The sequence below is a fragment of the Melanotaenia boesemani genome, chromosome 2, assembly GCF_017639745.1.
Source record: "Melanotaenia boesemani isolate fMelBoe1 chromosome 2, fMelBoe1.pri, whole genome shotgun sequence".
NCBI classification, from domain to species: domain Eukaryota; kingdom Metazoa; phylum Chordata; class Actinopteri; order Atheriniformes; family Melanotaeniidae; genus Melanotaenia; species Melanotaenia boesemani.
Genome location: NC_055683.1, coordinates 8,466,485 through 8,527,432, shown reverse-complemented (window position 1 = coordinate 8,527,432; position 60,948 = coordinate 8,466,485). Strand labels below are relative to the sequence as shown.

The 60,948-nt window shown below is 42.5% G+C and overlaps 1 protein-coding gene and 1 long non-coding RNA gene across 2 annotated transcripts; both read right to left on the bottom strand.

The window, feature by feature from the left end:
- Nucleotides 1–989: 989 nt before the first annotated feature.
- LOC121653838 (NACHT, LRR and PYD domains-containing protein 4E-like) lies at nucleotides 990–29,960 on the bottom strand (the record flags this gene model as incomplete). Its single annotated transcript, XM_042007521.1, has 13 exons — nucleotides 29,783–29,960; nucleotides 28,864–28,941; nucleotides 21,832–21,924; nucleotides 21,620–21,748; nucleotides 21,283–21,408; nucleotides 19,538–19,672; nucleotides 17,284–17,362; nucleotides 16,919–17,123; nucleotides 14,981–16,772; nucleotides 8,765–8,938; nucleotides 3,213–3,374; nucleotides 1,636–1,685; nucleotides 990–1,504 (listed from the first exon to the last, which is right to left on the bottom strand). Coding segments are annotated over exons 3-13 (3,417 nt in total), but the record flags the coding sequence as incomplete, so codon positions are not given.
- On the bottom strand, nucleotides 10,174–11,445 carry LOC121655695. The gene is made up of 2 exons (XR_006013272.1): nucleotides 10,522–11,445; nucleotides 10,174–10,435 (listed from the first exon to the last, which is right to left on the bottom strand). It is a non-coding gene; the product is annotated as an uncharacterized LOC121655695 (long non-coding RNA).
- Nucleotides 29,961–60,948: the final 30,988 nt, after the last annotated feature.

The window sequence follows — 60,948 nt, the reverse complement described above, 5'->3', positions numbered from 1 at the left end:
CTGCTCCATGACTCCAAAACAGCAGGAATGGACACGGATTGTTCTGGAAAACTAAAATAATCTGGATACTCGGTTCCCAAAGCATAAAAAGTCTCTTTAAAAGGAAGCTGATGGAACACACCATGACTCTATCCAGCTTCTCCTGAGGATGTTGCTGCAGCAGATTCTAGATCTGGACTCTGGAAAACATTTTTTTCTGTCCACTTTCTGCTGTAGAGACTTGGACTGAACCTGAGAGTCCAACCCTGAGTCTCAGACAGGAGTCCAGCCCCAGTCCAAAAGGTCTGTAGGGACCACATCTGACTGGAGGCCAGTTTTATTCATCTCCTATTAATTGGAAATTAGCCGCTGTACATCACACAATAATATTCATCCTGAAATTTAATTATTTATTAAATGAAACAAAAAATTAAACACGATGGAAAAACATTAAAACTTCTAAAATAAAATTAAATGTTTTATTAAATTCTTTAAACTCTTCATCTGCAGTAGAAAATCAAAAATGTGGAGGAAAAAAATCAACATCTGTGGGGAAAAATGAAGCAAAACATGAAATTTGTGATGTGAAAATGAATCTTTAATTCAACATGTGAAAATGTCAGAAAGTCCAAATAAAGACAGAATGAAGCAAACAAACTAAGAGTGAAACACTGGGAGGATTTTCATTTCCAGCATCATGAAGTGGAACTAACTGCAGCTGACATGAAGTCAACACAACATCCTGATATTCAGTGTGAAGCTTTGACTGGTAACAACATGTGGATCCTGGAAGAAGCACAGCTTCCATCTTTAAAGGACTGGAAGAGGAAGAAGTTTCCAAGGAATCATTTAGAAGAGTTTCACACACAAACTGATTGAATCCATGAATCTGAAAAGATGTTTCTGAGTGAAAGAGACAGACATGTACAGACTGAACTATCTGTTCACCAGTCAGAGTTTCTCTGCTACCATCACACTCTTTACACTCAACACACACACACCCAGGAACCAGACCAGGACCAGAACCCAAATCCAGCATAGAGAGGATGAGTGAATGTGGTGATGAAGGTGTGGAGGTGGATCAGTGAGTCAGAGGAGACTCTGTAGAAGGACAGAGAGCCAGCAGGACAGTCCACATACACTGCTACTCTGTTAGAGACAGAGGAGGAGGAGGAGGAGGAGGAGATGGGTGTTTTTCTGTAATTGTGCCAGACAGAGTAACCTTTATCATTAGAGCAACTCAGACTCCAGGACTGATCATTTAATCCAAACCTACGTTCTCCGCTGTTTCCGCTCCTTCTGATTTCTCTGTAACTCACTGATATATAAACCTCTCCTCTCCACTCGACCTCCCAGTAGCAGCGACCAGTCAGAACATTTTCACACAGAAGCTGAGGCCAGTCAAATCTGTCTGGATGATCAGGATATGACTGAAGCTCCTCTACATATGTCACCTTCCTGTTGTTGTCAGACAGTTTGAGGTTTCTGCTCACTGTGTCCATGTTGATGGTGAGTGGACAGGAATCTGATGGAGAGAACAAACACAATCCAGCTGCAGTTATTGATCTATTGACACTTTGATGCTGACTGATGAATGAGTGATGGGACAGTGTGAAGATGGTTGAATGTGATGAATCCAATGAAAAACACACTTACACTTCCTCACACCTCCTGGTCTCAACCATGGTTCTCCAGCAGGCTCCACCCTGAAAGGAGGAGGGGGTCAGAGCATGCTAACATGGACATTACATGGCTCTCATACACACTTTGTTCTACACTAAGAAAGGAACAGTCCAACATCTGGACACGTCCACCTGATTGGAGCATCTCCAGACTAGAAGGAGCAGAATCAGGAAGCTGATTGGTCCACACCCACACCAAGAAAACTGTTTTGTGGAAGTCCCAGTTTCTTCTTTCAACCATCTTCTCCTTTTCATCTCTTCACAGATGAAGAACTCTGCAGAAACTCCTGATCTAACCAAGAGCTGCATCTTCTCTCTGTCCTGAAGTCTTATTGATCAGCTTCTGACAATAATCTCCTCTGCAGAGCAGATTGGCTCAGATTCTTTGTTGTGACTCAGCTGGGAAATGTTAAAGTGACTTCTTTTCCTGCACATGAAGCTAAATGACTGTCAGAGACTCTGTTTGAGGCCATGATGTGTGTGTTTGGAGCTGTGACGGCTTGTTTCCTACAGACCACTAACAGCTGCTTCATCATCACACTGAGGATTTGTTCCCTCACATTATTCCTGCAGATCCTGCTGCTGTGTGGACACAAACACATTTCTTTCTAAAGCAGGAACAAATCAGAGGGATCAGCAGCATCAACTCACCACACTTCTTCCACATCTGATCCAGTCTGCTGATTCATTTCCAGTTTGAAGTGCAGCCACATCACCAGCTTCTACTGACTCCAACATCTACACTGTTATTGAAGCTGATTGATCATCTGATGGATGATTGAATTAGTAATTACTGAATCAGCAGCATGGGATCATCAAAGCTCTAAAGTCCTGAGTGAAGAGGAGAGGTTAGACTGCCTCTGGTGGTCAGACATGGAGCTGCAGCTGCTGAAATACAGGATGTGACAGGATTCAGGAAAGTCTGTCTCATCTTTCCTCAACATCAGCTGTGAACATACTGAGTCCTTTCACGTTAACCAGGAAACCTGATGTAACATCATCATCTTCATCACAACACACACACACACTGCCATCTCCATCACCTCCTCCAGCACCTGATCCAGCCGTTATCACATGACTGAAGCAGCATTATCAGTGGTTATCAGTCCATTCCTACGGGACAGTAGGGCTCTGCAGCATGACGCTGCATTTTCTGGTAAAACAACCTACATTTAAGTCATGTGACTGCTGAGTGAATATTGAGTGTAAAGTGACAAAGTCTGGACAGAAATCCAGTGACTCTCTCAGTCATTTTCATTCATGTCCTCATTATGAGTCCAGATCATCAAACACTAAGCCAGACTTCAGGAGCATGAAGAAGTAAAGAACTTGTGTTTTCCTGTCTAACTCCTCTTTTCAGATCAGATCAGGGGGAGGGGCTCCACTGACTGTCTCCATCATTGTGATCAGCTGTGTGCAGCTAATTGAAGGAAACTGATAAAAACTGCAACGACACTCATGTGTGACATTGACTGAGTGAAGGACAGAGAAAATGTCTGCAGATCTTCCTCCTCTATCAGACATTGTGTGGCTGCAGCAGCCTCTCCATACCTGAGTCTGTGTGGATCCTTCAGTGCAGCCATCAGCAGCTTCACTCCTGAGTCTCCTGGATGGTTGTATCTCAGGTCCAGCTCTCTCAGATGGGAGGGGTTGGAGGTCAGAGCTGAGGCCAGAGAAGCACAGCCTTCCTCTGTGATCAGACATCCTGACAGGCTGCAGAAAACAACACGTATGACAGAAACTCTGAGAGAACTGCTGTGAAACTAAAGCGGAACGTCATCCGATGTTCAGAGAAACTGGACCTGTCTCACATTATTGGCTTTGTGTCCTTATTTGTTCCCTGTTTATGACTTCATGACTCAGTTTGTGACAAATGTCAAATTTCTACAGAGATCCACCAATCATGTTTTCAAGGGAGTTTGTATCTATTTAAAGGCATCAACCCTGCTTCATTCAGCCTGTTGGAGTTAGAGAGAGGCTATTCTGCTGACTCTACTTATTCTGATTAAAACAAAATATAAACTTAAAACGATGTTTTTATTGTTGATGAGAACAAAGTTGACCTGTGAGCTTGACGGTCCTGCTCAGTATCTTAGCTGTTCCTCAATCTCTTCTGGATGGAGATGTCGGATGTTTCTCCAGGTATCTGTTGGAGTCACTGCTCCAGTGTGGGGAGCACAGCCCTCAGTGCTCCGATAACCAATGGTACTACTGTTGCCTTCACCTTCCAGGTTTCCTCCAGCTCTTTCTCAAGTCCTCGGTATTTCTCTAGTTCCTTACGTTCCTTTCTCTTGATATTTCCATCACTGAGGATAGCTACATCCACCACTTCAGCTTTCCTTTGCTTCTTATCCATCATTACAATGTCCGGTTGGTTGGCCACCACCATTTAGTTGGTCTGAAGCTATAATTCCCACATGATCTTAGTCCCGTCATTCTCCACCACCCTGGGAGGAGTTTCCCATTGTGACCTAGGGATCTCCAGTCCATATTCTGCAGATGTTTCTGTACACTATGCCAGCTACTTGGTTTGCCTGCCCATATCTTGCACCCTGCTGAAAGCTGCTGGATTTTTTCAGGAGCCTCTTTGCACAGCCTACACCTGGGATCCTGTCTGGTGTGGTAGATCAGGGATCCTGCCTGGTTTGTTAGACCTGGGATCCTGCCTAGTACACATTTACCATCCTCACCCATGCTTACACTAAAAAATTGGAAAAGCTTTTGAATTTGTGTCTACTGTAGTGGATATTGTGCATTGAAGTGTTCTTCTTCTTCTTCTACTTAATGGCGGGTCGCAACCAACGTGTCAAGTGCATACCGCCACCTACTGTATCGGAGTGTGCATTCCTAGGGTGACTAGTTCTTCAGGTTACAGGCTAATGTGGTATAGATACATATTAAAAAAAAAAAAAAAAAAAAAAAAAAAAACCTACAATCTATGCACTAACCCTGTGCTCTTAATAAATCCCATTAATGCCTTATTGCAGTCTTTGGCGTTGTCGCCCTTTCCCAAGATTCCCTGCAAATCCCAGCCCCTGCCTAGCATGTACAATTTGTCTTTCAGTATATTCCTCTGTGGTACAAATCGTCTACAGTCCGCATTGAAGTGTTAACTGTTAATGTAAATGTCATGGTTGCTGCTCTGCTGGGCCTCCAGTCCCTCATCATGCTCATCTGCTCCACCTGTGGCAATCCTGATTGCTCACTCTCTTCACCTGCTCCCCTCTCTACTTAAGCTCACTCCAGTCCTTGCTTAACTGCCAGACGGTCAGCATTGTTTTCCCTTGTTGATGTCCAGCATTTACTCTTGTTTCCAGATTCCTGTGTTTGACCCAGTTACGGCCCTTGGACTTCTTTTGCCTCATTCCCTGTCAGACTGCTCCTGCCTTGTGCTCTCCTGGATTTCGACCTGTTTTGGAATGACCCCGGATATTCGCCTGCCCCAGCTAAGTTGTCTGCCTCTTACCCCCGTTTATGACTCTTGGTTTCTTAATTCTCTGCTCATTTGGATTGTGGATCCTCCTGATTGTCTCTGGAGTCCTCTCAGGATATTGTACCCTGTATTACCTCAGGAAGTCGCCACCACTTCCTACTGGACCAAACCCTGCTCATCTCCTCCATTACCCGGTCTCAATAAATTACATTTTTGGAATCTATCACTGCGTGTGTGGCTGAATTTCTGGGTCCTCAGGGAGACATCATTACAGTAAATTAAATAAGGAAATGTTCATGATTTAGCTCTATTAAATCAAAGTACTTTGAATAGAAATTATTTATTTGTCAATGGCAATGTATGAAAATGAGCATGATCAACGTAAACAACTTAAGCTTAAAAGCACCCCGATGATGACGACAAATCATGGACCCAGGTTTCCCTTGCCCGGATGCGGGTCACTGTGACCCGCCTCTGGAGCCAGGCCTGGAGGTGGGGCAAGGAGGCAAGTGCTTGTTGGCTGGGACTTTGCTCATGGGGCTCTGTCTGGCTCAGTCCAAAAGGGGGACATGGGCCCCCTCTCCCGTGGGCTCACCACCTGCAGGAGGGGCCATAGGGGTCGGGTGCAGTGTGAGCTGGGCGGCTGCCGGAGGGGGGACCCTGGCGGTCTTATCCTTGGCTGCAGAAGCTAGCTCTGGGGACGTGGAATGTCACCTCTCTGGCGGGGAAGGAGCCTGAGCAGTTTCGGCTAGATATAGTTGGACTCACTTCTTTCACATGGTTTGGGTTCTGGAACCACTATCCTTGAAAGGGGCTGGACCCTCTTCCATTGTGGAGTTGCTCCCAGTGAGAGGCACCGAGCAGGTGTGGGCATGCTCATTGCCCCCTGACTTAGTGCTTGTGCGTTGGCGTTTTCCATGGTGGACGAAAGGGTAGTCTCCCTTTGCCTTCACGGGTCCTGACTGTTGTTTGTGCCTATGCACCAAGCAGCAGTTCAGACACCCACCTTTTTGGAGTCCTTGGAGGGGGTGTTGGAAAGCACTCTTTCTGGGGACTCTCTTGTTCTGCTGGGGGACTTCAATGCTCATGCGGGCAATGACAGGGAGACCTGGAGGGACGTGATTGGGAAGAATGGCCCACCTTGGGTGAAGAGAAGGGCATAGCTGTCAACTGATCACCACCTGGTGGTGAGTTGGCCCAGATGGTGGGGGAGGATGCCGGATCTGCTGGGAACATCTGGCAGAGTCCCCTGTCAGAAAGAGTTTCAACTCCTATCTCTGGCAGAGCTTCAACCATGTCCCTGGTGAGGCGGGGGACATAGAGTCTGAGTGGGTTGTGTTCTGTGTCTCTATTGTTCAGGCAGCCAGCCGCAGCTGTAGCTGCAAGGTCGCCAGTGCTTGTTGTGGAGGTATCCCCTGAACTCGTTGCTGGACACCAGCAGTGAGGGATGCCGTCAATCTGAAGGAGTCCTATCAGGCCTTTTTGGCCTGTGGAACTCCAGAGGCAGCTGATGGGTATCGGCAGGCTAAGCGGAATTCACCTTCGGAGTTCACTAAGGAAAAACCTCGGGCATGGGAGGAGTTTGGCGAGGCCATGGAGAAAGACTTCCGGACGTCTTTGAGGAGATTCTGATCCACCATCCGGCAGCGCAGGAAGCAGTGCTCCATCAACACTGTGTACAGTGGGGGGGCTGCTGACCTCGACTCGGGATGATGTGAGGCGGTGGAAGGAAAAATTCGAAGACCTGCTCAATTCCCTGGAGTTGGCTCTCCTATTTCTGGGGCTGAGGTCGCTGAGGTGGTTAAAAAGCTCCTCGGTGGCAGAGCCCCGGGGGTGGATGTGGTCCGCCCAGAATTCCTTAAGGCTCTTGATGTTCTAGGGCTGTCTGCAGCATCACATGGAAATCGGGGACAGTTTCCCTGGACTGGCAGATTGCGTTGGTGGTCCCCCTCTTCAAACAGGGGGACTGGAGGGTGTGTTCCAACTACAGGAGGATCACACTCCTCAGCCTCCCTGGTAAGGTCTTTTCAAGGGTGCTGGAGAGGATTGTCCATCAGGGTCTTGGAGGGGTCATCCTGAACCAGTCTACATGTGCTTTGTGGACTTCGAGAAGGCGTTTGACTGTGTCCCCAGGGGACTCCTGTGGGAGGGTACTCCAGGAGTATGGAGTGCCGGACCCCCTTGTATGAGCTGTCCAGTCCATGTACGACCGGTGCTTGGTCTGCATTGCCTGCAGTAAATCAGAATCCTTTCCGTTGAGGGTTGGAGTCTGCCAAGGCTGCCCTTTGTCACCAATTCTGTTCATAACTTTTTTTTTTTTTTACCAATGTGTTTATTAAATTTTTACATCTTATAATGAACAGTCTACAAGTGATCAGTATTATATTAATAAGACATTATCATCCCCTGTCCCCCACCCCCACCATATGAACAAAATAGAACAAAACAAAATATCGCTCTCTTAATTACTCAAAAATTATACAAAGAACATCAGAATAAAAATACAAAGGAATATATCAATTACAATATCAATATTACAGTTACCTTAAAATCAAGTATGCATTGCTGTACATTACACATCCCAGTTATAAAAGACTATTAAGAAGAGTAAAGAATCTCTACACCTCCTGTAGGAAATGACCAATATTAGATTTTTTAATGTAATTAGTAAAAGGTTTCCAAATTTCTTCATAGACATCTAATTTGTTTTTCAGAAAATATGTTATTCTTTCCAAGGCCATGCACTGTGCCATTGAATTAATACGGACTCCAATATTAGGTGGATCAGACTTTTTCCAGTTAAGAGCTATCATTCTTTTGGCTTGTAATATTGCGAAATCTATGAATTTGCGCTGCTGGTATTTTAATTTAAGATTATTTGGATATAGATGTAACAGAATCATTCTTGCATCTAAGGGGATATTCAAAGATAAAATTACCTTTATAATATTGATCACTTCTACCCAAAAATCTCTAATATTGTTACCCTCCCAGACACAATGCATAAACATCCCCTGAGCCTCTCTGCATTTAAAGCATGTATCAGGGATGTTTTTGTTAAATCTATTTAATTTGACAGGAGTTAGATATGTTTGCATCAACCAGTTGTATTGAAGTAGCTTTAAGCTAACATTACCTGAATGTTTCTGGGAGTTAACACAGATTTGTTTCCATTCATCTTCTGAAATATCCCCTGTTATGTCCATCTTCCATGATTCAAGTTTGGGGGTTGTTCGAGCTCTCCCTGGATGAGCTGGTAAATATGGCCGGGGAGAGGGCAGTCTCAAACTTAGGCAGCTGCCCCCGCGACCTGACACTGGATAAGCAGCAGAAGATGGATGGATAGATGGATGGATGGAACTTATTATTATAACTTATTATTAAATAGAAAAATAACAGGATTAGAACTGAAGTGGGTTCATCCAGGAACTTCTTTACACGAGTGCATCTGAAAAGTTCTGTTTGTAAAGCATCCCGAACTTATTACAGAATCTGAACCAGGATTTTATTTGTTCTGAGAGGTTCAAAATGTTGGACCAGTTACTGGTTCTGATAAGTTCATGTGGTGTAAGAGGCTTAAATCAGAAAGAATCATACAAACACATTCCACGTGTTTTCTGTTAGTCATTAATAAAATTCATTTTAAACTCTCAGTTTGATGAATCCTGACCTGAGATTTTTCAATTTGCAGTCTGGACTCTTCAGTCCACCACACAGCTTCTTCACTCCTGAGTCTTGCAGGTCGTTGTTACTCAGGTCCAGTTCTGTCAGACTAGAGGACTGGGAGCTGAGGACTGAGGACAGAGGTCCACAGCTTCTCTCTGAGAGACCACACGAACTCAGCCTGGAGAGAAAGTTACAGAGAAAAACACAAATAATATATGAGACAAAATAATCAGCCCTCATGGTGGATGCAGTCTAAAGTACCACCTGTAGAGAAAATCAGGTTTCTTACTGTTCTGCCCCCAGGCTGATTAAATTTATTTAAATGCCATATATCTTATGTAAATGTTGTATTTTTGTTTATTTTTAGATGCAACTGGGTCTGTAATCAGAGGAGATAAATCGGAGTTGAGGAGAAAAGGAGACAGACTGGAAGCCGGTGCGGCGGACGGATGGGAGAAGCTTTTTGCAGTGAACTGGAGTTGGAGTAGTGGCACTGTGGGAGGTGGGTGCTATTCTCAGCTTATAGTGCTGCCAGCAGTGAAGACAGCTGAGTAGGGGAGCTGCATCTTGCTGGCTAGGAAGGGAGGCTGAGTGCCTCCTTTAGGCAGCTGTAGGGACTGGGGATTAGTGAGTGCCTTGCCAGTAGGGATGGTGAAACCGAGGCCTCATGAATCATCGCGCTAACTTTGACCTAAATGCATGAAAATGGCTCATTGTTCTGAATCATTTGATCGGGTCAAAGAGCTCCATCTGCTGGCCGAGGAAGTCTGATGCATCAAAGAGAAAGCATGGACATGGCTTCCACACTGCACGTCTTTCATCCCTGTCTTATCTATCAATAATTGTTCAACAAAGGATACATTTTCTACCATGAGTGAATATTCATTTTCTGTTATTCATATAAATGATAAAGAGGGCTTATTAGGTAAGATTAGTCAAGGTAACAGAATTGTGGTTCAATTTAAAGTATAGCCTACCAATTTGTAATGACAGTAGTAGTCTACTCACAGCAGAAACATATGAGGAAAGGGGTGCTTATGCAACAAGGATAGTTTTGTTTACTGTTTTATGTGTCTTGTTATTTATAATAGATATTCCACATGCATCTTATGCGTCTTTTTTTTTTTTTTTGCACAGCTGATGATTCATTGTTGAATGTGGCAAACAGTTTATGTAGCACACTGCACATTTATGTACCTAGATTATTATTTTTTTATCTTTAATCTTTATCTTCTATTTTGATTGTTTTAAAGTTTATTTTTTTTATCTTATAATCTTTTATGGCATTCAGTGTGGACGGCAAAGTAAGAATTTCATTGTCCAGTGAAACTTGTTTCTTTACTGGGTAAATGACAAGAAACACATTGAATCTTGAAATGTATTATGAAAAAAAATGCTTTGGCAACTTTGTGATGTCTGTGTGTCATAGATTTTTATTTCAAAAAGTATTTTCTCAATGTTAGGCATAAGTCTGCTCCTCTTCTGGCACACAACCTCTCCAGCTATGTAGAGGTTGCACCTAAAAGAAACACAAGAATACAATTGTAATTAACCAAGTTTAAAATGATTAAAAATTCTCTGCTGATGGGGATTAGAAACCAGCTTGGCTGTCTAAGGTCCCACAGGTTGTGAACTTCCTCTGCAGCTGGCGACCGAGATGTTTCCTCTGATGTTCCTGGATGAAGTTCATGATTAACTTTAAAATCTGCTTTTTGCAAGGCTATTTAAAAAACACTATATAAAAAGGGAAATAAAGCTCACCTGCGATGTTGAAGGCACCGCCCGCTCCGTTCTTAAACTATGAGATGTTTGTTTCATAAAATCTCTAAAAGTTAAATGTGATCCAATATAAGCTAATGCTGATGTGATGATTTCCCTAAATTTGCTGTCAAAATGTAATGTTGCACAATCACTAGCAGAATCTCCTCCTCTTAAAAATCCATGATCTCCTCAGCATTTGGAACTTCTTTTAAATCACAGAGATTGACAAGCCCAGTCTCTTCAAAGATCCTGCATGCTGCTCGATGCGCACAGGTGATGTAACAAGGCCTCGTGACTGTTGGCATTCTGAACCAATGCTCAGAAACAATGCTTGCAATACTTCTGTGTCACATGCTCGACACGAAATCTAGCACATCGGCTCGAGCCTAACATGCCTACTTGCCTGTGGGTCACTAGGCTCCCTGTTGTATCCTGGTGACTGCAGATGCATGAGACACCTTGGTTCGACCTGACGAGTTTGTGACACCTTCCTGTTCTGTGTGGGATTCAAATATCTAGATCCCACAGAGGGTCTTGTCATCAGACCAATGTTTCAAGTTTTTGCTGGTACAAGTCAGTGTGCTCTTTTGGTTTGCGCCACTTTCTTTCTGCAGCCCTGAGTCTGGCTCTGTGCTCTCTTAGAACCTCTATGAGTCATGGACTGGGAAGATTTTGTCTGGCTGGTTTGACACCAGAGGACAGAGTTTGTCCAGAGAGGAGGTGAGAGAGGAGCAGAGTGTTTCTGTAGCCTCAGTAACAGACAGTAAGGAGAAGTATGAGCGGGAAGTAAGGGTAGTGTAAACCTCACCAGACAGCTGTGTAGGTCTGAGGGATCTCAAGTTTCTGTGGTAGGACACCATTTTAGAAGCTGCTTGAGTGACATGAGGAAGGAAGACTGAGAATTTAACCAGGAAGTGGTCTTAGAGATGCAGCGGGGTGACGGACAGGTTGGCTGTGGAGCAGTTTTTGGTCAGTGCCAAGTCAAGAGTATTGCCAGCTTGTGTGTTGGAGGAGTCTGTACCAGTTTGAGATTGAAAGAGTAGATGAGAGCCAGAAAGTCAGTCGCTGTGGTTTGCCAATGTGAATGTTCATGTCTCCCATGACAATTAGTGGTGTGCCATCATCAGGAATGTCAGAGAGAATCGTGTCCATTTCAGAGACAAACTCATCTATACTTCCACCTGGTGGGCGGTAAATGACCAGAATGTATGCAGTGATGGGTGTAGAGACCTTTACTGCATGATACTCAAGTGATGAGTGGTTAGCCATATGATGGAGAGGGGTAAAGTTCCACTTTTTAGAAATAAGAATGCCTGTTTTACCTCCTCGTCCAGCTGAGCGAGGTGTTTGGGTAAATTCTGCATTGACAGAAAGAGCAGCTGGTGTAGCTGTGTTTTCTGGACAGATCCAGGTTTTAGTCAGGGCTAGGACCTGAATGTCTGAGAGATTTATCAATGAACTGATAAATGCAGTTTTGTTCACTGCGGTCTGACAGTTCCAGAGACCAAAGGTAACAGAGGGTGTAGCAGACGTGCATGACATTGGAAAGAACAGGTTTTGCGCATTGCAGTGTCTATGGGTGACACTTCTTGTTCTGTACCATGTCTGACAGGGATGGGTTTGAAGCACATTGTGATTGATTTTGTAGTGAGGAGGTTTGAGCTCGTGCCATTCTGTTCCGGCTCTCAACAAAGGCAGACGCTTTTTTCTTCTCTCTCCCTCCTCCCCACTCTGCCCTGCTACTTGTCCTGTCATCTCTGAGTCTCTCTCTGCATTTCTTCTGAAACCAAAATCTATAACAATGGATTTGATCAGTTGGTCCCTAAATGCAATCGACCAAATTTATTCGAACTGGAAAACAGGTGTAGGGGAGCCTGCTTGTCCTGGTGGAACATTTTCGGCTGGATATGTGATGGATTCCCGGGGAGCGTGGAAAGTCATGTGTCTGTCGATCTTGTCTGTCGAGGACGCTGAAGACATCTATACATTCGGATTCATGATAACTGGGTTTCTGCTGTTTGGAGCGGGCACTTTCCTGGCATATCGCAAAATTCGGACACTGTGGGAGGTCACTGGCAAGCTGCCGGATTTCTGTGCCGGTGTGTGTCGAGCTACGAACAATCAGACTTTGATGTTGCAGGAACTAAATCGTAAACTGGAGGCTCAGGATGGCAAGCTGGTTGCGATTTCGGAGCTTGTACGTAAGGGGGACACCAATTTGGAGAAGTTGTCTGCTCGGCTGGATGGAAATTGACCCACAAATTCGGATGATTGGAGTCGCCAGTGGGACCACTGAGAGACGACTTCTTCTTCTCCTTCTTCTTCTTTACACTTTGTGGTCTTGGGCTGACAGAATGGCTGATGCTTCACTGATGCTTCAGCGCACCATGTGTGGTAAAGTACCTGGAGCTGACACAGCTGAGCTCACTTTGCTTGAGTGCAGCCAGCTGTAACCGCCTCTATCTGCTTTGCTCTGAGCAGTACACAGTGGGTGTGACCCGCGTCACGGCCTCAACTGGTTGTAGAGAGAAGGTGCTAACAACAGAGCCCCACACTAGCAATGTAAACAATAACCCGAAACCAAGACAGAAGTGGCTTAGCCCGTTGAAGTGCCTTTTCTGACCTGCCAAACCAGACGTCTTAAAGACCCGCTCCAATGCTTATTTTGAACCATTTAAAATGTTCTCAGTTGTCTTTAAATTGTAAACCTGTGTGGTGAATCCAGCAATGAGTTCCCTGTACTCGCTCTCATCCCCACCCTTCACACATGCTACGATAGCAGTGTTGACAGAGTACTTCTGAGCAGTGAAGAGTGTGTAGAGAAAGTTTCAGGAGATCTGTGTAGGTCTCAAGTTTTCCCCTGAGTAACTTAGGCTGGATGGTATTAAAGGCGCTTGTAATGTCAAAGAAACTTAGTCTCACATAACCTCCTGCTCTGTCCAAGAAGGAAAGAGACAGATTCATATAGAGGGCTGCATCATCTACCCCTATGCTTTCCTGATAGGCAAATTGTAGGGGGTCTAGCGCCCACTCTGTGGTTTAAGCAGTTGGAGCAGTAGTCTCTCAAAAGCCTTCATTATAACAGATGTGAGGGCCACTGGTCTGTAGTCCTTTAGCCTTGCAGATCATGCTACCTTGGTCACCTTGACAAGGTACAAGGTTTTCCCCTGGACAGGAACATATCCAATCTGAAGATATTGGTTAAAGATGGAGTGTAAAGGCAAACCCAATTCTGATGCACATTCCTTTAGCAGCCATGGTGGAGCAGAGCAGGAGGAGGTGGAACAGCCACCAGGTGGGTGTATGTGGGCAGGTGCAGAGTCAAAGCTATTATAGAAGTGGTTGAACTTGTCCGCCATATCCACATTAGCAGGTGCTACACATCCCTTTTCCTTATAACCAGTAATGGCTCTCATATCCCTCCATACGTCCTGGGTGTTATTGTTCTGCAATTTTCCATCAAGACTTAACTTTTAATACCTTCTGGCCCACCTCAAAGTCCTCTTCAGGTTATGTTGTATGATCTTTGCCCCATTTCTGTAAAACCTCCTAGATGAGAGCTCACATCAGCATGGTTAAAGCCCCCTGATATTACCAATGCCTCTGAATGTAGTAACTGAATTCTGGTGACTATTTCTTGGATGACATCACACGCTGTCACTGGGTCTGCTTCTAGTGGGATGTAAACAACAATGGTGAAAACGTTGGAGACTTCTTGTGGAAAATAGTAAGGTCTAAGACCGACCACTAACAGCTCCACATTGCCATGGTGGCTCTTATTTTTTACCGTGATATGGCTGGAATGGCACCACTTGTTGTTTACCAGCATGCCATCAGCATGGCAAGTACCATCTGTTTGCCCACACATTTCCACAGCTCTGTCCACCCTGAGGAGAGCATAGCCAGATATGCTAACAGCTGAGTTGGTGATGCTGTCTGTCAGCCACGTCTCTGTTACGAGGTATAAGCAACACTCCCGGTAAGCTCTGTCCCACCTCACCAAAGCCTCCAGTTCCTCACACATGTTAGGTAGAGAATTAACATTCCCCATGATTATTGATGGTACAAAGGGCTTATTCCCCCAACTTCTAGCCTTTAGCTTAGCTCCAACCTGTTATCCATGGAAGGGCCTCTTGATGTCTGTAGGGATCGGATGTGTGATCCCATTCGATTAATGTCATAAGTGGAGGAGCTTTTCCCTCAAGTATTTAAAGAAGCACATCTTCACTAAAACATGGAAAAGTAAAAGACATTTACAGAGCTACATGGACTAGCTGCCACCGTGGTTGACACATGCACAGAGAATTGAGTCTCTCTCTAAGAGAGTTTGAAAGAGACTCTACCAACGTCTACACTCCCATATCTCTTTGACTTGTTCAAATGTCTATGAGGTTGAGCCTTCACCTGTGTTCATCTCTGATCTAAGAACCAAACCTGCTCTGTGTGTGTGTGTACTTACAGAGCTTTGTTGGAGGCTTTTACCACTGGCAGCAACCTCAGAAGAACCTCTTCTGAAGGAGAGAATTTCTGCAGGTCAAACACCTCCAGATCTTCTTCTGATGACAATAAGATAAAGACCAGAGCTGACCACTGAGCAGGAGACAGTTTATCTGTGGAGAGACGTCCTGATCTCAAGAACTGTTGGATCTCCTTCTCTAGAGAACAATCATTCAGTTCATTCAGACAGTGGAACAGATTGATGCTTCTCTCTGCAGACACATTCTCACTGATCTTCTTCTTGATGTACTGGACTGTTTCCTGATTGGTCTGTGATCTACTTCCGGTCTGTGTCATCAGGCCTCGTAGAAGACTCTGATTGGTCTGCAGTGAAAGACCCAGGAGGAAGCGGAGGAACAAGTCCAGGTGTCCTTTTGGACTCTGTAAGGCCTCGTCCACAGCTCTCTGATGGAGATGTTGTAGATCTGGTTCATTTGAACAAATAGAATCTGTTTGTTCATCTTCCATCAGGTTGATTCCAGACTTGATGAAGGTAAGACGGACATGAAGAGCAGCCAGAAACTCCTGAACACTCAGATGGACAAAGCTGAACACCTTCTCCTGGTACAGTCCTCTCTCCTCTTTAAAGATCTGTGTGAACACTCCTGAGTAAACTGAGGCTGCTGTGATATCGATGCCACACTCTGTCAGGTCTGATTCATAGAAGATCAGGTTTCCTTTCTGCAGCTGATCAAAAGCCAGTTTTCCCAGAGACTCAATCATCTTCCTGCTCTCTGGACTCCAGTGTGGATCTGTCTCAGCTCCTCCATCATACTTGACCTTCTTGACTTTGGTCTGGACCACCAGGAAGTGGATGTACATCTCAGTCAGGGTCTTGGGCAGCTCTCCTCCCTCTCTGGTTTCCAGCACATCCTCCAGAACTGTAGCAGTGATCCAGCAGAAGACTGGGATGTGGCACATGATGTGGAGGCTTCGTGATGTCTTCATGTGGGAGATGATCCTGCTGGCCTGCTCCTCATCTCTGAACCTCTTCCTGAAGTACTCCTCCTTCTGTGGGTCAGTGAACCCTCTGACCTCTGTCACCATGCCAACACAGTCAGGAGGGATCTGATTGGCTGCTGCAGGTCGTGTGGTTATCCAGAGGCGAGCAGAGGGAAGCAGTTTCCCCCTGATGAGGTTAGTCAGCAGCACATCCACTGAGGTGGACTCTGTAACATCAGTCAGGGTCTCATTGTTGTGGAAGTCCAGAGGAAGACGACTCTCATCCAGACCATCCAAGATGAAGACAACCTGGAACTCTTCAAAGCTGCAGACTCCTGCTTCTTTGGTTTCAGTAAAGAAGTGATGAACAAGTTCCACCAAGCTGAACTTTTTCTCTTTCAGCACATTCAGCTCTCTGAAAGTCAATGGAAATGTCAACTGGATGTCCTGGTGGGCTTTGTCTTCAGCCCAGTCCAGAGTGAACTTCTGTGTTAAGACAGTTTTCCCAATGCCAGCCACTCCCTTTGTCATCACTGTTCTGATTGGTTCATCTCTTCCAGGTGGGAGTTTAAAGATGTCTTCTTGTCTGATGGTTGTTTCTGGTCTGTGTGGTTTCCTGGATGCTGTTTCAATCTGTCTGACCTCATGTTCATCATTGACCTCTGCAGTCCCTCCCTCTGTGATGTAGAGCTCTGTGTAGATCTGGTTCAGAAGGGTTGGGTTTCCTGCTTTAGCAATCCCCTCAAACACACACTGGAACTTCTTCTTCAGACCACATTTTAGTTTACGTTGACAAGCTGCAGCAAAATATTCTGAAAGAAAAGAAGAAATAAGAAGAGTCAGTAAAGATTTGAAGCCTCTGAGGAATGAGGATGTGAATATGTGATGTTCATGTGTTGAGACATCAGTAAATGTGTCATTTATCCAGCAGCTTCAATCTTTAGAGAAATCCTCTTACTGCTCTGCAGACGCTCAGCCAGCTCCTCCTGCTTCATCCTCCTCAGGAAGTCCACTGTGATCTTCACTAACGCCTCTCTGCTGCTCTTCCTCTGCTCCTCATCCTCACCCTCCAACACTGAGCATTCTGGGTAATCTGGACTCAGAAGCTTCTGGAACTTCTTCAGCTCCTTCTTCATGAAAGTGATCATGTTGTCCTCCAGCAGCTGGAAGAGAAACGATATGAAGGACACAATCAGACTGAAATCATGGAGCCAAACATCAGATCCATGTTGGACACACTGACAATCCACTGGTCTACAAAGGTCAGCATGGAGATGATGTGGACAGAAGAGATGGAAAAGTAGTTGTTGTACATGTACAGACCATAAATATGGAGTCCAGCTGTGTTTGATGCTGCTGGGCAGACTGACCACTGGGAAGCTCTGAGCTCTGCTGGTCCACTCTGTGGAGGAATCAGGAAGAATCAAATCACATTCTGTCACATGGAGAAGCTGCTTTCAGCTTTTAGGAAGCTCTCACCAACACCTTCATGAAGCTCTGTGCTGAGGTGCCCTGGAGCAAGGCAGCCACAGCCAGTGTGTGCTTGGATGAGACTGGTTAGACTGGGCAGCTCCCAGTTTCTCCCTGCTTCTACGTTCCACAGATGAGTAAGTTGAATTATGGAGATTCTATGTTTCCTGCACTGAGACAGAATCCTCCTGATTATTCTCAGCTCACAAGAAATATTTAATAAAACTCACATGTTTATTATTAGAGCTTCACCTGGAAATTTCACCTTAAATACTGAAGATATCCTTTATTATTATTATTATTATTATTATTATTATTATTATTATTATTATCCTTCCTTTGATTTTTTTGGCCCCTCCTGATCTAAGAAGTCTACATTTCAGCACTGGAAGGCTTTGAGGTGAGGGTCAGCTGCTTTCTACATAGGTGGCTGGGGTTGCCACAAAGCCTGAGCAGTATCGCCCTGTACGGGCAGACCAACAAGCTGAAGCTCCCTATCAGCAGCCTGAGCGAAGAATTCATGGTTACTCGGTTAAGGTCTTCAAGACCGGGAGTCCAGTGACCCAAAGGTTGCCCAGGCTCGAGATTAGGACGGGACATAAGTGGAAAGCTTCTGAGGCTGTGGCTGTTGCACAGTCAAGGCTACGGCAAAGGGTGCTGCTGGGCACAGTAGCAAAGGGAAGAGCTGGTTTGGGTAGCATGGTAGGACCCAGGCGAAAGAGAGGGGGTCACTGATCCTTGAGGAGGTGCGAACTGGAGTAGAAGAGAAGCAGGTCAGCCAGATGGTGGGAATGAGGCAGCAAGGAGCCTGGACGAGATGGGAGCAAGCTGTGGAGTGCAAGGTCACATGGGCCGAGCTGTGGAAAGCCGAACCTAAACATAAAATTCTTGATCCAGGCAGTCTATGACATGTTGCCTAGTCCATCTAACCTCTTTACCTGTCGGAAGGTGGAGACACCAGCTTGTCCGCTCTGCCAAAAAAGAAGAACCCTGGAGCACATCCTAAGCTGCTGTCCGAGAGCTCTGGGTGAATGACGCTACCGCTGGAGACATGACCAAGTCCTGAAGGCTGTAGCAGATGCTTTCTGCAGTGGAATCAGCCACAGCAAGAGCCTTCGCCCAGTTAGGAACACCATCACTTTTGTCAGAGCTGGGGAGAAGCCTGCAGCGGTTTCCCGAAATACCTCCCCTGGCCTGTTGGCAACGACACTTGATTGGGAGCTCAAAGTTGACCTGGGTAAGCAGCTGAAGTTCCCAGAAGTGGTTGCCAAGACAACATCAAGGCCAAACATTGTCCTCACCTCAGCAGCAACCAGCAGGTAATTCTCCTGGAGCTCACTGTGCCATGGGAGGACCGGATGGAGGAGGCCCATGAGAGAAAGATGGCAAAGTATCAGAGCCAGTGGAGGAGTGCCGGAACAATGGTTGGTGGGCACGATGCCAACCCATTGAAGTGGGATGCCGAGGATTTGTGGGTGAATCCCTCTGCAAGATGCTGGGCATCACAGGAGCCAGTCAGCGAAGGGCTGTTAAGTTAGCCACCGATGCAGCAGAAGTGGCGTCAAGGTGGTTGTGGATCAAGAGGGGAGAAGCGTGGCAAGTAGGGTAGCGCTACCTGGACACAAGCTGGGGCTTGATCAACCCTAGCAGGGTCACCTGGAGGAGGGGGTCTGATTGTTGAAAGACCCAAAATCCCCTGTGATCCCAGGTTACATCACTGATGATGTGTCCAGGGGCACCATAAGGTGTATCTAAGTGCTATTAGAGCTTTATCTGGATATTTCACCTTAAAATACTGAAGATATCCTTTATTATTATTATTCATTCTTTCATTATCATAACCACTTGGTCCATTACGGGTCATGGGAAAGCTGGATCCTATTTCAGGATTTTAACAAGTAAGAGGCAGGGTACACCCCAGACAGGTCACCAACACAGATAAGGACAAACAACCATTCACGCACACTCACACCCACTCCTAGGCCGAATTTTACCTAACATGCATGTCTTTGGACATTGTTGTTCTTCTTGTTGTTCTTGTTGTTGTTGTTGTAACAACACAAGATGGAATAAAACTAATCTGATGCAACAATTTCACACAGCTCACCTCTGTGGGTCTGATTTAAACTCAAGAGGATATTCCTTCGACTGGTCGCTCTTCAAAGACAAACAAGGCTCAGGTCCTGGTTCTGGCCCTGGTTCTGGCCCTGGTCCTGGTCCAGGTTCAGGTCCAGGTCGAGTTCTGTGAATAGAGATGGTTTAATGATTTCACAGCTGAATTCTGAAATTGTTCAACATTTAGTTTGCAGAAGAATCTGGAAGACAAATCAAATCTATCACATGACGATCATGATGCTGCAGATTCGTCTCAGCAGAGACATCCAGAAATGATGAACCTGAAACTGGTTTTCATCTGAAACCTGATCCAACCTCCACTGGACTCTGATACTCACTGCTGGTCTGATCTGAAATCAACAAATGTATCCACTGATCCTTGAGGAGGTGCGAACTGGAGTAGAAGAGAAGCAGGTCAGCCAGATGGTGGGAATGAGGCAGCAAGGAGCCTGGACGAGATGGGAGCAAGCTGTGGAGTGCAAGGTCACATGGGCCGAGCTGTGGAAAGCCGAACCCCATCACATAAAATTCTTGATCCAGGCAGTCTATGACGTGTTGCCTGGTCCATCTAACCTCTTTACCTGTCGGAAGGTGGAGACACCAGCTTGTCCGCTCTGCCAAAAAAGAAGAACCCTGGAGCACATCCTAAGCTGCTGTCCGAGAGCTCTGGGTGAATGACGCTACCGCTGGAGACATGACCAAGTCCTGAAGGCTGTAGCGGATGCTTTCTGCAGTGGAATCAGCCACAGCAAGAGCCTTCGCCCAGTTAGGAACACCAGCACTTTTGTCAGAGCTGGGGAGAAGCCTGCAGCGGTTTCTGAAATACCTCCCCTGGCCTGTTGGCAACGACACTTGATTGGGAGCTCAAAGTTGATCTGGGTAAGCAGCTGAAGTTCCCAGAAGTGGTTGCCAAGACAACATCAAGGCCAAACATTGTCCTCACCTCAGCAGCAACCAGCAGGTAATTCTCCTGGAGCTCACTGTGCCATGGGATGACCGGATGGAGGAGGCCCATGAGAGAAAGAGGGCAAAGTATCAGAGCCAGTGGAGGAGTGCCAGAACAATGGTTGGTGGGCACGATGCCAACCCATTGAAGTGGGATGCCGAGTATTTGTGGGTGAATCCCTCTGCAAGATGCTGGGCATCACAGGAGCCAGTCAGCGAAGGGCTGTTAAGTTAGCCACCTATGCAGCAGAAGTGGCGTCAAGGTGGTTGTGGATCAAGAGGGGAGAAGCGTGGCAAGTAGGGTAGCGCTACCTGGACACAAGCTGGGGCTTGATCAACCCTAGCAGGGTCACCTGGAGGAGGGGGTCTGATTGTTGAAAGACCCAAAATCCCCTGTGATCCCAGGTTACATCACTGATGATGTGTCCAGGGGCACCATAAGGTGTATCTAAGCGCTATTAGAGCTTTATCTGGATATTTCACCTTAAAATACTGAAGATATCCTTTATTATTATTCATTCTTTCATTATCATAACCACTTGGTCCATTACGGGTCATGGGAAAGCTGGATCCTATTTCAGGATTTTAACAAGTAAGAGGCAGGGTACACCCCAGACAGGTCACCAACACAGATAAGGACAAACAACCATTCACGCACACTCACACCCACTCCTAGGCCGAATTTAACCTAACATGCATGTCTTTGGACGTTGTTGTTGTTCTTGTTGTTGTTGTTGTAACAACACAAGATGGAATAAAACTAATCTGATGCAACAATTTCACACAGCTCACCTCTGTGGGTCTGATTTAAACTCAAGAGGATATTCCTTCGACTGGTCGCTCTTCAAAGACAAACAACTGGGCTCAGGTCCTGGTTCTGGCCCTGGTCCTGGTCCAGGTTCAGGTCCAGGTCGAGTTCTGTGAATAGAGATGGTTTTATGATTTCACAGCTGAATTCTGAAATTGTTCAACATTTAGTTTGCAGAAGAATCTGGAAGACAAATCAAATCTATCACATGACGATCATGATGCTGCAGATTCGTCTCAGCAGAGACGTCCAGAAATGATGAACCTGAAACTGGTTTTCATCTGAAACCTGATCCAACCTCCACTGGACTCTGATACTCACTGCTGGTCTGATCTGAAATCAACAAATTTTTCCATCGACCGGTCGCTCTTCATGGAGACACAGCTGGGTTCAGGTCCAGGTTCAAATCTTAGTTTACGCCTACGTTTATGTCCAGGTCCAGGATGGTCCCTGTGAATCCAGATGTTTGGTGATGTGAGTTGTGATCTCTGACATGGAGAAGAGTCATGGACAGTTAGAGATGGACATCTCACCTCTGAGTGGTTTTAGAGGGAGGGACTCCCTCCTCTCTGTCCTGATCCATGATGCTGGATTCACATCAGCTCACACACACTTTCTACCTTCACCTGCAGAGGAAACACACATCATTCATCTGAACATCAACTGAAATCCTCCTTTCCATCATCTGCTGCTCCTCCTCTGATTGGCTCTGAGTTTCTGCTTCATATCAGAGTCAGATGGATGCAGTCAGACAGCAGTGAGGAAGAGGAAGCTGCCTTCAGCTGCTGGACTTCTATCAGGACACCAGATGGAGGGATGGAGCTGCAGACCAGCACAGGCCATCATGATGAAACTATTTACAAGACAAAGAGGACCATAATATGCAGAATAATTATAATTCAGTTCATTCACGTTTTCATAGCAAATACAAGGAAGAAGATTAAACAACAGAAGCACATTAAACACAGTGGAAGTGGGACAGTTTGATTTATAAACTATCTGTGAGTGGGTTAATCAGATGTTGGAGCTGAAAACAATCCTCCAGATGAGCCGAGAGTGTCATGGTGCTGACAGGTTTGGACTCAGAATAAGGCTCAGAATCCCAGGGATGGGTTACAAACATTTATTTGTACACAAAAGATAGAATGTGCGATCCGGTCTTCTCTATGGTCTGGCTTCAGCAGAGTGAGATCCAGGAAGTGGAGGAGGGGTTTCCTGGGATCAGGGTGGAGGGAATCCAGGGAGGAATCTGCTGCGTGGTGTGGGAGAAGCTGCAGAACAAAGAGAGGTTAGAAAGTGGGATATAACCAACAGTCCGGAACGCTGACCAGGCTGACAGAGTGGAGACCAGAAGATCCTTGTGGGAGGAAGGAGAGTTAAGTCCGTGATCCGATATCTAGGTCCAATAAACAATGCCAGGGGTCCAAGGACCAGGAGATCCAAACAATCACAAGCAGAGTACCAGGCAGGGGGCAGGCGGAGGCAAAATCCGAGTCCAGGCAACAGGGTCAACGACAGACAGGCAGAGAAATAAAGGCATGGATACGTACAGGGAAGAACCAGGACGATCTGGCAACTAAGAGTTGAAACAGGCAGGTATATAAAGCGCTCAGCACAGGTGGAGCACATAAGTAATCAAGCTAGAGTGCGGGGAAGATGCCTTCAGGGCAGCTGGGAAAACTGGGCTCAGTACCACAGAGCATGACGGAGAGTAATAGTTAAAGAGTTCAGCTTTAAGAAATCTGAAATGAACTGAGGAGCTTGTCCATGCAGAGCATCTAGAAGTTCTCACCACAAAGCCCATGAACTGGAAACCAGTAAGAAGACCATCAAACAGGAGCCATGTGAGCTCTTCTGTTGCTTCCAGAGCTTTGCTGCAGCATCTTGTACAGTCAGAATGATCCAGACAAGTTAAACATGCATCGCTCTGATTTAAATCACAAGAAATGAAAGTGTGGAAAATTTTTGTAAAGCTGAACACAATCCATCAGACTCGTATCCACTCAGTGTCCACTGAGAGCAAGAAGTTTTCACTCCCCAGTTACAACCACTCGTCTGTTCTTACTCAGCAGATTCAACATGGATTTAAATTAAAGCTCCACCAAACATCTGTTTTCATTTCTGTCTAACATGTTGATAATTTTTCAGAAAACTGATGTTTTGTTTGTAAAATATTTGGAATAAATTCCAGAGAAGAAGGTGGTGTTTTGTGATGAACAACATTTAGTTAAAAACCCTTTCAGATATTTAGTTTACCAAGCAATAAGTAGACTTTCTGCTGATCAGCGGATAAATGGACTGATTCTGGCAGCTCTAAATGAGCTGCAGAGTAAAGTTCATGTAAACATGCTGGAGGTCAAGACCTTGTTGTTGGTAAGACTGACTTTTATGTACTAAACTAAAACCTGGAGGACAGTAGCCCTCAAGCGTCAGAGTCTGTGACCTCTGATCTGCAGATTGTAAGATCATCCACAGACTGAAAGAATCAGGAGTTGAGGAGTGAATGAGGATAATCTGTATGCAAGAAAAGAGGCTGGATGCTGGTGAGCTTCTGTATTATAAGCAGACATGATTTTCTACTGGAAACCACTGCATGGACTCAGGAAGACTTCCAGAAACCACTGTCTTTGAACATGTGCTGTGCTATGCTGTGCTGAAAAGTACATGGAGGTTTTAGAGCAACATCTGCTCCCATCCAGACTACGTCTCTTTCAGGGAAGGCTTTGCAGATTTCAGCAAGACGATGCTGAACCACATCCTGCATCCATCACAGCAGCCTGGCTTCAAAGGAGAAGAGTCTGGCTGCTGAACTGGCCTGCCTGCAGTCCAGATCTTTCACCAATGCACAACATCTGGAGCATCATGGAAGCAGAAATCCAGCAACCAAGGTCCAGGACTGTAGAGCAGCTAGAATCCTGGATCAGACCAGAATGGGACAACATTCCTCTCCTAAAACTCCAGCAACTGGTCTCCTCACTTTCCAGACGTTTCCAGACATGTTAGAAAAAGAAGATGCTACACCATGCTGAACACCACCCTGGAACTACTTTTTACACCATGTTGAACGTCACCCTGGAACTACTTTTTACACCACACTGAACATCACCCTGGAACTACTTTTTACACCGTGCTGAACATCACCCTGGAACTACTTTTTACACCATGCTGAACGGCACCCTGGAACTACTTTTTACACCATGCTGAACATCACCCTGGAACTACTTTTTACACCATGCTGAACATCACCCTGGAACTACTTTTTACACCATGCTGAACGTCACCCTGGAACTACTTTTTAGACCATGCTGAACATCACCCTGGGACTACTTTTTACACCATGCTGAACATCACCCTGGGACTACTTTTTACACCATGCTGAACATCACCCTGGGACTACTTTTTACACCATGCTGAACATCACCCTGGAACTACTTTTTACACCATGCTGAACATCACCCTGGAACTACTTTTTACACCATGCTGAACATCACCCTGGAACTACTTTTTACACCATGCTGAACATCACCCTGGAACTACTTTTTACACCATGCTGAACGTCACCCTGGAACTACTTTTTACACCATGCTGAACATCACCCTGGGACTACTTTTTCCAGATGTGTTGCTGCATCAGATTCACCATCAGCTCATATTTTCCATCACACAGTAAAATGTCTCAGTTTCATCCTCTGACATGTTGTTTATCTTCTACTGGGAATAAAATATGACCTGATGAGGTTTATAAATCAGTGAATTCTGGTTTTCCACACTTTTACACAGAGTCCCAACGTTGTTGTAGCTGGAGCTGTTTATGTGAAACAAGGTGGAGGTGGATTATGATCCAGGAAATATGTTGCAACACAGAACTTAAAACCTGAAAAACCTGGCTGACTGTTTTTACTGTGAACATGAAGAGAAAGTCAGAGTTCAAGTTGTTCTGTAGAGCCGCATTCGCGCCTCATTACACATCAACAAAACCACAGTTTGATCCTCAGAGAAATAACGATCTGATCATCATGTAGATTTGTCTTCAAACAGCAGAGATCAAAGTTGGAGCTGAAATCAGAAGTGAACACGTTCTCCAAACATTCCAGAAACAAAGAGGAAAGTTCACACTTACAGTTTGTTCAGAGAAGAAGAAGAAGAAGAATCTCCACTGATACACAGGTGAGCTGCTTCCTGGAATGAGTCACATTTCTAGCTGTGATGGAGGGAGGACAGGTAGGAGGAGGACAGGTAGGAGGAGCAACTTCAGATCTTTCTCCTCCTCTTTACAGTTTACAGACTTACAGAAACATGGCTGACATGTTTTAGTCAGTTTAATCCTAAAGTTTCAGATTTTTCTCATCAGTCTTGTTTTCATCTGGAAATCCACACATCACCTGTCTGGTTCTTTATTTTCCATCATCATTCAACTTGTCTCATATGAAAGTAGAATGTGATCAGCTTAGTAATCTTTGGGGGGGTGTGGGGAGGAGGGATCACAGTTTGATCCAGACACCTGTACAGCCACATTGGCTCTACTCCACCACTTCTTCCTTCTGGATCAGTTCCAGCAGGAAGTGATGTAATCAGCAGATTGGGGCCACATCTGGTGGATGTGTGGTTCGGTTCAGGCAGCCATGTTCTCCTGCCTCTTCTTCTGGATGATGGATCAGCTGACTGGCAAATGTGGAAAACATCCTTCTATGTGAGTGTGTTCAGAGGATGAAGAGGGAAACAGAGTTACAGTTTTTACCAACATTCCCTGAAACCTCCACCATTTTCTCACAAACACAAACCCAACAAATTCAAACTACGTTCACAAAAGCCCCGACTTTACCATGAAAACCACACAATCACCTGGAAACCAGTTCAGAGCCAAACAATGATGATGGAGATGTTCCACCTGTACGCTCTGAACCAACAGCTGGTCTGATCACATCATCACATACGTGTGTGTTCAGGTGGGAGTTGTGTGTAAAAAAATAATACAATTTTATTTATAAAGCACTTTTCATGCATCAACTAACACAAAGTATTTCCACAACGAAACACAAGTATCACACACTCAAGTTAGAACTGTTTAGTTAACACACACACGTTCTAACTTGCTCTTTAAATGCAGTCAGACATAACTTGAATAGAAATTGTGGACAGTGACATATGTGGGGACCCACAGGCATGTTGGGCATAGTGAGATGAACGGTGGACTGTGAACATTTAGCGTTCACTTCCCCCTCTTGCTGGTCTGAACCATCGCCCTCTCACCCAGGCCTACAGAGGACTGATAGAGAGCATCCTCACCGCAGGCATCACTGTCTGGTATGGAAACACCACACATCAGAGTGGAAAGCTCTGCAAAGAGTCATAAAGACTGCGGAGAGGATTATAGGCACAAAACTTCCTTCCATGGACTGTATGTACGAGCAGCGCTGTCAGAAAAGAGCTGAGGGAATTATCAGAGACTCACTCCATCCCGCTCACCCTCTGCTCAGACACAAACACTGCACATACAACCTCAAACACAGCAGAGCGGACAGTATCAAAACTCACAGGACTCGCTTTTTTAACAGCTTCTTCCCAGCCACAGTCAGACTGATGTCAAAACAAAACTACTGAACTTATGCAAAATGCAAAAAAAAAGACACCATCTCACTTTTATTACATGTGCATGTGCAATATCTGACCTACACTATCATCACCTGTGAAACAGGATGATGTCTTTTATATCCCCTCCTGTATAATGTGCAGTTCCTCTGATCAGTGTTCAGTTGCTTGAGAATGTCATGTGCAATATTCTCCCTCTACCCAGTCCTCTATCTCACAATACCTTCTGCTCTTGTACAGCGCTGTATAGTGTATAATAGTATGGCTACATACTATATTTTATATTTTTTTGTATTCATACATTTTTTTGCTATAGTTTATTTTCTAATGTGTACAGTGTTCATTTATTCTTGATTCATCTCCCCCCCCCTACTACTTAAACTGTGACTCTGAAAGAGCCCTGCACAAGAATTCCAATGTACCTTGACGTTTTGGTTTTATGTACAAATGGCAAATAAAGAACTTTGAACTTTGAACTCTTGGTTCTAAAAATGTGTTTTTGTTAAATTTGATTATATTTATTTAGATCTAGTAGACAATATGTACACTCAAAGTAATAACAGTAGTTTTCAGGGAGGTAAATTAAAAGAGTGAGTAAATTCACACAGGCACCTTGGGCAGCTTAGGGGTCCTTCAGGCTGAAAAATGGGGATGTGTTATTCAGTAAGCCCCAGTAGTCTGCAGTGTGCCGCCAGATGTTCATGTGCTTGTGTTTGTGTGTTGCAGAAATAAAAGAGTAAGAATGTTTTTCACACCCACGCACGCTTGGGAGTAACTTTTTTTGTCCAAGTGTGCAACACATAATCTGACCGAGTTCACCTTCACATCCTTTATTTACAAATGTTCAGTTCAACACTCAAAGATAAATGAATGTGTTGCTGCTTCCTCTGTAATTCTTCAGGTTCTACGTCTTCTATTTCTACCAGCCCTGACAGTTGAACCACTGGGGCCTGCACTGACATGGGTGGAGCAGTAGGACTACTGGAACTATATGATGGGGTCATGAACTGGGATATAATTTTGTAGATCCTAGAACTTGTGGGGTGTCTTTGGGAGGATCCTGTATGTCTCCGTTATTAGTCCTAATGATTTTGTCTAGAGCAGTTAATACTGTAATACACTGACAGTAATGCATATCTATCAGTGGTCTTTGTGACTGTCTCATTTAGTTTTGTCTTGACTGTTTTTACTCTCTGAGAATTCCCTCTGAGCATTATCCTGATATCCTGGTGAGCCTGTTGAAGTCCAGCAGTTAGAGGACTTTTACCGGCCTAACTTTGTGGTTCTGACGGAAAAGCTTTTTATCTTGGAGACCCTTTTTAAATTGCCGTGGAACCTTTGACATTTTCTTTTATTTTACATTCAGCAGTAATTATTTCAACTAAAAGTTGCCACACTTCTCCCAAATTATTTGGCTTTGCTTTAGTCATGTCTCACAATTATTAATGCAAAGCTGATTTCAGCAGGTTGAATGGATGCAGTTCCTTGTTTGTGGATCTAGTTCAGAAGCTTCTACAACAGTCCTGGGGATTGTTGCACCAAACTACAGGACGTTTTATCCCGATCCCACACCCAGTTTTAATTCAACCAGGAAAAGAGACACAAAAAACAACAAATCCACCAAATGACCCACAAAACTCTTCAGAGAACAGAAACCTGAGTTACTGTTTTAAAGTTTTCAAATGAAGACTCACCCAGCCCTCACAAACAGACTTTTTCTTTCACGCTAACCCTTCAGACGGTGGGCCTCTTAAGCCCCATACACAGTGTTTACACTGTTTTCCTTCTTTTCATACTTATTCTTTTCAGAGAAGGGCCTCTAACCCTTCGGACGGAGGGCCTCTAAACCCAGATTTTTACCTTAAATATTGTTTGTCTTCGATCTGTATTACATAATAGACACGTGTTTTTCAATGACGGCAACTTATTTTAATGTAGTCAGTCATGAAGAATTTAATTTAAAAGGTTTCTGCTTACCTTTTTTTCTCTGATGTCACAATTTATTGTTGTCATTGAAGTCTGGATGTCTTTCTTTAGGCTCCGTTATCAGCCAATCTATTCAGAAGAAAACTCATGTTAAAATAATATAATATAAGAGATTTCTAAATAAAAATGACTCCTTGTGTTTTCTCCTTTTTGATCACATCAGGTTAAACATTTTCATAAAATATCTGACTCCAATGAAACTTTACCCACTCAGCGGTATTCGTTAAATCAGAAATGATGAGGATGATGTCAAAGATCAGGTGAACAGTTTATTAAAAGACCAAAAGCAATACAATTATAGCGTCTTCCAAGTGCAAAACTCTAACACCAACAGTTTGCTGGGACTTTAAACTTATTCTGGACTCTACAGCTGTCAGGCTTAGTAACACAGAAACCATCAGAACTGGCAACACAAACACTGTTAAACTACACATGGCAGACCAGCCAAAAAACCCAAAAACCCAATCAGCACCAATCCTGGAGCACGAACCCCAGACACCCCACACCAAAGACCACCTGGACTCCAGCAGAGGAAGCCCCACTGTTTCAGCCACACACCCTGAACAGTATCACCCCCCTCTTAATTTTACAGATTTATTCTGATTGTTCTCTTTCTCTCCAGATTCTCCAGTAGGAGGTTGATCCTCCCTCTCTGGTGGCTGCAGGCAACATACAGCCGTATAAAACTCTACAGAGTCACATTTTAAACAAATATCCCAGTTCAAACACTGAAAACTGATGTCTCATAAACTAACATGAATACATCACATCTCTCTTTTTTCCTGCTTCATTTTCTCTCATCCTGTTTCAAAGTTTCTTCCTGCAGGGATATAAAATAAAGTTTCTGTCTTTCTGATCATTTTATTTACTGTTAAAGCAATAAAAGAAGCTGGAAATGAGAAAGACTCACAGCAAACGCTGACGGACTCAGTCCTGCTTTTCCTCAGAGATTGAAGAGTTTGGTGAGTGGATCTGCAGAGCTCTGCCAGATGGAGACTTCATTACATCTCTGCTGCAGATACTAACTGATGCTCCAACAGGAATGCTTTAGGAAGACGTTCCTCTTTGTTCTGGGTTCCTGTTCAACCTGAAGGTTCATTTCTGTGGAACATTCTGCTTTCTGATGGAGGGAAGATAAAATACCTGAACACACAACAGAAAACAGAAGTCAACGGCCATGTGTACATGAAAGTTTTAATTCCCCTTTAATTCAGAATTAAAAACTTTAAAAACACTTGATTCCTAATAAAAATCACCATTCTGGATTAAAATTAAATCTGAAGAAAGTGGATGTTTTATTCTGATTTTAAATCAGAAGTGAATAATTTGTAAAAGTGTACATTTATTTCTCTTTAAATTAACTCCAGTCATTCTGAGCATGCTTGTTTCCTTGTCCTGTCACGATGATGCACAAATTACACACTCTGGTCTTGTACATGAAATGTGCTGTCCAAACAAAAAACACATTCTTTATTTACAAATGTTCAGGTCAACATTCAAAGAGAAATGAATGTGTTCATTTGAGCTGGTTCATGCACAACTCTGTACTTCAGCAGGAAGAAAATCTGAACAAACACGTCGTTGTTGTTTTGGGACTTTTTGTTTTCACCACCTGAAGAATTCCTGTAATTTTACTGCAACAGCTGTCAGATGATCAGATTCCTGTTACACTCCACACTTACCAAGAATGACAAACACACCTCTGCAACGTGTCACCAGCCCTGAAACATTCTCGCCTTCTCTCACCCCATAAATATGTTTCTAGCTCCGCCCCTGCTGCACAGTAAAAGGATCCAGGCAGGTTTTTCAAGATGGCAGAACCTCAGAAAATTAGTCATTATAAAGCAAAGAGCCAGAACTGTCCATCCTAAGACGTATCTGCTTCTAAAAGCTGGTAAACACATCATTTCATTCATAATGTCGTCTCAGTGATTCTCCTCCTACAGTGGAGGAACTACATGAAGCCCTTAAACATATGTCCTGTAACAAAGGACCAGGCGGCTTCTCAGCAGAGGTCTATACAAAGTTTTGGACACTAGCACCTACATTTTTCAACATGGTGACACAAATAAAGGAAAATGGCTGTACCCCCAAAACATGATGCCTGCTACCATTATTGTACTTTTAAAACCAAGCAAAGACCCCAGACGACCATCTAGTTACCAACCCATATCACTGATACATGCTGACATTAAAATAATCTGTAAAGCAACAGCTGGAAGGCTGGAGAAAGTAATGGATGGACGTCCATGTCCCTCCCTGCCTGCTTGGTATCTGGCGTCTTACTTATGGGAGAGACAACCAGTGATTGCAATCAAATACAATTAGGCTCAGGTGCGTCCATCTGCAGCGTGTGTCTTTGTTTAAAGTTCATGATCAGGCAACCATCCAAGTCCAACACACATAAAACACCAGAAATAAAATCATTAAAATACCTTTAAAATAAAATAAAAAATTAAAATATCAAAATTACCCTATGGTGCTGTAAAAACTAATGTTTTGCATGCTGTGACATTTTATTTAATTTCTATTTTTCTTTAAAGTTTGTTTTTAATAAACTTGTTATTGCTTCCTTCACCCTGCTGTTATTTTACCCAGAGGAATAAAGAAGGAATAAAACATTCAGCAGCAACAGATTTTAGAATATCAACAACTCAAATCCGTAATAAGCACAAAATTCCTCTTCAACCAAACACACCTGGAACATCCTCCCATGGCAGCAGAATTTATCGATCTCTGAACTCCAAAGCTTCTATCAAACATATACAGATTAATATAAAAACTAGAGGACTCTATCTCCTTACCAACTTCAAACTGGGAGACAGGTAATCCATTAAACCTGCTGGTCAACCAGTTTAGCTATAAATATGTCTAAATGCCTTCAGTATGACAGACAGCCCAACTCTACAACTTATACAAAATCCTTCATAAAACCCCAGGATCTAGGGTCTGCCTCCATCCAGACTGGGGAGACCTGTCTGGGCTGGGGGGGATCTTGGTCGCCCTGGGCATCCCATCGAGGTTGTGCTGCCCTGGTGGCTGACTGGGGACCTGGGGATTTCCATGTGTCCATATGAGGACAGGGACGGGGCTCTGCCGGGAGATATAGGTGGCTCTTGGGCCAGCGGGGTGCTGGTACCCGGTGCCCGCCAGCATGCTTGTCGTTGTCCTGTTCTGCTCAGCCCCCCTGCCCAGAGGACCCGGGGGACTTCCTTTGCTCTGAGCTGGGTTGGTGCACAGCCGTCTCTGCTTTGGCTGACCTTGGCTCTGTGGACCAGACTTGGATCTAAGACTCCTCCCTGCCATCCCCTGATGTTTCGGGGTTGGGTGTCATGAAATGAAATGAATGAAATGAAAAATACTTTATTAATCCCAAAGGGAAATTCAATATTCATATTCAAAATTCATCGCAGTCCCCTGGCGAGCACATGGTTCATCCCTGTTGCTTGGTCACACTTACACATTCACACGTGCATGCACTCTGAGGTGGTCTTTTCTCCACCTGCTTTTGGCAAGTTTCTACTGGTGGTTTTGTGTCTGTTCACATCATGTGACAAATAGAAAATGAATATTATCCAGTTTATAAAGTTCCAGTCAAATAACACTGTGCCAAGCTTTGTAATGGCTCCATTTCAAGTTTTTTATTGGTCTGTTCAGAAACTTTGTCTCTAAATGTGACTCCAATCTCAAACCTCCATGTTGACATGGAAAGATATTTCTTTTATACAGGTTCCTGGTAGGAAAAATTGTCCCACAGGAAACATTTTATTGAAGCTTCTGGCTCTGGAGAACTCACTAAACTGCCATAAAGAAATAATCACGTTAACATTTAACATCCTTTGTTGAACAGAAAGACTAAAACAAAAACATCCTTAATGCTAAATTTGTGGACTCTGATGTGAGACTAGAAGTTGGGAGAAAAACCGTCTAACAGCTGAAGAGTCAAGCAGAAACAAACATTTCACATTACATGTGCAACGACCCGCAGAAACAAAGCTTCAGCTTTTATGCAGGAGAAAAATAGAGCCCTGCTCGGCCGCTAGAAGAAGCTTGTTTCAGATCATTCACAAAGTAGAACATATATGTAGAACTTACCAGATGAGCTGCCCTTCTTACTGTACAATATGCCACATGTGTCCATCTACATTTCATAGAAGCTGCACTCAGACGCTCATGAAGATGTTCATGTAAGAGGAAATGGATTGCACATCACATTAAATCACATCCATGAACTTCTTCTAATTGTTATCCAGAAATCAGTTATTATACAGATCATTTAGAAGCACACAAGTTTCATGTAAATGTGAGTTTCATCAGACTGAAAGTTCTGCTTCGTCATTGCCGGGCTGTCCAGCTCCAGTCCTCCAAGGCTGAACTTGTGCAGGTTTTAAGAGATTTCCTTCACCAGCACACCTAATTCACTTTAAATGGCTTTTCTCAGCAGCTTGTTTTTAAAGTTCTGCCAAAGCATGTTGAGCCATTAACCTGATTCAGGTGTGCTGCAGCGGAAACATCCAAAACCTGCAGGATAGTGGCCCCTGATGAGCAGCCTGGGAGACCCCGTCTTATTGTAAACTTCATTCCAGTTTGTTGCAAAGCCAGAAGATTCTTTCACTTAGTGGCTCATGTGGATTTTACATCATTGTACAGTAAAAATAAAGCAGTAAGACTTAATGAACCCTAAAACTTTTCCCAAAACATAAAAACTGCAAACAAACAAAAGAAGCAGTATTTCAAAGTGTTTGTTGGTTGATCCGTTTGAAAAGCAGGCGATAAAATCAAGAGGAAAATAGTGAGCTGTAGATAAATTTAAAAGTGGAATAGTGTCTGACTAAAAAGCTGCAGTGAAGTTCGATTTCAACATTACTTGCAGAAAGCAGCTGAAAATGTGAAGTGTTCTTCACATCTATTAACTTCAGTTTGACAAATATGCAGCAGGTTTGTATTTATTCTACAAAATCACATAAAAACAAGAGAAAAGAAGAAAAGTTTCATGTTGCTTTGTGTCATTAACTGAACATGAACTTGACCTTAACACAGAACACTTTGATCCAGACCTGTACACATATTACGCTGGGCTAAAACCAAGGGTCCCGCCCACCGCAGAGCCCCTGTTTTCCTGAAGGTCTCCGTATGAGGTCTGCAGCGTAGCTTCAAGCAGTTAGTGCAGCTGTTTGCAGCGGCAGCTTTGCAGCTTCCTGAATCCTCCTCTTTGTGGAGGAGAGAACCCAGTCGGTGAAGGAGTGTTGACTCCTGTGGAAAAGGCGAGAATCGTTCCCAGTTTCTGTTCCTTCCTCATCTGGTGGAAAAGGAAGAAAGACACTGGACAATAAACAGAAAGCAGAACATCTCTTACTATTCTAAACTGACACACAACGACCAGACGCAGCTAAATATTTCAGTTAGAAGAAGAAATGGTCAAATTCCATGGATTTACTTCTGCGTGTGTCTCCAGAAAGGAAGAACTTCCTCAGCAGCTTCTGTTGCTGCCAGCTGGAGATGGCGGATAATGAAAAGACTGTCGGCCACATCAGCTGAGAGGCTGCAGGAGACCAGCACAGAAGAGCTGAGCTTGGATTTAGTCCAGCACACCAAGTGTTTTCAGTCCATCTCTGAATCTAAGACAGAGACAGACAGATTGAAGAAGTTTTTATTGGTTTAAAAAGAAAAAAACTCAAATAAAATTCAGTAAAAATGCAGAAAAAGACGACATTTACACGTTAAACTGAAAAGTATGTGAAAAGTCAGCAGTTGGTTTCTTTAAAAGCTGTGTTGTCCAGACTTTGGTGATCGGCATCTCTGTAGAGCACCAGATTCCCTCATTATTAGATCTCAGTCAAATTCCAGAGCAAAGCCCCACATTTACTCCTCGCTAGAAATTTAACACGTCTTCAGTTTGTTCATAGACACAAAGTTTAAAGAAAGTTCATGAAGAGCTGACGTTACAAAGATTAGTGCTGACTGACAATGTTTAGCTTGTTTCACCAAGAGAGCAGAACATCCCAGAATCCGCTGTGTTGGTCTGATGGACAGAACTTTCCATTTCTAGACTTTGTGTATCAGATCTGCATCCAGCTGCTGTCCAGCTGCAGTTTGGCTGAAATCAGTCTGTTGCCACATGCCGTCAGAAACTCTAGGCTGGAAAACATCAAGTACAATGTAGAAAAGTTTCAAGTAAACAGTCCTTAAAAAACACAACAACAACAAACTTATTAATGCACAACACGCAGCTCCAATAAAGCAGCGACACATCTGCTTGTTTTCCATCCTTCACGAGGACATGACTCAGCAGGTCTACCGTCAATAACATGAGTCAGCAGGAATTTACAGGAATTTACCACATGTACTTTATTAATTACTACATGAATCATGAAGGTAAATCCATGTCAGTAGTCAGTACAGCACGTTTACACATCGATAGAAAGAACAATGACATATAAGTGCAGACCTGACATCAGCTGACAGCTTCCCTCCAAAGGCGTCTCTTATTGGTTCAGGAACTCCGTTGGTCCCAGATTTCTGGAATTCAGATCCGTTCAGTTCATGCCCTCGTTCAGCAGCTTCTGCTTTGTGCCACGTTTGATGACAGAACAGCTGGATGTCCTGGAAGAAGGACGACGTCCTTGTTTCCAGTATCATGATCCTGATTTTAGCCTGAAAATAGAACACATTCATTTTATAGTTAATATTTGATGTTTGTAGAAAGTTCCCACAGTTGTTAAATGTTAAATGAATCATGCAAACCTTCACTAACTAAATCAAACTCTAGCCAGTGTAAATACTTTGAGACGTCCTCATGTTGCCGTGGTTACGGGCGGAGCAAACGGCCGCTAGTTGTGTTAAACACACACTAAGCTCCAACAGTGATGTGACTGGACTGATGGAAGCAGTTTCCAGAACTCTTTATCTGAACTGACAGAAACATGTTTGATAAAACTCAGCCTAAAAGAAAAGTCACTTTTCTTTGTGTTTTACTAAAAGACTAAAAATAAAAGAGCAGCTTCATTTTACCAGCTTTATTTTTATCCCATCAGCTTGTGAATAAACTAATTATGTAATGTGTGATCCAGATAAGTGGTGGAAAGACGACTGTAACAGCTGCTCTGGTGAGGAGAGTGTGTTATTAAAATAGTCCCATTAACTGGGGCAGGAAGAATGGAGCAGACCCCCAACTGGACCGGGTCTAGAGTCTGCAGGTTATTAGGTGTGAACGCAGCCTCCAGCAAAGAAAGACTTTCTGTCCTCTGACAACATGTCATACAACACGTTATTCCCCAGCTGCCACTGCTGATGCTTCCATGACTCTCAGAAGTGTGTTTCTCTTTAATGGGAGCAGCAGCACAGCCTGCAGCTACATGAGCAAACACACACTACAGGACGGACTTAGTCCACTGGAACTAACACTTGGAGATTCTATTCACATTTTATTTTCACCTTTTCCTCGGTCGGGACGTCCAGCTGCCAAAGTGTTTGTGAGTCTTGTGTCTTAAAGACCGTGGCGACCCTCCGGTCCAGGTCTTGAGTACATGCCTGGACTGCTGAGGCTTTAGGTCTGAAGAGTTCTCTCATCTGATGCTGGACCCGGTCTGAGTTTTATTAGGGACGGATGAACCGTCCTCTGCTGCTCAAGAGACCAACACAACCATGTCATGATGAAAGATTTCTGAAACCACTGCGTCTCATTTCTTCCATCCATGTCAGGCGGGAACTAGAGACGACCTGCACCTGCTTCTCAGCCAATCACAGCGCAGCATAAACTGCCTGCCTTTTCCACCAAACTCCTTCCGTTTCCACCATATCTTTCCTCACACACACACACACACTCTTCTTCTACATACATGTTCTATTCTTACATGCAGATATTACCGTATTAACTACGTCCACTGAATTAGAGAAAATAAATGAAAGAGGGAAAGAAAATGTGAGCATGTGAGAGTAAGAATATATGTACAGTATGTGAGAGAGAAAATGTGTGTATGTGTGAATAAAACTGTGTGTGTGTGAGGATGAATTATGGCCTATACAGCTCCTCATACCTGTCTGTCCACTTCTACCTCACCTGTCTAGTTTCCTCCTGTCAGCAGCATCTTTTCATCTCCTCCATCATGTCCTCACTGAGGAGTCTCATATTAAAGTAGAAGCAGGTCAAAGTGGTGACTGGTCTCTTAGAGGCTGGGGGTGAAAGCTTCTCACACACAAGGAGCTCAGACATTTCATTCATTTCCCTCATGTTTGATGAAGCTGCTTAAAAACAGTCAGATGTAGAGGAGAAGGGATTAGATGGAGACAGAAGCCAAACCTGACCCCCCTCCTCCTTTCAGAGTGGAGCCTATTGGAGAGCGATGGCTGAGACCAGGTCTGAGAAAGTGTGTGTGTGTGTTTTCATTGGATTCATCACTTTCAAAGTCAGCATCAAAGTGTCAATAGATCAACACCTGAATCTGGATTGGTTCTGTTCTCTCCATCAGATTCCTGGAAAGTCAATGGAAGCAAACACGGTGAACAGGAAGCTCCACCTGTCTGACAACAACAGGAAGTTTCCATTAGTGGACGTCCCTCAGTCATGTCCTGATCATCCAGACAGATGTGATGGCGCCCTCTTCAGGTTCTGTGTGGAAATGTTCTGACTGCTCGCTGTTACTGGGATGTTAGTGGAGAGGAGACGTTTGTCAGTGAGTTCCAGAGGAACCAGAAGGAGAGGAACCAGTAAAGACGGCGTGTTGGGAGGAAATGAATCCTCATGGAGTCTGAGCTGCTCTCATCGTCATGGTTACGCTGTCTCTCACAATAACAGATGAACAGCATGTCCTCCTCCTCCGTCTCCAGCAGTAGCAGCGTATGTGGAGCGTCCTGCTGGAACTCTGTCCTTCTACAGAGTCTCCTCTGACTCTGATCTTCCTCCACATCTTCATCAGCACCTTCATCATCCTCTGCTTCCTGGGTTTGGCTTCTTGTTCAGCTGGTTTTCTTCCTCAGTGTTTGTGTTGTGTAAAGAGTTTGATCCTGTCAGACATTATTAACCAGAGTTCAGTCTGGAAGCGTCTGTCTTCTTCAGAAACAGCCTTTCAGATTCACGTATGAAACTCTTCTAGATGATTCCTTGGATGTTTCCTGTTTTCCCTCCTTTAAAGATAGAAGCTGGGATTCTTCCAGGATCAACTGGACATGGTTTGTGTTTAGTTCTTGTCAGTTTCACTTCATGATGCTGGAAATGAAAATCCTCCCAGTGCGTCGCTCTGTTTGCCTCATTCTGTCCTTCATTTGACTTTTTCACTCTTTCACATGTTGAATTAGAGATTTTTTCACATCAGAAATAGTTTCTGAAACAAAAAGTCGAATGTTCAGTTTTCCCATTCTGTCTCCAGATGTTTGACTTTGGATTAAATTCTTCAAACTCCACATTTCAAATAAACTTTCATGAATCTGTTTTCAGTCAGCAGGTGAATTTTAAATGTTTGAGCTGAAAACTTTCACTGTTTCATTTAAATGTAGTTTATCAGCTTCAGTCAGCTTCATGTTTCTTTAAATGAAGATTTTGATGCTTTTATTTGAACATTCCTGACTTTCTTACAGGGATAATTGAAGGTCGGAGCTTCTACCTCACCTGGCAGTAAAAGCTGAACCTGCATGAACCATCAGGGAATTTAAAGATGGAAAAGCAGCTCATTTGTGCACATTGAAATAATTCAGACCTTTAAGGCCTTTGTGAAGTATTGATGCATGTAGCGGCTCAAACAGGGAGAGCAGCTGCTAATCCTGCCATCACCTCAACCAGAGTTTACACTTCAGAGCTAAACTAGAAACTTCTGCCATTTCTACACAATCAAGCCAACAGTGATGCTGAAGCAGAAGAGCTCATTTCTGACAAACCTTTACACGGAAAAGAAGCAGCGACACTAAACCAGCAGAGGAAGTCTGAGGAAACCTTTTAGAAACACTCAGCTTCTAAAATCAGCTTCAACATGAATCACTGATGGGATTAAAAGATGTTTCCATCAGCAGCAGGAACAACAGTTTCCTGCACTTTGTTCTGATTCTAGCTGCCATTTTATCATAGAAAGAAGAGCCAGCAGGACCTGAGACTGGACTCATGAGACTGGACCGCTGTAGCCATGCACACACAGCTGGATGATGCAGATGTTAGAGGGAACGATGGAGACTCAGAGGAGAAAAAGCTTTGATCCTCTGAGTTCAGAGCTCATCTCATGGCTGTTTGAAGGCTCATCATGATCTAAAGTTGGACTTAAACCTGAATCCGAGTTCAGTGTGAACAGTTCTAATGAGGCTCAGATGATGCATTAATCCCAGCAGGAAAAACATCTGGAACGTTCTGGCCTTTCCATCAGATTCTTTCCTGCTATCAACATGTTGGTGCTTGTGTTGTGATGATGTCGTTTCAGACTGGAAACTTCTGGAAACTGCATCATGAAGATTCTTGTGTTCAAACTGGAACAAAGACGTGACAATAAACACATTTCATTCTCCTCCACTTCCTGTGTATGAGCGTGACGGCCAGCCACACATGCTAATATCTCCATCTCACCACCAGTAGATTTCCACTTTCATTGTCTCTGCAAGCAGAAGTCTAAACACGATACACACTATTTCACACACCTCTTTCCTTCCTTTCATTCCTCATACCTACAATATTGAACACACCTTCACGCTGTGAGGTCAGATTATGTTCGTATTCATGTGTTTCTTTTCTTTCAGGTACCTGAGTTCAGTCTCTCCTTCCTGGTGCAGCAAAGGCCTGGTCCAGGTCTGAGGACTGATAAACTACTGCAGCTTCATTGGATTCCACCACAACCCCCCTATGACACTGCAGAGTCATTGGGGGGGTTTGGGTTCATTTTGAGGTTGGTTCAAAATGTAGTAGCCATTTTATTTCCCCTCTTTGTGTTTACTTTGGCTTTTCTAAACTGGTATTTAACTTCCTGTTTGATTGTTCAGGAAGTTTGTTTCTGTTCATTTATTCCTTCATTTCTTTCACTTCTCTTTACTTCGGATTTTCACTCTACTTCTATTTATTTGGCCTCTTGTCAGGCTGTTTAGTTAAATCCTGGCTGTGGTGACAGGTTTCAGGTTTTGGGGTAAATGAAGCAGTTTTGAAGCAAACCTGCATCCTGCTGCCTTACTGCTTGGTCCCTGACGGAGCATTAGAGGACAAATAAACGCTGGGAGGCCTGGAAGTGGACAGGTGGGACATCAGCATGATTACAAATCCAAACTTTGGTCCTAGAGTCGGGAACAGATGGAGGAAGACGAGGAACTTTCCAGGGATAAATACATAAAGCAACATATGGAGGCAAACACACGGCAGAAGCAGCAAATATGCAAGTTTGATCCCAAAAAGCCCAAAAAGTGGAAGTGAAGATCTAAATGAAGAAAAATAAAAACTTCTCAGTTTATTTTCTGCTTCCAAAAAGGCTCTAAAATCTACTTTCACATCCAGGAGCCGTTGCAGGGATTTCACTAAATATTTATTGTAGCTGGACATAGAATTTCACCTTAAACCAGATAATCTGAAGTTTTACGTTTTTATTTCCAGAGTAAAATCCACCTTTAAAAAAAGATAAAAACCAATGATTTCTCCCTCCAAAGTCATTTCTAAAGCATCTGTGACCTGGTCCCAATGACATCAGCTCAGTTTAGCTTTACAATGGTGGAAATACGCCTTCAGACAGTCTAGTGCTGCTTCATTCTGATCACATGTTCAAAGCGAACTCACTTGAAATTCCATCAAATGAAGCACAGAGCTAAAAGAAAACAGAGACGTCTGTTTGAGGCCATGAGGAGGTGGACAACTTTCCAGCAGCTGCTTTTATGTGTGAATCAAACACTTCAGGCTACTTTGTTAGCATGTATTCCTTCAGGCTGCCCACACACACATCTGAGTCTATTTAGTGGAAATACAAGTCTACTTTTCTTCAAGGCCTCAATACTGTGTCAAAGATTCCCACCGATATAAAATCCCCTGCAGGTACTATCGTCTCCCAGAGAAGGCCCCGTGGTCAAACCTCAGCTATGTGGAAGTTTCCTCTTCACTTTGCCCATGTGGGCTTTTCCCAGGATCTCTGCTTTCTTCCCAAAGTCCAGAAACCTGCATGGTAGGTTTGCTGCTTCCAGACTGGATGTTTTAATGTGGGCATGTTTGCTTTTTAACTGTTTTTACTGCAGCTGGAAGCTCCAGGCCACCATGACTGTAAAGCAGAATACTGATGTTTAACCCGTTCACACTTTGTTTCAACATGGCCTCCAAAAACCAGAGTTTAAGAAAAATTTAATACTTCACGTTTTTATCACAAGCTAAATGAAAATAAAAGCTGGTTAAATGTGTCTTGTTGGTTTTTCAGCGTTCTCTCATCAGTTGTAATAAACATGTAATAAATGTGTTAAAGCAGCGAGTGTGAAAGGGAGACGGCAGCTTTGCATCAGGCTGGAACGTGCTCATAATGACGGATCAAAGCTGGAAACATCACTGACAACTTGCACCATGCAGGAATTTACTGGAAACATTTTAACTGCACATAGAAACGTGCAGTTTAATAACTAATTCATCTGAGCTGAAACTGAGTCTAAATACAAGTTTTTATGACGTCTTTAAGCTGAATGGATCCACTGATTTCAGCATCAACTTTTCACTCAGCGTTTCTTCACAGGGAAAAGTAAAACATGTACAGGCCGTCTGAAAACATACTTCTGCCTGGATATAAGCAATAATCCCTGTTTACTGGTCAGAATGATGCATGCTGGGAAAAACATGACCGTGGCTGGACTAAAGTGAGGCAACCTGAAATATAAAAACATGTCAGAGTTCTTTAAAGGAAGCTTCAAAACTGAGCTTAAAGGTGCAGCGTGGAACAAAAACAAAGGTCACTGACAGAAAATGTCACATATCATCAGAAACTGCTTCTATTGGCATCTAAACACTTTACTAAAATAACATGTTTTATTCTTTTACAATGAGACGTTTATATCTACGTGGCGTACGTCCACAGACATGCAGCTGCCACATTTGTGCCACCATTTTTACTACGGTGTCTCTGAACGGACAAACTGTGTGAAGTGAGAACCCTCTCAGCTTTAAAACTGCAGTAGCGGCTTTGTTTGATAGGGGCAGGAGCAGCGTTTGGGATAAGTAAGCTCTTAAAAGCACCATAGAAGAAGACAGTCCACATGTAGACAGTGTGGAAGTAGCTACTGTAGTGCAGTCAACGCTGCACCTGAGGCCACCACAAACACCTGACCTGGACAGCACCAAGAGAGTCAACAATGACGTCTATTGTTCACAATAAACCTGTCCTCTGATGTTCTCCAGGTTCTGTCCAGACAGGTCCTTCTTCTAGTGGTCCTGGTCTCTTGGTGGTCTTGGTGTCAGCACTCTTTCTGGGTCTGCTGCAGCTGGACGTTACAGGTAGATGTGATGGATCAGGCCGACCCAGAGTTTCTTTCCATCAAACATAAAGAGAGTTCACACTCTAAACATGAAAGCTGAACATTTGTTCTTTTAAATAAAGAAATAAATAAATCTTTATTTGTATAGCACTTTTAAAAAACAAGGTTTACAAAGTGCTGAACAGCACACAGCAAAGTAAGGTAATAAAACCAACAAAGAAAAGACACATGCATGAGTACATTTCCACAGACAAATAGAAGTCTGACAATAAATAAGTCAGAAATAAAGTAAATAAGTAAATAAAAAGGTTATAAAAAGGCCAGTGGATAAAAGTGTGTTTTAAGAAGTGACTTAAAGATGAAACTGATGGTGCCAGCCTTATCTCCTCAGGCAGGTCGTTCCAGAGTCGAGGGGCTCGGAGCCAAAAAGCTGGGTCACCTCTGGTCTTGAGTTTGGACCCTGGCACGGCTAAAAGGGACCTGTCTGAGGATCTAAGGCTGCGGGGAGGCTCGTAGGGTGTCAGTAACTCTGTCATGTAGCCGGGTTCCAGACCTAAACGAGCTTTAAAAGTAATTAGTAAAACCTTCAAATCAATTCTAAAACATACAGGGAGCCAGTGCAGCGAGACTAAAACAGGGTCATATGTTGTCTTCTGCTAAAACCAGTGAGAAGCCGAGCTGCTGCCTTTTCAACAAGTTGGAGGCGAGAGAGGATTTATTGTCAAGACCGGAGAGGAGGGAGCTGCAGTAGTCGAGTCTGGAGAAAATGAGAGCATTGATAACTTTTTCTAAATCGGGCCGGGAGAGGACAGGTTTGATTTTACTGATGGTGCGGAGGTGAAGGAAACAGGACTGGGTGACTTTTTTCATGTGAAGATGAAAATTAAGATTGGAATCAAGTATAACACCCAGGTTTCTGGCAGAGGGGGTGATGTTAGAGGAGAGAGGACCAGGACTGTCTTCAATATGGGCGGTGGAGTGAGGAGGGTTGATGAAGATCATTTCAGATTTAGAACTGTTGACTTGTAGAAAGTTTTGTGTCGTCCAACTCTTCACATGGTTGAAACACTCGAACACAGCAGCTCGGCTTTCAGTGTCTTTGAAAGAAATTAGAACAAATAAATCACAAATAAAAGTCCAGCAAACAAAGAACTGAACACTTTTCCACAAGTCGTCCCGATCCTGGAAAACCCTGATTATAAACACGGATCCTAATTAAATACACAGAACACTAATGAAGTACATTAACTGGCCATAAAATATCTGGTATCTGGACGTTTCCTGGTCATGTTGACTGGGAATAAATAATTCTCTACATGTATTTATTTACCAGCCAGAAGGGACATTTTAAATGGAAATAAAAGCTAACAATCCTTTACTCTCAAACATGTTTATGGATCCATACGCTCTTTAGTGTGTACTTTTAGGTGTATTGAGGACTGGAGCGTCCTGGGACAGAAGTAAACAGCCAGAACCCAGTCCTCAGTGGAGAACTGCTCCAGTCTGACACAGCTGCCCAGAATGAAGGAGATCAGGAGCTTATATAGAGGAGTCTTCCTGACTGGCCAATCACAGAGACAACGGAGCTGCTGGCGACCAATCCTGGAAGAGGGCGGAGCTGCAGACACAGGATCAGCAGCCAATCACCTGCAAGCACTGGCACAGTCCATTTACTAACTGCTTCATGAACATGGTGGTATCATCTGCTCGCTGGGTGATTGCTGGCTGTTTGCCTCAAACATTAAGTTTCCCAAAGTCTACATGTTTGTAAGGGTCTTTTCAAAAAGCCCGACTATGTGTAGGGCTGGGCCATGTGGCCTATAACTGATATCAAGATTTGTTTTTTCACTTTAGCGATACATAATATATATCTTGATGTTTTAAATCTCTAAAACAGTAGTTCCCAATCTGGGATCTGGGACCTCCCCCAAAGAGCACAAGGGGTCCCTGTTAATAGTGTCTAATAAGCCAATATGAGCTGGAACGCAGGTGTATGACACTTAAATAAAATATTCATTCATTCATTTATAAATAAATGAAACCCAGTGTTTCCCTGATCATTATATTAGGGGGCGCCCCAACCCTCCAACATCAACCCCGACCAAAGAAAATCTACTTTATTTTCTATAATTACTCATTTAATAACTTATTTATTTTTACATGGAATTATTTTAATGTGTATTCAAATATTATTTTATTATTTAGGTTTTTTCTATTTTCCACAGATAGATAGATAGATAGATAGATAGATAGATGGATAGATGGATAGATAGATAGATAGATAGATAGATAGATAGATAGATAGATAGATAGATAGATAGATAGATAGATAGATAGAAACACAGCTTTATAATAGGTATTTGTCTTTAAAAAAGACTGTGTCAGAAACTGCAACTATTCAGGAGGAGAAACCAACTTGGAAGACGTGGCTGCATTCCTGCAAGAGGAAACAGCCGGTAATGGACAGATGCAAGGGTATCGATGGCTACACCTGCGTGCAGTACAGAGAGGATATGTGGTAACACAAGACACAGTAAGACAGCTGATCAAGCTGTTTGACCCTGAAGGCGTTGAACTCAGGCGGGCACGGCGCCTGAGACGCAGGCATCACCACAACAATGGCCCAACGCTCTATGGCATGTGGATTCTTATGATAAACTGAAGCCATATGGCACTGCCATTAACGGGTGCATTGACGGTTTCAGTCGCTATGTTGTGTGGATGGAAGCCTACAGAACAAACAACCACCCCAAAGTAATTGCGGACTATTTCATTACTTCCATTGAGCGCTTGAGAGGAAGTCCAGAGCGACTACGTGCTGACAGAGGTACTGAGAACGGCCACATCGAGAACATGATGGTCTTTTTGTGCAGGAATCAAGCAGATAGTTTAGCAAGAGACGATGTTTCCTCTACGGCTGCAGTACTGCAAACCAGCGGATGGAGTCATGGTGGAGAATCCTGAGGAAACAAAGTGCACCACTTTGGATAAACCTTTTCCAAACTCTCCAAGGTGATGGACGTTTCTCTGGTGACTTCTTACATAAAAGTCTTATCCAATTCTGCTTCCTAAATCTAGTTCAGGTAAGTCTCCAGACATCTGTCCTCTTATTCTTCTATAGCTTACTGTCTGTCATGACTGCCCCATGGCCAAAACACACGAACCAACATTTTAAAGGTAAAACCTAGTTTACAGAATAACAATGGGAATAGCAGCTAAATGCACGATGCTCTTCATGTGGTAATGATATAATAATGATGCACAAAGAAAAACAAAGCTGAAACATTTTTCTATTACATAGAATTAAAGAGTAAAACTGTGATGCTGAGAGGAGCGAGCAATCTTACTAAGCAAGTGAAAACTACATTTTGACAATAAAAGCTTTGGCAGTTTGAGTGGCAAAAGAAAAAGAGCATTTTGACCATAAACATGTTTCTACCTGTACGCGGGTCAGCACCTTGGAGAGCAGCGACTCGCAAAGTCCTGTCACCGTCAATTTTAACTTCATGTCTTTGTTCCGTGGCTTTATTACAAAAAATCCCACATCAGTTGGTTTTACGCAGCAACGGTTGGATTGTGTGTGTGTGATGCAAACATTGGTTTATATAAAAAGTTTTTTGTTTGTTTGTTTTTATGCAGGATGAACTTGATGAATTCACACAAGATAAGAACAAAGTCCGGCCATGGTGTTATTGGAGGTCGTCCTGTTCTCATGTACACACTTCCCGAGATGTATGGTGCCGAGGACAGCATGAAACCCGGTGACATGGTGGAGTTGGCCCTTTGCAAGCAAGAGTGTTCACCCAAAGGCCAAAACCCATGTGATGAAAGTGTGTTTGAGCTCTGCTGTCTTTTAATGCAGGAAAAAGGATGGATGCTCCTACAGATGCATCTTCTGCTGCTGAACTGTACACCTTATTAAGAAGTGAAATTATGATGAATATCTAAGGCTGGACAACTGTACCTGAGCTCTGGAGGAGCACTAATGCAGACTTCATCATATAAGACTCCATACAGGCCACATAATTAAAGCAGTATTCAAACAGACTGGATAAATGTGATGCTGTAAGATTCTATAACAAACTTGTACAAAAAAAAAAAAGTAGTGCTGGGCAACGATTAAAATTTTTAATCGCGATTAATCGCATTGTTACTCTCAAAATGTCTCTTTCCTTTAAAAGAAGGCCTACGGTTATATAAAGAAAATGTAGTAAATGTTGGTTTACTAACACGACATCAGGGGTCTCCAACCTGCAACTCTGGAGCTGCAAGTGTCTCTCTGGACCTTCCACAACGTCTCTAAATACGTGGCTAAAATATTTTTTTAAATCTTTCTTGTCATTAGGTTGGAAACCAGGAACTTTTTTTTCTTTTACTTTACATCATTTTCCACAAATATCTACATCCCTTAGAAGAAAGTCTGTTTATCCTCTTTTTTTTTATAAAGGTTTATGTTTTTCTTTATTTTAAAAACTATAAACAGAAATAAAAATGTGGTTCTTCAAAAATAACAAACATCCTATGGTGGCTCTTCATTAAAAATATATATTAAGTTTCCTTTTTGAAAAGTCTGATAACATTTGCAGCTCTAAAGGAGTTTTATTTAGCTGGCTGAGGGAAAAATGGCTCTTTGGATTGGAAAGGCTGCAGACCCCTGCACTAAACACATAAACAGGTTTAGCAGCAGTTTTCTCTTTAAACAGCAACAGTTAAAATATTTCTTCATATATATTTATAAAATCACATATCTATGAGAAAGAAGGATGAAATGTTCAGGATTTACTAACTAAAAGGTAAAAAGTCAGCAGGATGAATTTAAAGCTGTGAAGCTGCTTCCTTCTAAACACAGAAGGAACAATATGTGATGAATATCAGCATCAGGTGAACAGACAGAAAGCAGGATGAGAATCTCACAGCTTCTAGACGGTGAGGAGAGAGAAATATTCACAATATGCACAATAACTTCCATCCATGCACCTTCACTGCTTCATTATCCACATTTCTGCCTATAAATTCAACAACTGCACAGGTATATATGCTTCATCAGTACCACCCCTTCATAATAAAAAATGTGACAGGGTGGTAAATTTCAATATTATTTTGCTGCCAGTTCACTACATGGTAAGCTAGCTGACTCAGCATATCTGATTTCAATCTGAAATATCATTTAGTTTTCTTTAATATTGTTCATCTTAAAGGGAAAAAAAAAGTTTTCTTGATCTATTTTGCGTTTCGGGTTGGTGACATCAAGCTTGTCAGACCCCATCCAACCGATAATAACATCAAATATCAGATAATGTGGGAACTTATCTGCTTTTGAACTTGGCTCCTAGGCTCACATGATGTCATTTTCTGTTTGTGATGCTGTGTAAAATAAGAGTATATTCTTTACAGACTAAAAAGTAAGTGTGACGGAAACATAAGTTATACTAAGAGAGACACTCAAATTGTAATTTTTATAAATGAAAATAATATTTATTCTTTAGTAAATATAGTTCATAATGTCAAGAAAATCCCTCTTATCCTGAAAATAATAAAACATTTGTTTAAAAAAGTATATATATTTTTGTTAATATGTCACATGTATATTCCATGTGCTAATTAAAGATGATGAAAGATTGTATATTTTTCTTTTAAATGAGCATTGCCTCTTATTATGTGATTAAAAACACATATCTTAACAACTTGGAACTTTTCAAACACAGCTGGACACATTTTTATGGATTTTTAATGTCATCAAATGTTGAGGACTCAAATGGCACCAGTTATATAGAATAAGCCAGTTACATGCCCTCTACTGGCTGGTGGTGGAACTGCAGTTTGTTAAATACTACCCTCGTGTGGCTGATGCTGGAACTGCAGTTTATTTGTTGAGTTATTCTATGAAACGGGTATCATTTCCACTTTAATAAATCTTTTCCACAGGTATAAAATATTTTAATATTACCTTTAATTTTAATATTACTTATAATTATTCAGACCTGGGAGTGATTCTTGTGCCACCCTGTTATGGACAACATGCACACAATGACCAATAATACATTAAATCATTTCTCAAAACTGTGTGTTTTTATACCAGTAAATTGTCCTTTATTAGACATTAATATTTGAAAATGTAATTCAAGTTTAAAACAGCTGCACAGATATATATGCTTCATCAGTACCACCCCTTCATAATAAAAAATGTGACAGGATGGTAAATTTCAACATTAATTAGCTGCCAGTTCATTACATGGTAAGCTAGCTGACTCAGCATATCTGATTTCAATCTGAAATATAATTTTGTTTTCTTTAATATTGTTCTTCTTTAAGGAAAAAAAATTTCCTTGGTATATTTTGCGTGACGGGGTGGTGACATCAAGCTTGTCAGACCCCATCCAACTTATAATAACATCAAATATCAGATAATGTGGGCACTTGTCTGCTTTTGAACTTGGCTCCTAGGCTCACATGATGTCATTTTCTGTTTGTGATGCCGTGTAAAATAAGAATATATTTTTTACTGACTAAACAGTAAGTTTGACGGAAACATAAGTTATACTAAGGGAGACACTCAAGTTGTAATTTTTATAAATGAAAATAATATTTATTCTTTTAGTAAATATAGTTCATAATGTCAAGAAAATCACTCTTATCCTGAAAATAATAAAACATTTGTTTAAAATGAAATATATATTTTTGTTAATATGTCACATGCATATTCCATGTGCCAATTAAAGATGATGAAAGATTGTATATTTTTCTTTTAAATGAGCATTGCCTCTTATTATGTGATTAAAAACACATATCTTAACAGCTTGGAACTTTTCAAACACAGCTGGACACATTTTTATGGATTTTTAATGTCATCAAATGTTGAGGACTCAAATGGCACCAGTTATATAGAATAAGCCAGTTACATGCCCTCTACTGGCTGGTGGTGGAACTGCAGTTTGTTAAATACTACCCTCGTGTGGCTGATGCTGGAACTGCAGTTTATTTGTTGAGTTATTCTATGAAACGGGTATCATTTCCACTTTAATAAATCTTTTCCACAGGTATAAAATATTTTAATATTACCTTTAATTTTAATATTACTTATAATTATTCAGACCTGGGAGTGATTCTTGTGCCACCCTGTTATGGACAACATGCACACAATGACCAAAAATACATTAAATCATTTCTCAAAACTGTGTGTTTTCTTGCCAGTAAAGTGTCCTTTATTAGACATTAATATTTGAAAATGTAATTCAAGTTTAAAACAGCTGCACAGATATATATGCTTCATCAGTACCACCCCTTCATAATAAAAAATGTGACAGGATGGTAAATTTCAACATTAATTAGCTGCCAGTTCATTACATGGTAAGCTAGCTGACTCAGCATATCTGATTTCAATCTGAAATATAATTTTGTTTTCTTTAATATTGTTCTTCTTTAAGGAAAAAAAATTTCCTTGGTATATTTTGCGTGACGGGGTGGTGACATCAAGCTTGTCAGACCCCATCCAACTTATAATAACATCAAATATCAGATAATGTGGGCACTTGTCTGCTTTTGAACTTGGCTCCTAGGCTCACATGATGTCATTTTCTGTTTGTGATGCCGTGTAAAATAAGAGTATATTCTTTACTGACTAAACAGTAAGTTTGACGGAAACATAAGTTATACTAAGGGAGACACTCAAGTTGTAATTTTTATAAATGAAAATAATATTTATTCTTTTAGTAAATATAGTTCATAATGTCAAGAAAATCACTCTTATCCTGAAAATAATAAAACATTTGTTTAAAATGAAATATATATTTTTGTTAATATGTCACATGCATATTCCATGTGCCAATTAAAGATGATGAAAGATTGTATATTTTTCTTTTAAATGAGCATTGCCTCTTATTATGTGATTAAAAACACATATCTTAACAGCTTGGAACTTTTCAAACACAGCTGGACACATTTTTATGGATTTTTAATGTCATCAAATGTTGAGGACTCAAATGGCACCAGTTATATAGAATAAGCCAGTTACATGCCCTCTACTGGCTGGTCGTGGAAATGCAGTTTTTTTAAATACTACCCTCTACTGGCTGGTGGTGGAACTGCAGTTTATTAGTTACATGCCCTCTTGTGGCCGATGGTGGAACTGCAGTTTATTTGTTGAGTTATTCTATGAAGCGGGTGTCATTTCCACTTTTTAATAAATCTATTCCACAAGTATAAAATATTTTAATATTACCTTTAATTGTAATATTACTTATAATTATTCAGACCTGGGAGTCATTCTTGTACCACCCTGTTATGGACATTATGCACACAATGACCATCAACACATTAAATCATTTCTAAAATCTGTGTGTTTTCTTAGCAGTAAAGTGTCCTTTATTAGAAATTAATATTTGAAAACGTAATTCAAGTTTAAAACAGCTGCACCTGTATATATGCTTCATCAGTACCACCCCTTCATAATAAAAAATGTGACAGGGTGGTAAATTTCAACATTAATTAGCTGCCAGTTCACTACATGGTAAGCTAGCTGACTCAGCATATCTGATTTCAATCTGAAATATCATTTTGTTTCTTTAATATTGCTCTTCTTAAAGAAAACAAAAGTTTTCTTAATCTATTTGGCGTGACGGGGTGGTGACATCAAGCTTGACTTATGGCTTCATGACATTAATCTGATAACTGAAAGCATGTGTCTGTGGTTTGTTCAAAAAGAAATACAATTTCATTATGAGGATTCTTACCCCCCTCCCCTCTTTCTGTTTCCCTTCAAATGACAGTTGCCAAGAATACCTGAACATAAATGTACAAATGAGCATTTCTGTCTTCAGGTGGATATTGAGAAGCTGGATTACAACCTGCCACTGTTCTTTGACGGATTATCTGAAACTGATCATCCGTTGGAGCTCTTGGCCTGTAAGGGAATCCATGAAATGCTGGAATGCGGAGGGTCCAAGATCCTTCCTGTCATTCCTCATCTGATTCAGCACATCCGCAGTAAGTCTGAGACCTGTCAACTCTTACATTTTACCAAACACACGTAATACATTGCCTCTATCTGTTTTTTTTTTTTTTTTGTTTGTTTGTTTTTTTCTTTTGCATAATTTTACCTTGACTGTGTTTAGGTGTTATTTCTGTAAAAATGGCCCTGCTGTATGACAGCAGAGAGAGTTCAACAGGCTGGAGCATAACACCAGCTTGTCTGTTGTACAGTCAAGTTGATGAAAATTTATTCTTAATTTGCTGATCATTTATCTGTTTGAATGTGTTTTACTAAGCTGCAGTTAGTAGAGCTCTCACGGCCACTATGCCCTGTCTTCATAAACTTTTGCATCATTTTTGCAAACTTCTCTATAATATATTAAATGAAAGGCCGAATATAGCTGACGCGACATACCATCTGAAATGGAATTATTTTAAAAATATACCTATTCAGCAAGCCCCCTCTGTCCTCTACATGCATGTGCTGACTAAACGGTAGTTGGTAACCGTGGCAACAGAAACTCAGACGGCGGGCAGCAGACTCCAGATCAGAGCAGCCTGCAGGCTTATTGAACATGTAGGAAACTATCTGTGGACTTTGACTGTTTGAAACAAAATGTTGCATCATCCTCTGGACACACACAAGCTGTAAGAGCTGAACCCACCTCTGAAATGATTCTGTCACGTAACATAACTGCAGCCAACCAAGCTGCAGGTTCTGTGTCAGAGCCGGTTACCTTGGCAACGCGTCACAACAAAATAGTCCACTCAGCCGCTTCTTATGAAAAACTTATGATTTTACCGTTAAAAAAAACAACATTAACATATTAATAATTTATTTAATATTTTTTATTTCTTAATGGACCATGGTATAAGCGGGATAATGCCCTCCGAGGTGGCCATCATCATAAATTAATGGACTTCGCGGAGGCAACCGGTTCACGCCTCCGCGTCGGTGAATCCACCTTTAACTTGATGAACTGTTAAAAAAGAACACACACACATTAAATAGAATTTCTTTCTTTCTTTTTTAATATCAAAGCATGGACATTCTCTCGTCAACTTCTGTAAAAAACTAACCCACAAAATACCTCTGCTTAGTGTTTCCAAAAAACATTTAAACAGCCTTTCAAATACAAAACGCAAGAAAAATCTAACGAACACTTAAATCACCAATACTTAATATACCATAATAAAGTTACCATAAGTAAAGGTTTTATGGAAAAATAACAAAACCTGTACACCACTTACATTTCCAATTTATTTGCAATGGGTCTATGAAATGAAATAAATATGCTGAAATGTAAACATACATACATTCAGCCGCCAAATGGAACAACTTTGCTTACTACCTCATTTGTAAATGCCTGTGCATGTTAGGTTGTAAGAATTTCACACAGAATTTGTTTCTCCATTTCACTTAGTGTGCAGTGTGAATCCAGGAGACCTGAAGACAAGCAGCATTCAGTCTTTGGCCACAGTTTTTAAGTAAATAGCTCCTTTTTAAACGTAACTATGCCATTCACATCTTATCTTTGTAGAAATGTACAAATAAAGAAATGAACAACCTTTAAAGGGTAAAAATGTCAGATGAAACTCTCCTGCATGACAGTTTTACCTTTAACTGCCAAGGAAAATGGACACACTGCTATCTGGAGCCATTAATGCAGTTCTATTTTACAAAATAAAGTCTAAACAGTGTGATAACAGGACTAGGCCAGGGTGGGCTGTTTAAAAGAAAGCAAAGTTATGAGCTCCATCCTCTCTGCAAAGAACAAGACTTTCCGTTTAGAGAATTCTCCCTAATTGTGGGCAATCACAGCATTTCCAGAACCAAAAACCCTCCACCATGCATGACACGTTGTATGACATTAACATGTTTTCTGTGTTTCACAGAGCAAATGATAACATCCTACAGCTTAGTGAACTTAGTGAACGCTTTGAACAAGCTTCATCTAAAGGTTCCATGTAACTTAGTAAGAGAAATATATCACTTAAGAAAAACTGGTCCTTGTCATTGCTTTAGAAACCCTGGCCTGGCAACAATATGGCTACAGCCATGGCTATGAAGCAACATACTGTGTCCTAGATAATGTCCATAACCTAAACATTGCTCTCAAGGATGTCATTGAACTCAGCACGGAAGTCTGGGAAATGTTCGTAGCAGTCAGGTAGCTGCAGAAACTTTCCACAGGTGCCACCAATTGGCCGTCTAGTGAAATCAGACATGACTATAAACTCCACAGTTACACTGTCTGACACAATCAAATCTGACCCTGTGCAGAATCTCAAAAACCTCCTAAGTTTTTCTTCATCAAGTTCTCCAATATATCTTCTAAGATGATGTTCAAGCTCTTTTTGCTTTGCTGTCAAATCTGCTGGGAATCTCAACATCTTTAACCCCTTCTTAGATGTCGCTTTAAGGTTTGCATACATCATTGTCAGCTGTTCATCATTTAGATTGATCCAAGGTTTTGTGATGTCCTTCCAGCAGCAACAACAAACATTGGCTTCTGCACAAGCTCCTTGTGGGAAATTTCTATTACAATGTCTTTAAGGGTGTCTGCTGAGACCCTTCTTCTGCAAGCATCATTGTCGAGGACCTCCAGAAGCTCATCAGGTTGGACAGAGGAGAAATCTTGTAAAGATGCCGAAGGATCTCTCGCTCTTGGTTGCTTACAAACTGAAGAAAGGCCTCTGTCAAGTCACTGTAAACTTCTCCAAAAAACATCTCCTCCAAAAAGGGGGGCGGAGCTTAATGGGAAGATGGTGGTAATCTTGGTGTCCTCTAAGGAGAATTCTGCCAGTGGCTTTCCAGGTATCAGCCTTGAAATTATGTCTGATGAAGGTACTTTCATTGTTGTCCCCAGTGTGCAGCGATCGTAGAATTCATGCCAAAAAGCAGCCTGACCCACTACCAGCTTCCTCAGTGTTATCTGGGAGTAATCGCCTCACCTCCAGTGGACTGGTCAAAATGTCTGGATCAGAAAATGCTTCAGTCATGTCATTAAAGCAAACAAGTGTATCAGACTGATGAATAAGTGTGTCATCTGGCTCGAACTCAGCCCCTCGGTTTGGACCAAAGACAATTTCAGGGTCAGAGTTATTGGGTTATTTGGTCTGGAAGAAAAATTGTATCCCTGTGAAATCTCTGGTAAGATCAAATGGATCTCTGAAGCAACTTTCTACACATTTCTACTTTATTCTCCACATTTCTACTTTATTCTCTAAGTGATGCAGGAAGAAAATAAATCATCCTCCACATGTTTTTCTCAGTGTGGTCCTAATACTCCGTTGTACTTCTCATAGTTGTTCTCACACTTAAAACCTTCAGATGTAATTTCCCCTCAGATTATCTCTCCTTCACGGTTAAAGAAGATTTTTGTATGTGGTCGGTAATGAATTATTTCTAGCTTTGTACATTATTATTGCTGTTTTAACTCCACCAAATCACTGAATTTTACTGTTTTTAACTTCCAAAGTAGCAGATGTGTATGTTCCTATATCCGACTCTGCAGACAACCCTTATTGCTTTTTTGTAGTATATTTAACGGTTGCAGAGAATCTTGTGTTTCCCCAAAGCTCAACACCATCATTTAAATATGGTACAACCAGTGAACAGTAGGGGAGAGTGGGGTAAGTAGTGCCAGTTTTTACTTAAAGTGCCTTTAAAGCAAGGGGAGTACAATAATGCCTCCAACTAAAATATGTACATATAGTTTAGGATGGTGTGCATCCCTAGGAACAATCACTTTGGATCTTAAACAAACTGTTTGAGAAATACAGCTTTAGAAAAAAAGTGGTGTTGTGGCACAACTTGCCCCTGGAGCGGGTAAGTTGTGCCATTAGAGAGAATAGACTGGGGTAAATTGTGCCGTTGATCATTGAAGCAAAACATTAAAGGCCACTTTTCTGTAACAAAGCCTATACTGTCACATGAACACCTAACTGACTCTTACTCCTCACAGATCCAGCCTACTAGGCCTATAACTTAACATCCTACTTTACATCCTACCTATATCCTACAAAATAAAAAATCCGAAATGAGCACCAAATCATCTGCATTTGAATCTCTTCACAGATTTAAGCTTCTGCTGAACATCCCACTTGTCAATGCTGCAAGGGAATGTGAACTTCTGCTCCTTCTGGCTGTACCACTAAGGTTTTATGGTGTAGGTAGTTTCTTGAGAACATAACCTCCTACCACTGCTATGCAGATGACACTCAGCTTTTCCTTTCTTTCCCACCTCACGACACAACCGTCTCTATGCGAATATCAGCATGCCTTGCTGATATCTCCGCATGAATGAAGGATCGCCACCTTCAGCTAAATCTGTCCAAGACTGAGCTTATTGTCTTTCCAGCCAATCCTTCTTTACTGCCACAGATAAGTGTGCAACTTGACTCAATCACACTTGTGCCTACGTCTTCTACCAGGAATCTTGGTGTCATGGTAGACAACCAGCTGACCTTTAAGGACCACGTTGCCTCGGTTGCTCGATCTTGCCGATTTGCTCTCTACAACATCAGGAGGATCAGACCCTACCTGACTGAACACACGGCCCAGCTCCTGGTTCAGGCTCTGGTCATTTCACGCATTGACTCTTGCAGCTCCTTTCTGGCTGGCCTGCCTGCATGCTCAGTTAAACCTCTGCAGATGATCCAGAACGCAGCAGCACGTCTGGTCTTCAACCAGCCCAAAAGAGCTCATGTCACTCCGCTGCTAATTGCTCTTCACTGGCTTCCAGTTGCAGCACGCATCAAATTCAAAGCTCTGCTTCTGGTTTACAAAACAATAACCCAAACGGCTCCAGTATACCTCCACTCCTTAATCCAGAGCTACGCTCCCTCTGGACAGTTACGCTCTGCCAGTGAAAGACGCCTACTGCTTCCACCACAACGTGGCGCAAAATCAGTAGCTAGACTCTTCTCCTCTGTTGTTTCCCGGTGGTGGAACCATCTACCAAACTCCGTCCGATCCGCAGAGTCCTTATCCACTTTTAAGAGCAAGCTAAAGACTCACTTGTATAAGGAGCATTTCCACACTTAGAATGAGTTCGATTTGTCCAGCTCTTTGGCTCAACCAAGTCCTGAAGAAGCTGTGTGCACTTATGCCCAAGATGATATTGTGTGATGAAATCATGCACTTATGCCCACTTAATTATGACGTCCCATCTTGTTTGAATTCATGCTTGTGTTGTTCTTACTCTCAAATGTAAGTCGCTTTGGATAAAAGTGTCTGCTAAATGACTGTAGAATAGAATAACCTCTAGGGGTGACTCCTTCATCATCCTCTCTAAATGTGAAGATGGGCTTTCCATCAACAGACCTCTTACAACTTTGCTTCAGAAACTTTGCTCTGATCTCGTCACCTTCAACGGTCTCCACCACTACTTCTACTTCCGACTCTCGACGAAGGCAGAACGCTTTTTCTTCTCCTTCCTTCTCCCCACTCTGCCCTGCTACTTGTCCTGTCATTTCTGAGCCTCTCTCTGCATTTCTTTTCCAAAAACTCAAATCTTGAACTATGGATTTGATCAGTTGGTCCCTGAACGCAATCGACCAAATTTATTCGAACCGGAAAACAGGCGTAGGGGAGCCTGCTTGTCCTGGCGGAACATTTTCGGCTGGATATGTGATGGATTCCTGGGCAGTGTGGAAAGTCATGTGCCTGTCGATCCTGTCTGTCGAGGACGCTGAAGACATCTATACATTCGGATTCATGATAACTGGGTTTCTGCTGTTTGGAGCGGGCAGTTTCCTGGCATATGGCAAAATTCGGACACTGTCGGCAGCCACTGGCAAGCTGCCGGATTTCTGTGCCGGTGTGTGTCGAGCTATGAACAATCAGACTTTGGCGTTGCAGGAGCTAAATCGTAAAATGGAGTCTATTCAAGTTCTGGATGGCAAGCTGGTTGCGATTTCGGAGCTTGTACTAAGGTGGACACCGACTTGGAGAAGTTGTGGATGATTGGAGAGTCGCCAGTGGGACCACTGAGAGACTCAAGGCAGACGAAACAGCTCTGGCCTGAAACCAAAAGAATTGCTGTTATCAAATTCGGCTCCCTGTACTGGACTTGGATGGCTGGTTAAAAGTTCCCTGGAATGTTATGTTAACGGATGCTCAGTCCCCCCACCCTCCCCTCACCCTCCTCACGGCGGTGAACTTTTATCTGGATCTGCTCCCATGGATGCCCACTATCATCAGGTGGCAGAGACTGGAGATGGAGAACTGGGACAAGTTCGCATGCTCACTTACTGCACACACACAATCACCACACTCACATACACCACTACAGATGCACCTCCCAGATGATTCACTGCCTTGGTCCCCCCCCTCCCTCCACTCCCGGGCGCCGGGTTGAACTCTACTGTGATGGGAGACCCCTCTCCCCCCCGCCATGTGTTTCTGATGTTGTGAATGTCTGCGTCATGTACTTTATGTACCGAGGAGTGTTTTTTTTGTATCTCAACAATGGGCCCTTAGGCCCAGAGTGGAGATGCCTTTTTTTTCACTCCAGCCGCATCTTATTCCCCTAATGTTACCTTTCCTCCTATATCTAATGAAAAGGAGCGCTGTAGAAACGGCTGCTGCCTCAGTATGCTCGATCCTGTTTGTGTTATATGTTGTTGCTGTCTAGTCTTGGACGGGATGTACTGGAAACACAAATTTCCCTGAGGACCTCCAAAGGGATTAATAAAGTATTATTTCATTTCATTTCAGTCCAACATAGTTATAGGATTTGGTTTTTTACCTGCAAACTTCACAATGACAGTCACCAGCAGACAGATAGGCTGCTTCAGGAACGCCACATGCCAAATGGTAGCGTACTTTAAAGGCATTGAACCAATCAAGTCTAGAAAAGGTTCAAAGTTTATCAGCACATTGTAATTTACATTCAGCTTTGGCTAAGTTGAAGCTATCCACTCCAAATAACCATCCAGTAGCCTATACTTGATCTAACCTGCTTGTTTGTCTCTGGTCCAGCAGGCAGGCATGTCCATGTTATTTCTTTGTGCCAACTCAAAAGCCAGTTGACGGCATTTCATGACACCTATGCCATGAAACATTGCTGCTAGTGTCTTCATGTGGTCAACTGGCTCTTTCTCCATGTTTTCATTGAAGACTTGTTTGGCAACTGTTGTTTTTTCATAGCCTGACTTTTTCATTTTTCCTATTTTGTGTGTTTTTATGGTCATCCTGCAGATTCCTTTCCAACCTGACGTAACTCTTCCCCTGTTTCACCTCTTTCACTGCTCTGTTCAACTCCTCAAGAGGAGCTGAAACCGTGTCTGTCTTACGTTTGTATTTGTGTGCTATGATGGATTTTGGTCTAAAATTAAGAATGCTGCATAGTTTTAGTGATCAAAGGTAAGAATACAATGTACAATTAACAATAAATTCAAATGAAGTAATACATAGTAAATAATAAGAAGATGGGGTAACCCAGGCCCTTTGGCACAAATCACCCCAAGCCCACCATTTTGAAAAAAATTCATCCCCCAGATGTTTGAGCTAGCATGATGCTAACTGTATAGACTCAGGCGCTTACTAAAGTACTAAAACGTGTGTGAACTATTTTCAGAGTTGTGTAGAGGCAAAAAAAAAGTTACTCTGTCAAGGATTGAGGAGTCTGGTTCTGAAGTGAAAAATGATTACAAGTTTATTGAACACAGGATTAAAATATAAAAGAATAGAATTGCAATCCGAGACACTGTTCAGAGGTGTGACAGCACAGAGATCTGAAGAGAATCTGATAAAAAACATACATGCAGCATCTTTTAAGTAGAATGATCAGTCACAACAACATCATGAAATACAAACAGAGATTGTCTGTTCCTCACACAGGATTAGACACTTCAGCAAACCTAATGAGTTGTTTTTCAGTTTCTTGAGCACGTAAACAACCCCAGTGACATTAAGGCAGGATGCCCGGCTGGGTCATCCTGAGGCGCCTGGCTGGTATCAGATAAGTCACACAGGTCACAGCGAACTGTTCTAAAGAATGCACAATAGCAACAGGCTACTCAGTATTAAACTTAATTACCAGAACCAAGGTCCGGCAATTGGGCCCCCACCTCCGCCACCTCTGTCTCCGTCCATGTTCGGAAGACCAGAATGGGCCCCGTGGGACCCGCCACTTCGACCATGGGGCATAAATGAGCAGATTTCAGGCCATCTTTTCTCAGGGTCACCGGGGAGGTTCTGCCGCTTTTGTGAGGGGCTTTGGACTTTTTCTTTTCCTCTGTGGTCTGCGGATCGGGCTGTGGTTCGGCCTTGGGCGGTATCAGTTCAGGGGCAGCAGCTCCCTCCACACTGTAACAAATTTTCCTGTTAAATTACAGTTAACTACTGGCCGCTAGAGTTGCCAGCTTGAAACTGTTAATCTACAGTATACCTACTGTAATCTACAGCAACAGTATATTACTGTAAAAAACATTACAGTACTGTGCTGTACATAAAACAAACATTACAGTATTATACTGTCAGTTCTTTGCCATTATACTGTTATTTTACAGTTCTTACAGTATTCTCCATTAACAACTTATTACTGTAAAACTATATCAAAATCCTACAAAATGTTATCTTTAAAGTGAAAAGTAAAACTATACTACTAATAAATTAAAACAGCCATAAGAAAGAGCTCAGACAAGAGATGGCCTCACAACATTGATATTTATTAAAACTGAACTTTTGTAGTATCCATAAAATCCACAAGCATCATTACTTGACTGTCATATTTTTTCTTGAACTATGACATGGGATTTAGATCACATTACATTTATTAAACTTTGTGTTGTCCTACCTGGGTCAAAATTGATCGAGGCTGGTTTGACTGTTTGCAAACAGAATAGAAATCATCAGCCAATTCAAATCCTCTTCACTTTACTGCTTGTTATTTTTTCCTCTTCCTTCCTCCGTTCACCGAAACATTGAAACAGTTCAGTTAAAGTCACTGCATAGCAGCTAAGAACAAAGTAAAAGCTAACTTCATTACACACATTTCACAACAATAAAAACTAAACATAAACAGGTTTTCAACAACTGTGAGTAAAAAAATTGACCATGGGCACCTGAGACAGTTTGAACTAAATAAACCCCCCACTCAAAGTCCATCAAATTTTTTAGGAGAGTGGCCACATGGGGATTCACCGTTGTTGCCTTTTTGTGGACCAGCTTCCCCGTCCTCTTTGACACCACTTTTCCCTGGCTGGTCTTTCCTCCCCTTTCGGGATTGATCCCAATGAGGCGCCTAAAATGAAATAATAGAGAAATTAATAATATATTAGGTGTGGTAACTAAAAATAATTTCATATGGAAACCCTTTCACATTAACTGAAAAAAGAATTAAGATGCATTTATATGATAATCACCTCAGTGACTCAAAATGATGAGAGGATGAAAATTTGATTTTTTTTTTTAAAACTATCAGTGAGAAATAAGAAAACATTCATGATTGAGGATTACAATAGATCAGCTGCTACAATTAAAACAGAATTTATTTAACTAATTTGAGGCATTAGGAAACATGTCATATTTGGGAAATTTGTTGGCAGTGATTTCTAAGAATTTAGTTCTTCAAAGTTCAAAATGTATCTACTTTTTGAAGACTGTATTTCAGGTCAACTTAAGAAAGGCCTGTTAGAGAGGACAACATTGCTCAATAAGAGCATCACACAGACTGACATGGTCAGTCTGACCAGCCCCAT